The 72,089-nt window shown below is 38.5% G+C and overlaps 3 protein-coding genes and 2 pseudogenes across 3 annotated transcripts; 2 read left to right on the forward strand and 3 right to left on the reverse strand.

Moving 5' to 3' along the window:
• Nucleotides 1–4,553: 4,553 nt before the first annotated feature.
• LOC111611971 (DNA-directed RNA polymerase I subunit RPA34-like) lies at nucleotides 4,554–10,379 on the reverse strand. Its single transcript, XM_023351291.1, has 3 exons — nucleotides 10,196–10,379; nucleotides 8,489–8,633; nucleotides 4,554–6,092 (listed from the first exon to the last, which is right to left on the reverse strand). The coding sequence occupies exons 1-3, from the start codon at nucleotides 10,278–10,280 to the stop codon at nucleotides 5,306–5,308; spliced, it is 1,017 nt and encodes a 338-aa protein (XP_023207059.1). The 5' UTR covers nucleotides 10,281–10,379; the 3' UTR covers nucleotides 4,554–5,305.
• A 137-nt stretch (nucleotides 10,380–10,516) lies between these two features.
• On the forward strand, nucleotides 10,517–16,181 carry LOC102219266 (interferon regulatory factor 2-binding protein 1-like). The gene is made up of 3 exons (XM_014473442.2): nucleotides 10,517–11,810; nucleotides 13,263–13,613; nucleotides 14,373–16,181. The coding sequence occupies exons 1-2, from the start codon at nucleotides 10,816–10,818 to the stop codon at nucleotides 13,579–13,581; spliced, it is 1,314 nt and encodes a 437-aa protein (XP_014328928.2). The 5' UTR covers nucleotides 10,517–10,815; the 3' UTR covers nucleotides 13,582–13,613; nucleotides 14,373–16,181.
• Nucleotides 16,182–20,500: 4,319 nt separating this feature from the next.
• On the reverse strand, nucleotides 20,501–20,658 carry LOC111612101 (annotated as a pseudogene).
• A 178-nt stretch (nucleotides 20,659–20,836) lies between these two features.
• Nucleotides 20,837–22,778, reverse strand: LOC102219003 (annotated as a pseudogene).
• A 3,878-nt stretch (nucleotides 22,779–26,656) lies between these two features.
• LOC102238342 (hepatocyte nuclear factor 3-beta-like) lies at nucleotides 26,657–32,268 on the forward strand. Its single transcript, XM_005811390.2, has 2 exons — nucleotides 26,657–27,052; nucleotides 29,147–32,268. Exons 1-2 carry the CDS (start codon nucleotides 26,981–26,983, stop codon nucleotides 30,425–30,427), a joined length of 1,353 nt encoding a protein of 450 aa, XP_005811447.1. The 5' UTR covers nucleotides 26,657–26,980; the 3' UTR covers nucleotides 30,428–32,268.
• The last annotated feature ends 39,821 nt before the right edge of the window (nucleotides 32,269–72,089 follow it).

Consider the following 72,089-nt stretch of genomic DNA (forward strand, 5'->3'; position numbering starts at 1 on the left):
TGATCAACGACAGGATGTTACCACTGGTGGAAACCATGAAGAAGAAGAAAATATGTGGCTGGAGATTTTAAAGAAACATAATTGTAAAATGTATTTACTGTGCTCCTACAAAATATTTAAAACTCAGACCTGAACATTTAGAGACACAAAATACAATTACAAAGTCAGTCTTCTATCACCTGGAGAATATTTCCAGGATTAAAGGAATAATGTCACTGCAAGACTCTTTAGTCACATTGGTAACTGCAACAGTAGCTGTGTTTCCATTGACCTTAAAAGTGCACAAGTTGGATTTATAAAAATAAATTTGTTTAATGGAAACGCAGCAATTTCTAACAAAATTGTATTTTTTGATTAAAAAAGTTGTTGTGCTGAGATGAGGTGGTTTTCTTGGCTGCATAAAAATTTGTGTATTTCGTAAAACTGCAATGGAAGCACTTGTTTCGCATCACAACAGTCACATGATCAACAACAGGATGTTACTACTGGCGGAAACCATGAAGAAGACGACAGGAAGTGGTAGGAGGAGTATGGCGTAGCGTGTTTTTTAAAGATAAGTGAACAAACTTATTCAACTTTGATTTTAATTGTGTTTCTCATTTAATCAAAACACCACAAAAGCAAAATTGTGTTTTTTGGACATTAGCAGAATGTCAACACTTTTCATTTCTGTGTTGAAAGTGTTTTTTGTTTTGGGAATTTTCTAATATTAATTGTATTTTTATTCAACTGTAAACAAAAAATCATCATAATTAACAAAAATAAAGGCTTGAAAACATCCATCTTATTGAGTCAATATGTTTCACTTAGTTACTGTAGTTAATTGAATTAAACTGCTTTTACTCTGATTTATTGAATATGACACAGAAGTGTTACTGACAAATTTAATAAGTGCTCAGAAACCAAAAAGAGTTTTATTTAAAGTTAAAATTTTTTTCTTTAAAAGACACTCTGCTCAACTCAACCTTTTCGCTGCAAATTAAAATTGTTTCACCTATTTTTCATCAGGTTCTACAGAGTCCTGCTAATGACCCAGTTACTCCAGGTGTGCTGAAACTCCTCCCGTGAACTGAACCTATAAATAAATTCAGCAAGAACAAATAGCACCTGTTCATAAAGATGAGCCACAATTAAACCTGAGGACATATACAGTATGTTTTCTCCGCTGAATTAAACAGATTTACCATCAGCAGAGAAAAGCACCGACTTCCACCATTAGGCACAAGGTTTGTTATTTTTTTGTGTTTTTTTTTTCTTGTCAAAGAATTTTAAAAATCAGGTTTTTATTCTAACTTTATAAAATTATGAGTGAATAATTAACAAAATTAAAAAATAATACATTCATAAGAGTAAATGTGACTGGCAGAATAAGACGAATGTCAAAAAGATTATTTTTTTTCTTAAAAGTGTCTAGAGCTAAGCTTGGGTTGCTAGGTGATGGGCAGAGTTCCGCTGGGGTTGCTAGGTGACGGGCAGAGCTCCGCTGGGGTTGCTAGGTGACGGGCAGAGCTCCACTGGGGTTGCTAGGTGACAGGCAGAGCTCCACTGGGGTTGCTAGGTGACAGGCAGAGCTCCACTGGGATTGCTAGGTGACGGGCAGAGCTCCACTGGGATTGCTAGGTGACGGGCAGAGCTCCACTGGGGTTGCTATGTGACGGGCAGAGCTCCACTGGGGTTGCTAGGTGACAGGCAGAGCTCCACTGGGGTTGCTATGTGACGGGCGGGGCGTGGCTGGGGTCAGTAGGTGAAGAGGCAGCGCCTGCTGATTTGTGACGTTACATTCTGGAGGTTTTTGAAACGCTTTGTTTTCCAGACACCAAAAAATATTAATTTACAGCCAAAACCCATTTGGCTGTTCTTTTATAAACACTTGGGCTGCTTTTAGAAACAGTAGAAACCCAAATGAAAGTATAAAAATGTGGAAAATGTGAGTTTTGCATAATACGCCACCTTTAGGTGGGAGCTCTTGCCGTTACACAACATCCATCTCAAGCAGAGGGAAAGCAAAATCTCACACACCTTCAACATACCTGCGAGGATACACACATCTCTGGCATTACTTCTGACTCACAGAGAGACTCTTCACCCAGACGCTGACATTTCTGGCTTTCCGCTTTACTGGCTGGCAGCTAAACCAACAAAATCTGCAGGATGAGCTGTTAGCACCATGGTGGATAAAAAAAGAAGCAGGAGTGAATTTCTGCCAAAAAATTTACCCTTCTGAGATTTTTTCAGTTTAATCTCAGAAATGTTCTTGTAAAAATGAGGAAATTTATGAGTTTTGAAAAGTCAGAAATTTTGCTAGAAGAAAATGGAGATTTTGAGATTGATTTCAGAAAATGTTATGAAAATACTTGGAAATTTCTGAGTTTGAAAAATCAAAAATAATCTTAAAAACAAACTCACAATTTTTCTAAGATTAATCTTAGAGCTTTTATAGAAAAAATAAGGAAATCTTTGAAGTCAAAATTTTTTGACTTTTGGAAACTCAGTTATAAAGTCAAAAATTTGCAAGAAAAAAAAAAGATTAGTTTCAGAATCTTTTTAAGAAACAAGAACAATTTTGAGTTACAAAAATGTAAACCTTGCTTGAAAAACACTCATAAATTTGAAATAAATTGCAGAATTTTCCAGAAAAAGTATGGCTGTGTTTGAAAAGTAAAAAATGTGCTAGGAAAAACTCATACATTTTGAGCTAAATTTCATAAATTTTCTGGAAAAATCTAAAATTTTCTGAGTTTGAAAAGTGGAAAATTTGTGAGAATTATTCTTTTTTTAATTTTCCAGAAAAAAACACAAGTTTGAAAAATCTAACATTTTCCAGCAAATTTTTGATTTTTCAAACCCAGAAAATTCTTTGATCAAATTCAGAAATTTCTTTGTTTTTTCTGAAAAATATCTGAGCTCAGACTTTTAGGGTTTTTTTCTCTCTTGCAAATATCCGATAGAGGTTTTTTCCTAGCAAATTTAAATTTTTTTCAAACTGACAAATTTCTTTGTTTTTCATCGAAAATTTCTGGGTTTTTGTAGCAAATTGTAACTTTTCAAACTCAAAAATGTCCTGGTTGTTTTTTCTGAGGTTTTTAGTGGAAATGTACTTCTTTGTGAATGTAGTGGCCCAATACGCCATCCTAGAGCTGCAAGCTGCTGCAAAGTCTGATCAGATGGACATGCTTCCTAGCCTGGGAGCATGAATGTGTGTGTGTGCGTGTGTGTGCGTGTGTGTGTGTGTGTACCACAGATGGTGAGGCTGTGAAAGCACCAGAGGTGCCTGAGCTCATTAGGAAGCAGGACCATACTCCGGTGCAGAGCGGAGAGAAGCAGGGTGGGGGTGATGCAGAGCCGAGCCTAAAATGTTTCACCTCAGACTCAAAGATCCGATGATTCTCCGTCTGCCGCCTCAGAAACCAACATTTACAAACTCTTCCTCTGCGATCAGACACCAGGAGGACATCCATCACATCTGTTGGGAGAAATAAGTGTTTAAAAGGTGAGAGGTTGTTCAGAGGCTGCAGGCTGAGCTGTGCGGCCCACAGGCCGGACTCTGGCGCCACCTACCGGCCACAGCAAGGATTCCTCCGCTGCGTCCGGGAAAAACGGAAGTTTTTAGAAAAAACGGCAAAGTTGATCAGGAAGTTGAAGTTTGCTATTAAATTAAATGCAGGGTTGGGTAGTAACTAGTTGCATTTACTAACTTTTTTGAAAAAACTTACTTGTAGGAGTATTTTTACTACGCTGTACTTTGAGTAATTTTATCATGAAGTATTTCTACTCTTACTTGAGTAAAATTTCTGGATTTTCTACCCAATGAATGAAAAACAAACATGTTTTAACCAAACATTCACCAGACAGAGACACACACCTGCAGTTTTTGTTAAAGTTTCATATTGAAAGATTTGGAAAAATTTTTGTTTTGTCTGATTTTATTTTTTGTTACTTAAATTATTGTCATTTTGATCCCTAAAACACCAAATTTTCCACTTAACTTGATATTTTGGTCCAAACCTTCATATTTATTTTAAAACTGAATTGAATAAAAAAAAGTTCGTTTCAGAGGACTTTATTGAGAGGAATCAGAGTAATGAAATTTTAATTAAAAACATTATTTAGCTGTTATTTATTTAGGATTTTCACTTTTCAGTCCATTTTTAGTCTTCAGTTTGTTTTAACCTGAGTTTTAATTTGCTGTATTATTTTTCTTATGTTCTAAATTCTCACTTTCTGTACAGCGTCAATTATTTTCCTGTTTTTGTATTTTTTTAAAAACCATAGTTTGAATCTACATTTTGTTGTTGGTGCACAGGAATTTCCTCAATCTGGGACAATAAAGGATACTTATTTATCCTTTTAAATGCTATTTTGTTGGGAATAAACCCACATTTCAAATGCTATCTCAGCATCCTGCATCACTTGGATGGAAAAGTCATTTAATCTTCTTTCATCCATGTTATTGTTGGATTTCATGGCCACAAATTTGGTTTTCATTCCTCCAGGATGAAATCACATTTTTAAGAAAACCTTTGGTCTGAATTCAAAACTGCAGTACAAAAAAAAGCACCAAACACTTTTTTCCCTCATTAAAAGTTTCTTTAATTTCTTTTTATTGTTTTTTGACCCAAATCATTCCTGAAAGCTTCGGCTGAAAAACCAACAGTAAATCTGTGGTTGTGCAAACAAACACACCGACAAAGAGCAAATCTAAGGCCATGAAATCCACCAGGAGTCGACAGGAACTGGACCAAACCGAGGAGATGCTTCCCCGTTTCCCATCCTGCCGCCTCGTCCAGCTGCTGTGACGGAAACTGGCCTTAAAGAGACAGTACGTAACCTTCACAAGAAATGTTTACAAAGTATTTATGGCTTAACACAGATACATTGTAAAAAATCCGAGCTCTTCTGCCTTCTCCCAGTGCCGACTACAAACAACCAATCAGAGCCAGGAGGCGGGTCTTAGCGCTGTCAATCACCTTCCCCCGAGAATGCTAAGGCTAGTTAGCGTAGCCATATCCAATGATGGTGGATAAACAGTTTTCTTGTAACGGTGAGTTGTTTGTCCGTCTCTAGCACTTTTAGCAGAATAAATGATAAATGAGATTGATTGACAGCGCTAAGCCCCGCCTCCAGACTCTGATTAGTTGGTTTTGGTCATTTCTTCTGGTGTCAGTAGCAGCTCAGGGATGAGGTGGAGGAGATCAATCTTTTCAGAGAATATCTGTCTCATAAACGTGAAAGAATCCTTTTTTATAAATGTTACATGCTGCAGCTTTAAGCGTTTACGTCTGAAGACTTTCAAAGATGGAGGGAATCAGGAGTGAACGTCCTCCTCAGTTCTGCTTTTCTTCTTCTTCTTCCTCTTCCCTGAACTCTCTGCTGCGTCGCCATATAGAACGTCCAGCGGCTCACATTTCACAGAACCTGGTTCCACTTTAACTTTCACGCTGGGCTCCAGTCCTTCCTCAACCTCCTCCCGCTCCCTGTCCTTCTTCTTCTTCTTCTTCTTCTTCATTGTCTTCTCCTCTCCGAAAGGAAGCCCCGCCGCTGTCGCTTCGTCCAGATTTTCGTCGGATGGTTCCTGTTTCATCTGCAGCAACAGTTCCGCTTCTTCCGACTTTATCCGCTTCTCTTTCTTCTTCTTCTTTTTCCTCTTCCTGCCTTCCTCCTCCTCGTCATCATCACCCACCCGGCCTCCATCTTCTACGAACTGCTTCATCACCAGCGGCCGCAGCGTCGTCGACGACGGCCCGAACGCGGCTCCGTCCGCCTCGTTCTCCGCCACGTAGGTGAGCTTTGGAGTCTTGCTGCCGAACGGGTGGAACCGCTGCTTGAGGCCGGCCGGGACGGCGGGCGCCGGGGCGGCCGGCACGACGTGTGGCGCCTGCTCGCCGCTAGCGTCCCCGTAGCTCTCGCAGATGTTCAGCAGGCCGGAAAAGGCCGGAGCGAAGACGAAGCCGTCCGACGTCCGGCTGTCGCTGGTGAGCAGATGAAGGTCGTTGGGGCGGGACGACGCCAGGACGCTGTAGCTCTGCTGGACCGGTCCAACCGGAACCTTCAGGGTCTGGAGACCCGACAGGGGAACCTGGACGCCGCTGAAGCTGCAGGGAAAACAAGTGGAGAGTTGGAATACACATTTTGTCTAATGTCAAATACCCTAGTATACTTAAATTAAGATAACTACATTTTCAGCAAAATATAGCAGCTTGTTTTAAGTCAATAATTCCTTAATATTGATGAAAAAGTTCTAGGAAGTTCCACTGGTAGAATATTTCACTTATAACAAGACATTTTTCCCATGTTACAACGGAAATTATCTGCCAGTGGAACTAAAACTGGGTTGCTAAGTAACGGGCGGTGCTTGGCTGGGGTTGCTAGGTAACGGTGCAGCTAGAACTTTATCAACATTAAGAAAAGATTGACTTAAAACAAGCTCTTATATTTCGCTGAAAAGTTACTTGTAAGTTTGTTTTGTCTTATTTCAAGTGTAACAAATATTTAAACAAGAAACTAGAGTAGAAACACTTGGAAAGATTTCAACAGGAAAGATTTCTAAGAACATGGACATTTGTGTGGGTAGGTTGTTCTCTAACATTACACTGCAAAAACAAAATCTTATCAAATTTATTGAATGTAATACAGACCGCTACAAGAGATCTTTCCTGCCAACACCAATTAAAATATACAACAACTCTTTGAAGAGTTACAACATTTAATTTCCCTTTGGGATTAATAAAGTATTTCTGAATTTTTAATTTTCTTTGAAATATTTCCTGTTCGCTGCAAAACACAAAATCTTTGGTCTAGTTTCTTCTGAAAATATCTTAGTACACTTTAAATAAGGCAAAACTAACTTACAAGTAACTTCTTAGCAAAATAGGAGCTTGTTTTAAGTCTAATTAATTAACATTGATGAAAAAGTTCTAGTTCCACTGGTAGAACATTTAACTTATAACAAGACATTTTTCTCATGTTATAAGTGAAATAATCAGCGTTCTGACTGATCTTTTACGCAGACCTGTTGCAGTAATCAATGCAACTACAGAAACACATGGATGAGTTCCTCTAATCCTGGAAACGTTCTCCAGGTGATAGAAGGCCGACTTTGTAACCGTCTCTATGTGTCCTGAAGGTTCAGGTCAGAGTTCATCCTGATCTCTAGTTTAAAGCTGTAATAACTGAAGCTGTGCGTTTTCTCTAGATCGTTCCTCTGTAGGTCCAAAAATAATAACTTTAGTTTAGTTTCTGTTCAGCCGGAGAAAGTTTTGGCACATCAACACAATTACCTGTTCTTAGCTTCTGTTCACTGATTGGACGGTTCAATGGTCACCTGGTGACATCATAATGTAGAGCTGTGTATCATCTGTGTATTTATAGTAACTATTGTAATTTCTTGACATAACCGGAGCTCAGAGCCGGCCCAAGGCAATGCAAGTTAAATGGCTGCTTAGGGCCCCTAAAACACCAAGCTATAATGAAGATTTTTAAATAACATTGAAAAATACAAATTAAATGCCATTACATATGGGAAAAGTAGTTCCATATTATTTTATAGATGGTACACATATAATAGGTTAAACTCTTCCTCCTGTCACGTTTATATTAAACTTCTTAACTTGTTTACTGTAAATTCAATGTTTTTCTGCTGCCGTTTCTTTCAAATAATTGAAATAATATGTGACCATTTAAATACCACTCTGCATTTCAAAATCCTAATTATTATTTTATTGTTTGCTACTTCTGTAAGGTTAAAATCAATAGACATGATAACAACAGCCTGATGTAAGCTAGTTACAAATGACGCTAACGGTAGCCGGTATGCTACATACAGGCCAGTAGAGTCGCTTAGGATCGATGAAGCACCTGGTGTTGACATGTTGGTATAAAGGGCCTCAACAATGACAATATGCTAAAAGCATGGGGCTAGCTCTGCCTGAGCTAACAGGAGCATGTAGATAACAGGGGTCCCAGGACTGAACCTTGTGGAACGCCACATGTAATTTTTCTCCATTCAAATGACAAGTTGACTCAAACAGTCAAATACTGGTCATCCATGTCTTTATCATGGGAAACCAATAAATGTAGATGGAAATTATGGGTGCAACTTATTCATTTGAAATGAAACCAACATTTTACAATTGAGAAGATGACAAACAGGAAGGAAATTAAGGTTTATTTTAAAAATATCTTCATAAAAATAGCGATTAAAAAAACAAAACAAACTCGTTGAACATAAAGTCTTTGTGGACTGGATTGAACCAAGATCTCCTCACCAGCTGCTATTGTTCTATAAAATCTAAAAGTGGCCAGTAAACTACGGCAGAAAAACTGACAATCATCCCTGACTGAGTTCTGAGAGGATTTTCAACCTCACGTTCCCGGCTGAAACGGAACAACAGCGAGAGAAAACCGCAAGGACAACCCTTCATTTCCATTTAAGTTCTTGTAAAGATGGGAATGCATGATAACGGACGCAAGGAGCACAGGCTGTACCTACCAGTGGGGGTCGAAGCTGGCAGGAGCTTTAATGAGCCACAACTCATTCTCGTTGTTCCTCAGATTGTCTGCCAGCGTGCTGCTGCAGGGGACGTGGCAGAAAGACACAAAGTCCTCAGGACACTCCAACCGCGCGGTCTTCCTCGCTGCAGAAACAAACAAGCAATTCTTCATTAAATAAGAATTAGAAAGCGGAGGATCTGTCAGCTTAGGACTATGTGGGAAAACGCTTCCACGTGTTTTTGTTTTGTTTTTATTGGGATGTTTTGTGAGGGACAAACACAAATAAAAATCTGAAAAGTGAGGGAATTTTATTCAATTATGGTGTCAAAATGCACAAAAACTTCACTGTAAAAACACAAAATCTTACTGAGTATTTTTACTCTAGTTTCTAGTGCAAATATTTTAGTGCACTTCAAGTAAAATAAAACTAACTTATAAATAACTTCTCAGCAAGATGTAGGAGCTTAGTTTAAGTCAATAATTCCTTAATGTTGATGAAAAATCCCATTGGCAGATTATTTCTAGACCCGTCGCAATAAACAATAAATCAATTAATCCCATGAAAAATTAGAACGAAATCAATCATTTCCACGATTTATTGTTTTTCTCTTTTCCCACTAAAAACTGGGTGATAAAAGTCTTCAGTTTGGTGCTTTGGTCTCAACTAGCCCTTTTTTTGAAGAGCAATTTTGTTTACAAAGACTTCATAATTCATTTTATTTGTTGTTTTATTTATTTTGGATACTTAAAATGTATTCCAGTTCCAGTGTTAAATGATCATTATAATTTAAAGTTATTGATACTTGGTAATGCAAGACCATTATATTGCTTGAAAATGGTTTAAAAACAACAATATTAATTGCAATAACTTCTGGGACACTTTATCATTCACAAAAAAATATTGTGACAAGTCTATTTGTTTCACTTATAACATGGGAAAATTATAAGTGAAATATTCTACCAATGGACCTAGCACTTTTTATCAATATCAAGGAATTACTGACTTAAAACAAGTTACTTGTAAGTTAGTTTTGTTTTATTTCAAGTTTCCTAAAATATTTGCACAAAAACTAGACCAAAAAAACTTTTTTGCAGTGTACCAAAGTAATTTTTAGGATAAAGGATCAAAGCTTTTGAAGTAAGTATTCATTTTAACAAGAAATTAGTCTTAAAGGAAAGCTAAAATGTCATAATAAAACATTTTATAGACTTTTTTTTTTCATTTTTAGGAACAAAGTCTACATAAAATGTATTAGGTTACAAAAAGACACTTTTCACTGCAAAAACACTAAATTTCACCAAATATTTTTGGTCTTGTTTCCAGTTGAATTAAGACAAACTTAAAAGTAACTTTTCGGCAACATATAAGAGCTTGTTTAAAGTCATTAACTTCTTAATGACTTAAAACATTAAGTCATTAATGAAAAAGTGCTAGTTCCACTTGGTAAGAAATGTATGGAATGAATTACCGCCATCTACTGGCATGGAGTGTGTCTCAAACTGTATTATTTTATACATAAATTATCAGTATTCGTATTTAATTAAGCAACTTTGTTGATTAACAACACGCATAGTCAAAATAGTTATCTCTAATTCATACTGAAAGTGTAGTAATATTGTAATATTAACTTTTTGGTCTGAGATAACATTTTAAAACCCATTTCTTTTTGCACCAACTTAGCTTAAATTACATCCGTCTGCTTACCGGGTTCTTTCTGCCGTTTTGTTGTTTCCGTGGCAACATTATCCGTTTCATCTTCGCTCGAAGACGAAGAAATGTCTTTTGGCATGTTTTATAGTTCAAAAATTACTGCTAACGTTATAACTCACAGCGTTTTTTAGCTCAACACACATGGCTCTGAGGTGGGAATGAACATGTGTTGACACAAAGTGAACCCAGACTTGGAGTACGTCCGGGTCACGGTGGATTGTAGTTCCACCTCCCGGTTTGATGGTAGTGTCTGAGTCGGTAGCGCCGATCAAAACAACTCAAACACCCACAATCCCCCTCGAATTATTACGTAACGTACCAGCGTCTGTCGGGGGAAAAACAGTTGACAGGAGCGAGAAGTAGGCCGAACAGGATAAACAAAGCAAATAGATGAAAAATAGCTTAGACGACTTTAATATTTGTCATTATTTTTAATGTTAAAAATGAGTAGTGTTTTTCTAAAGTTGTGTTGGGTCTATTAAGGCGGAAAGTTTGTCGAAAAGAGAGGGCGTCCACCTGTCGAACCGAAATAGGTTAACCAAGCTAACCTGCGTTAGCGTGCTAGCTGGCTGTTTGAACCCGAACAGGTGTGCCAGGTGGCCCGCCAGGTAGCCATGTCCTCCCCTTCTTCGTCGTCCAGGCGCCAGTGGTGCTACTTGTGCGACCTGCCGAAGATGCCATGGACCGTAGTGTGGGACTTCAGCGAGGTGGTCTGCCGCGGTTGCGTTAACTACGAGGGGGCTAACCAGATCGAGTTCCTGATAGCAAGCGCCCGCCAGCTGAAGCGGAGTCACGGCATGCAGGACGGCAACGTGAGGTCGCCCGGCCCTTCTCCTAACAAACACGGCTCCTTAGCAAGAGCAGAGCCGGGGCCGGACGGCGGAAGGCAGCACGCTGAGCGCTTTGAGCGGGGAGGGAGAGGGGAAGGCGGCGGGACGGCGATACGCGTGCCGCCCAACGGGCTCCACCGCGACGGACAGCCGCCCCATGAGGTGAACCGCCAGAGCCCCAGCAGCAGCCGGAGACCCATGATCGGAGCCGCCATCCCGCCCAATCTGGTGTCTCAAAGCATTGCGGGAATGCCTGGGCTGCTTGCGGGCATGCCAGCGGGTCTGACCGCCAGGACAGCGCCGATGAGCAGCCCGATGATCTTCCCGGCGCCGGTGCTGGCTGAGATGAGCCGCAGACAGCTGGGGATCGGAATCTCCTCCTTCATCACTCCGGAGCTGGAGCGGGAGCTCATTTCCTCCCAGGCCAAGTCCCAGACTCAGACACAGGCTGGCACCAGTGGTAGCAAGAGCACAAGCCTGTCTTCTTCGTCTTTTTCCATGGCTGGAGGCGTGAGCCAGACGAGCCCGAAGCCCGCTTCATCCCCGGCCAGGCAGCAACGCCCCCCGACGGCCCGGTCCGGAGCCGAGCCTCTGGGATCCGGCAGCTCCGCGGAGGCAGCCACGACTGCTGCGGCGTTACCCAACAACGGCGCCTCCGAGCTGGGGTCGGCATCTGTCAGCAACACCCATCCGACCGGAAACACGCTGTCCTGCACGCTGTGCCACGAGCGGCTGGAGGACACACACTTTGTCCAGTGTCCATCAGTGCCTGGGCACAGGTTTGTTTTCTGTTGTTTATCTGGATTTACTGCGCTTTTTTTATTAGTGCTGCAGCTAACGATTAATTTAGTAATCGATATTTCAAAAACGATTAATCGATACAAAAATTGTCGCATGACACATGTTAGAAACACATGAATGTTAGAAAATAAAAAATGCAAGGAAACTCAGTTCTGTTTTTAAATTAAGAAAATAAAAAAACATTTCCAATTCAATAATGTTTCTTTAGTGCTAGGTTAATTGGAGATTTCAAGTTTATTTTACAGAATATAAAAAATACATTTAAAATTGCAAATGAAAACATTTTTTCTTTAAATAAGAAATCATAGCATTCCTTTAGCCTACGCTTGATCATCTGTAGCTAAAGAATTGATAAATCAATTATTTGAATTGGTGCTGAAAAGATTCCTCCCATTAATCATGATTAACCTATTCAAATAATTATCAAACAATTTAGTAATTGATTAATCATTAAGTTCAATATACAAATTTAAAAAATGCAATTTCCAGAAAAAAAACAATCACTGCAGTAATTAAGCCAAATATGTATAAATATACATTTGCATTTGAGATAAAAACGAACAAAATCTGTAAAGATGTTTCAGCCAAAACTCCTGAAGTTGTTTTTGCTTCTCCTGGTTCAAATTCACTCAATAAATAAAATCTTGATGCATTTTAATCAATTTTATTTTCTTATTTAAAAAAATAACTTTAATTATTTGTTTGTTTTGCATTTTTTATTTATTTGTAATATTTTCTTTAAAAAAAAAAGACTTAAATGGTAAAATAAAAAATCTGTAGAATATGCCAAACCTTTTTATCCGATAAGTTGATAAAACAATTAGCAACTAAAACAATAATTAGTAGGCCTGTCACAATAGCAAGTTTTACTGGACAATAAATTGTCCCAGAAAGTATTGCGATAAACGATAATATTGTCATTTTAAGATCATTTTAAACAAAAAATGATAATGGCTTATTATTGCAAGTATCCACATTTAAACTTTAAATTCTTAAGAACATTTAACAAAGCGGTGGTAGATTGGCTAATTTAAATATCTGCTCTACTTATGATCTGTCAGAGAGCAGTTTAGGTCGCCTATTTTTTAACTGAATTGAAACCGAATTCCACAGCACAGTTACATGCTAAAGTTGTCAAAGTCAAGCTAGCATTGCTGAACTACTTCCTTCTCCCTCACTATTTTTTTCTTATTTAAAAACTTTTGCCTGACCTTGTTATCTAGTTTATGTAGTGTTGGCAATTAGTAGCAAAGCACTACGCCTTTTTTTCTTTTATATATCAGGCATACATTTAAGGTAAACAGCTAAAACCAATGCTAATCCTCAGCTAGCAGTAGCTTTTTTGCCCTCCAGAAGGGAGATGGAAATTATAACAGCTCTATACATGTTGTATTCTCATAAATGTTTCCTGTCTATCGTTTCAAATGCAGGTTCTGCTTCCCCTGCACCAGAGTGTACATCCAGAGCCGGCGGGGCGACGGCGAGGTGTACTGCCCCAGCGGAGAGCGCTGCCCGCTGGATAACTCCCCCAACAGCCCGCCCTGGGCCTTCATGCAGGGAGAGGTCTCCACCATCCTGGGCATCGTTCCAGCGCCAGCGGGATCAGCGTCGGCAGCAGCATCCGGAGCCAGTTCGGGGTCGGGAGCTGCTCCGGCGTCTGGATCAGGGAGTGCAGCAGCAGCAGGCGGCGCAAGTGGAGGTGGATCAGGAGGAGGAGACGTCACTGTTAAGAAAGAGAGAGAGACGTGATGGTGACGCGGACCGAACAGCAGCAGCAGCAGGCGGGTTAATTTCACATCTAAAAGCTCTGCACAATAAAGCATTTAGGTTTCAGATCCACAGCTTCAACTACAGATGTTACATTTATTAAAGGAGCAGTAATGTGTAAAATCCACATTTTTTTAGCCTTACATCATTATTCCCTCATCTAAAACATACCTGGACTATTGCTTTGATTCTGTTGTGCTTGTTTGAGAAATCCTTTGATCTCCACGGTAATCATTCAGCTGTAAAACATCTGGGTGGACCTAGCTCCGCCTTCAAGTACAAAGCTCCTCCCACACTTTGCTCCTTCAGACTATCCAGCAGGAATTAGCAAACACCTGGTGGAGCTAATTATCTGCTGATCTCATTATAGGAGCTACTTCTCAGCAACGCTGGTAAAACATTTTCTTAAAGGCCTAATAGAGGAGCCATGTTGTGACAACTTCCTGGAGGAGTTTTTTTTAAAGAGACAGAGGCCCAATTCGCCTAACCTGTATTTTGCTTTTTAACTGCGGTACGACCGCTGCCTTTTCACATGTCGCCAAAGTCGCTACATTTGTTGCTTTTTTCTTTTTAGAAAAAAGTTGCTAAAGAGGTTTTTAAATTTGCTAAATATATCGACGAAGTCGCTAAGTTGGCAACAGTGAGGGTAAAACTGTGTGGTTACTGTTAACCACGCAAATGGAAACGTGATAATATTGTTGGATAAAATTGGTTTCACTTGTAGTTATTGTTGTTTTTATGTCATAATTATGGTTTTCTTTTTGTTTCTACAGATTTGGATTCAGTACAATAAGAGATGTCTACACTGGACTGCTGAGAAACCCAGAAAAGAAACACAACAACCAACAAAACCAGAAATCCTCCACTGCACAGGTTCTAACTCCTTCTAACTTCAGTTTAAACATCATCGCAACAGTTCAGAAGCTTCTGTTTTTCTTCATAATTTCCTTTTAAAGATCAGTTTTCTCACCAGAAAAGGACTCGATATATTAGTTGTCCTCATTTAAAACGAATGTAAATTACATTTCTACTCACCGAGTCAACTCTCCAGCACAGGTCAACATCTAAACATTGGTTATAATTGAGTTTTTGCTGCATCCTCAGTGATGCAATGGTGCTAAACATCACATTAGAAAAGCACCACAACATGTGATTTATGTCTCCATGGCCTCATACAAAACAATCCAAGTGTTTGGCTTTGTTTCTGTTTGATAAACTCAACTAAAAAAGGCTAATCTGCACTGGCTCCGTTAGTATACTAAGATCACACCAACACAGCAGCTGACACCCAGATTTCTAGTTCCTCTGTGGCCGAAAATAAATTAGTTCAGTAACGTTTAGGAGCCAAAAGTCAGATAAAACTCTTCGCCTTCTAACCCAACCGTCTTTCTTCTCTACACAACTGCATATTGTTTATTTTTCTGAATTTTATAACTGAATGTCCCCTAGAAACCAAAAGGACTCCACAGAAACACAACAAAGGTAACAATAATTGTGCATTGTAGAGAAATGTATCAATTTTCATAGTTTTGCAGTAGAAAACAGGAAAGAAAAATGGATCAAGCTTAACGTTTTAATCTTTGATTAATCTCCAAATGATAAAAACGTGAAAACAAATTACTCTTATTGCGTTGAAGGTGGAAGAAACAACTATTTCTGAATGAATTTTTAATATTTGTGTCAGAAAGACCAGAAATGTCAACTTTATCTTACCCTACGATGCTAACATGTCGCTACTCACGCAGAGGAAATTTTATATTTTTTCTTAGTCTCTTGAGCAAAACGAAGTTAAATGCTGATTAAAACACCAATAACTCACATTTTCCCTCAACAGTAATTAAACAGAAATGCTTTTGCACCAAGACGCAGCAATATATTGCCTAATAGAGGCTCAAAATGTCCTTTTCTGATCAGTTAGCGATCCAGAAATACCACCTGGTCTTGCTGACAACACTCTTCAGTGTGGAAGTTATCATAGCAGGAAACCCAGAGAGATGGACTTTGGTATTTTGTTTCCCGCCTTCGAAACATTTCATTGAATTGAAGGAGAAGCAGACTCTCCAGAGGCTGAATTCATAAATTATCAAACAGGTTGATTATATTGGAGCAAAGTTGCTCTGTTTTATACTTTAAAACTGCCTTTTGCCTGATTTCAAAAGGGTTGGGAGCCTTTTGGAAATCTTACTAAATGTTTTGTAGGGAATCCTACATGCTAATAGCTAAAGTAAAGATAATTTAAAATGGCAGAAATCAAATGACTAAAACTCTGTTTTACAGTGACCGCTCTCTCCTGCACACTGTTGGATGTTACCTTTGCTTCATTTTTTAACGCTGTTAACTGAAGTCGGTATAATACGGAGCCCCATACTGGGAGTTTTTTTCTTTTATGTTCCCTCGCAATAAATTGACTGAGAAATCTGAAACTGATGCCATATTGGCAGGTAACCGGCCGCAACGTTTTTGTTTTTATCTCCTTTACGCCAGCTTTACGTTAGCGCTCTGCTGAAAAAACCTGAGTGAAGTTGACCCCCCCCCCCCTCCTCAACCTTCTTCAAATTGGACAAAATTGGTGTCAAACATTTGTGCAGCAAAAAGTTTCATTTGTGCCGCTATTATTTTAGATGATAAAAAAAAGTTTCCTGAGATCATCATTAATATCTTCAAAGCAAAAGGAGCACAAACAAAAAAAATTTACTGAGTTGTTTGACACCAAATTTGTTTGACTTTGTAAATGTAGTGAATGATTGCGGCACAAACAAAACATTTTTGCTACACAAAGGCAGCACAAACATTTAACACAAATTTTGATAGATTTGGGAAATGTAGTTGACCTTTTGACCTTTAAACTTTCATTTAAAAAAGCAGCACAAATAAAAAGGTCTGCTGCACTATCATTAGACTCTAATTTTGATATTATTTAAAAAAGTTAGGGGATGCCTGGTTGACCTTTCACAACCCGTGGAAACATTTTTTAATATCCTTAAAATGACAGCGGCACAAACAAAACATTTTGCTGCACAACATCGCTGAGTTGATTGGTAATAAATTTGTTTGATTTGTAAATGTAATATCTTTAAATTACTAGCAGCACAAATTAAAATGTTTACTCCACAAACACTGGACACAAATTTTGTTATATTTTTGTAATTGATATTTTCTAAACAAAAGCAGCACAAACAAAATTTTTGCTGCACAAACGTAGCCGAGTTGAGTGACACCAATTTTTTTTTAAAGAAATTGCGGCAGCTGTTTGACCTTTCACGACCTCTGAAAACATTTGTTAATATTTTTGAGATGATAGCGGCACAAACAAAACATTTTTGCTGCACAAACGTTTTGCACACATTTTGTTAAATTTGAAGACAGGTCTGAAACAAATCGAGAAACTGACGCCATGTTGGCAGGTAACCGGCCGCCACATTTCCCCAGTTTTTATTTCCTTTACGGCAGCTTTTCGTGACTCTTCGTGAGACCGAAAAAGGAAAACGCTGGCGCTACAGCTGAAAGAAATTGTGAAACTGACGCCATGTGAGCAGGTAACAGGCCACGGCATTTCTCTCTGCTTTTTCTCTTTTTGCTTTTTTTCTGTATGTCAGCTTTACGTGACTCTTCGTGAAACCGAAAAAGGAGAACGTTGGTGCGGCAAACTCGACTTTAACGTTGCTTTACGTTCACATCCAGCCCAGCCTACGCTTTACCCCGAATGTATATTTTAAAAGATATCTATTGATAGGCCTAGGATTATATTTTATACTAGAATGTTAAATGTTATATACGAAAAAGATCTGTTATAGTATGTATGTGCAATCCCTTAGTCTTAGTATATGCAACAGTTTGAAATATGTTATGAAATATAATTGCGTATCTTTTTTTAACTTTTTTTTTAAGGGAGAATCCACCTGAAAAAATTGATTCATAAAGTTTTGTTTTCCCACATATGATGAATGTATTTGTTCATTTTATTTTATGAATTAAAATGTTTGGTGAAACGAAAGTGGGCATTGCGAACGTTCAAACTGACTTTGTGTTTTGGGTCGATTCTCCCTTTATGTGCACCACGCACGCACCAACCAAAGGTCATGTTCGGCCCAACTTGATGTTTCTGGATGTAAATGTTTAATAAAAAATTATATTTAATTGTTTGTTGATCAGGATTCCCCTGTGATGGAGTGTTAGGGTTATTTTAGATGACAAAAAACCCAATAAATCTCGGTTTAAAAAACTCTACATTTATTTGATGTATTTACAAGAAAGATTATCAGTCATAAATTTGCAAGAAAAAATGCAAATTTTTCATGATTTAAATAAATTTTCTAATTTATATTAAAACTAAAATTACAGGCATATATTTGACCATAAATGCCACTTTTGATGAAAGGAAAATAATACTTTTTAAGAAAAAAGCTCAAATTTTTTGATTAATTTCATATATTTAACAGAAAAAAGTATTGAAAAATCATGAATTTGCAAGAAAAAAATCCAAAGTTGTCATTTCAAGACATAAATTTACAATATTAAAACTAAGGTGTTCTCTAACTGAAAGTCATAAATTTTTGACCAAAATCTTCTCAAATTGATGTTATTCTAACATCTGGAAACAAAATTATTTCGGCAAAATTTCTAGATCAGTAATACATACTTATAAGATTTTTTTTTTTGATTGAAAAGTCATAAATTTGCAAGACAAAAATGCTAATTTTTTTATAATTTAAAGACATAAATCTACAATATTAAAAAACTTACAATGTTTTCTGACATAAAGTCATAAATTTGTGAACAAAACATGACCAAAATTTAGAATTTAGAATATCCACATCTGGATGTTTGTTTTAGTGTAAGCAATAGATCTGGGCTGTTTTCCTGGATCAATTTCCCGTGTCCGGATTTTCCTTGAACGCCTCAAACGTGATCCAGAAAAAACACCAGTCAGTGAGGAACATGGCTGCATCGAGTCTGAATGCAGGAAATGTTTTTGTTAAAGGAAAAGGTGGAAAATATCTAAATGTTTTCAGAAATTTAAGGGCTCTTTCATCCAAATTTCTGAATTTTACAATGTTAGACAAAATCTTAGCTTTAACATTGTGAGTATGGAAAATATCAAACTTTTCAGATAAATTTTTTTTACCCTTCTAGGGGTCTTTTGTGGGCTCTAGTGTCCCTTATATGACAGTAAACGGGGAAGGAGAGGGGGGAAGACATGCGGCAAATGTCGTCGGGTCCGGGAGTCGAACCCGCGACAGCCGCGTCGAGGACTGAAGGCCTCGAAATACGGGTCGCACTAACCGCTGCGCCACCACGGCACGCCCACAGATACATTTTTTTGATAAATTGGAGTTTTATTCATTGAAATTTCTGAATTTTTTAAATCCTTGCTTTAATATTGTAAATTTATGCTTGAGTCATGGAAAATTATCATTTTTGTCGTGTGACTTTATACCGTTTAACATTACAGACCTTTTTTTCTTGTAAATGTGTGAAATTTGACAAACCTCTATTTTTTATTAAGTCCAATCTAGAACAGCCTTAATACTGTGTCCTAGGATTCAAACGGAAGCTTTTCTTCAGTTTTATCTCTCCTGTGTTCTGCTATACAATGGGATGTAACAATTAATTGTGTTCATCATGTAATATCCCTCAGATTGGCTCTGTTTTGGGAGAAATGTCCTTAGAGAATTTGATATCAAGTACAATATGCACTGATACGTAATGCAATCCCTCGGTAAGTGCCTTTTTAAAAACGTTTACCATCTGTTTGTGTGTGGGAACCTCAGGGGAAGCAGGAGTGCAATGGACTCTTTGTGATGTCGCTGGAAAAGCCTGAATCAGTTTCCCTCCGAACGCCATCGCAACGCTTTTCCTTTTTATCTGAAGCTTTTGTAAAGTCAGCTGGCGTTTTGTTTGGCCCTTTGTGTTTGGAGTTTGTTTTTATCAATGTTCTTGTTTTTGTAGAGCTTTTGGTTTTACTGCAACTTCATGTACAAAATAGAAACCATCAATAAACGGGATGGAAACTTGTATGTTTGTCTTTTTATTTTTGACATTTCGACATACAGACTGAATTATTGGGAATAAATAAAATCCAAATAACTAAATGTTAAATGTAGAAAAACACAACATATTCCACACTGTGGAGTTCAATACACACGCCTGTTTTAGCTAGCAGCTAAAAGCCACATTAGCTAAGCTAATTTTGCTTGTTCAGCAGTAAGTACTACAGTAAATATCACTGTTATTTATTTTAGTATTACACAGAGGTGGGTAGAGTACTCAAAAACTGTAATTGGTTAATAGTTGTAATTCTATTGTTTATAAGTTAGATAGGAACAAGGGAAATGCTAGTTCTAAGCTTGAGTTTTGTTTATTGTTGTCATAGCAACTGCCTGCCAAGATGGCTGTCAGTTACAAAGTTCCTAGACTTGTGACGTCACATGACAACTATTCACAACAAGTGTATTGGAGAGCTGATAATAAGAGACCATATAAGCAAAACAGCTTCTAAATTTTTCCATGGCGGCCATATTTGCCAAGTTATTGTTGAATCATGAACTTTGTTGTTTCAAAGATCAAGCAGCAAACTAACTTACAAGTCAAGCAGTAAATACATTTCTAGGCAACAAAAATAACATTTTGGAGATTTTTAAACAGGACATTATGAAATAAATTATGCATAAAGGGAACTACAGATGCATGATCAGAAGGTAACCAAAAGATTAATGTTTTATCTCATGTTTATATATTCTAAACACTAAAATGTTAAAAGCTTTGACAAATAACTGGTTAAAAAAAGTTAATAAAATGAAGTGAGGATAGTACATTAAAGCTTAATTTACCAATTCTGTCTTTTGACTAAATAATTAGTCTTAAGTTCTTTTGTATTTAATAATATTATTTAATAGCATAATGGAGGTGCACTGTTCCTGGAGATGCTGCAATACCAGGACGATGTGTGAAGTGGACGAGGCAAACCCCAGATCCAGCTCCTTGTTCCAAAAATCAATTTAATATTTGGTCCTCGTGTAGAGGACTATCAGATATTAAACTGATTTTTTTTCGAAATATTTTATTGTTTCTTGGGACATTTTTAAAAACATGGCATTGTACAGTTATACAGTCTTTTTCACTTTTCTTTTAATAAATACAACTCTACAATTAAATTAAAGTAAAAGAAGATGAGAACAAGGATATTAAAAACAAAATCTCTGTATGTTAAAACGTTGAGCAGGACCAGGGTGACTCCTTACGAAGTTCGGAGTCGTCCCGTCCTTCCGAGCAGCACTTGGTGCCCAGAGGGGATCCCCGCCCCAAAGCTCCTTCCCTCCTGCCTCACCCGGAGAGCCAGGCCGCCGCTGCTGGGTCCTCTGTCCGTGGAGGCGCAGGCGATTCTTCTTGGTCGCTGTGTCCTTGGCTCGCCACCTGCAGCTCCTGATGCTTTTCTTCTTGCTGCCGCCATCCGGATCACAGCCACGGGGGGCATCTGCCTGCGCCTGCTCACCAGCAAGTTTCTGGAGGTCCATATGGCGTCTTTGATGGTGGCGAGGGTGAGCCACCTCTCAGCGAAGTCCTTTTTCTTTATTTTCTGCTGGCTCACCCCGTACAGCACTAGCTGTACATGAAGGACCTCCCTTGCTGACAAGTGTGGGAATTGCAAGGAGCCGGCTTTCGCCCACAGGTCCACAGCAGCGCTGCACTCCCACAGCAGGTGCCTCACCGACTCCGGCGCGCCACAACCGGGTCGGGGGCAGATGGACGTCGGTGACATGCCGCGGGAGGCATGACGGCTCTGACCGGCAGGATCCCATGAGCCACCATCCATGACATCCTGGAGTCTGTTTGGAAGGACGGGACGGCTCACGTTGCGCCAAACGGTGGAGGCGTCTCCATACAGGAGGCCGCGCACTGGAGTCACTGGTTCCCAGTCCTGAACAACAGAAATAATAAAACCATGGTTGGTTAAAATCCTGCTCTCTTCTTCTTCCAGTTTAAAATGTTCTAAAAATATCTGTATAAAAGCGTATGCCGGTGGCAGGTTAAAAGCTACTGGGGTTTTAAAATCACTTTTAACCAGTTTTAATTTTCTTAAATATGAACCCAGCCAGAATCTGGTCATCGTGTTTGTTTTGTGATTACTGGAGATGTTCATGGCTTGTTTGAGGTGAGTGCTGGTGTAATGGCTGCCTAAAAACAAGTGCAGGTCTGGGACTCCTTTTCCTCCTTTCTCCTTTGGTTTCTTCATGATTTCTCTCCTCAGTCTTTCCCATTTGGAGCCCCAAAGAAAATAAAAAATGGCTCGTTGCAGCTCTAAGATCTCTCCTAGGAGGAATAAAAACAGAGCTGGTTAATAAAAACACTGGTAAATCACTGCTTTGATGACTAAAATCTTGCCTTCTAGCGTCAGCGCTCTTAGTCCCCAAACTCCTAGTCGTTGTTTTACTCTCCTTATTTTCCCTGTCCAGTTTATATCTCCTCCCCCATTTTTATCAAATTTCACCCCCAGTATTTTTTGTTCTGTGTTCCCTGAAACTGCAGTCCTATTTTTACACTATTTCTCCATGGTCCATAAAATTGGGCTTTTGTTTTTTCTTTTATTTTTGAACCCGATGCTTTGCTGAACCAATCCGTTAATTTAAAAACTCTGTGATAAAAGGTCTGTACATAAAATATTAAAATCATCCATATATAAAAGACATTTGGCTTCCTGCCCTCCACTCCCTGGTATAGTTACTCCTAAAATCTGTGGGTCCTTCTCAAGATCTGCACCAGCGGCTCGATGCAGGCAGATAACGGACAACCCTGACGGACACCGCAGATCACTTTCACTGCTTTTGTCAGAAACCCGTTAACCATAAACCTGCTGGAGATGTCTAGGTACAGCAGAACCTCCCAGGAAAACCCATTTTTTGCAGAACCTCTTCCAGATGACCATGCTCGCCGCATTTACGGCACAGTTTCAGTTGGCCCTGATAGTGGATGTAGCCTCGGTTCTTCCCCAGGACTATGATGGATGGGAGAAGCTTCAGGCCCTGGAAGCCTTGGGGGTCTTCCCATTGCTTGATGGGGACCCGCCAAGCGCAGTTCCAGATGCCGTCGGCATCCCGCACCTTCATAGCCTGGCCTCTCACAGTGCAGTATCTACCCAGCCACACACAGATGTCTTCAGCTCTGACAGTCTCATTGAACATCCTGACGATCACCGTTTTCAGGGAATTGTCAGTTTCTCAACGTCAAAAGCAGAAAACTGGGGCTCTGCATTTTCAAATCGTGTCCAAAATTCTTTCAGCACCGGAACAAAAACTTACATCATATCCTCTGTTGAAAGGCAGGGTGAGGATACAATTCAGGTCATCTGGATAAAACTTGAGCGTTTGCTGAATCAATTTTCTTGAGAAATCCAATCTAGACATTCCTGTTGACTTACCTTGTTCATTGAGTAAAACGTGAGCACTGTGGTGGTTAGCCATGGTGGAGGCACCACCAGTTAAAGGCTAAAAGTTTTACTAAGAACCAATAAATAATTAAAACCAAATACACAAATATATACAAAACTAAAAAGGAAGAGATACTTTCCACTATTCAGTGGTCAATATCTCCACCAGGGACGAAATTTAATGGACCTCTAAATCAGCCAAGTCACAAACACTACCGCTATCACCACCCATAAAGGGACATTTTTAAAAACATGACATTGTACAGTTATACAGAAAAGTTTCCTTTTCTTTTAATAATTCTTAGCCACCAGGCCGAGAAGCGATACCACATCACCGGGGGAAGAAACCATTTCTTCCAGGCCCAGCTCAGTTTAACTCACGGTTCGGAAACTTTCAAATTAATTTAAAGCTTTAGCCGAAACAGAGACGGTCGTATATTTATTTTATCATGACCAGATAGTTCTACTGTTAGTATGTTGCGAAAATTAAACAAAATCGAAAATGTCCGCATTTCTATGCAACGTGGTACGTTTTCGTCCAAAGGAAGCCGAGGAGCGAATACGACTGTCAATAAATTATTTTCACATAAAACAATTGGTTGCTTAGTAAAATAAAGTTTACCGGAAGAGAGAAATTCAGGTTATAACACTTTAACTCATTGACATATAATGAGTTTAGTTGTCATTAAATGTTTTTAGGAAACATTTATCTGTTAATATTTTAATTGAGGAACCTTTTTGCTAAATTATAATGAACTTTTTCTGTTTTGCTGTGAATATGTACTGCTGCTGCTGTGAAATGGATTTTTAATCTCAACTGGATTTTCTGTGAAGTAAATGTTAATAAATTAATTGCTTCAGTTCGACTAACTTGGATTTTAGTAACTGAGTTTATTGTCTAAAGTCTTTCAAATTCATCTCAGATTTTGGTGGATTTGGTTTGCGGAATTTCACAAAGTGCAGAGCTTAATGTTTAGCATTTGCCACAAGATGGCGCTATATATCAGGCAGTGCTTGGAGGAGCAGCTGCAACACTAATTTGTCTCTTTAAGAGCCTTTTTAGATGACAGGAACTCTGATGTATTCCTCGGTTTATCCCCATTAATCCGCCTGAATGCTGATCTGCTTCTGTCTTTCTGACTGGTTGATGCGTCGTTTCCGCCATTAGTCAGTCAACTCATTACTGCGATTGTTAAGCCAATTGGAGAGGTGATAATGGACGGCATGGAGCCGCTATTGACATGAAAAACAACCCGCTGAGACACAAAACGAAAGAAAATATAGATAAGCTACATAAAAACTGAGATATTTAAATAAAAATAAATAAACTCTGATGGCAAAAACTTATGTAAATAGCGATGATAAGTGATAAGTCGTGAAATTTTGACCATTTATAGCGAATAAGCCACCATGAAAATGCTTAACTTTTATAAGCACTTAAAGTAAACACGCAAAAACACAAAATCTTACCAAGTCATTTGGTCTAATAACTTACTTAGTACGCAAGAAGTAAAACAAAACTGACTTAAAGTAACTTTTCAGCAACACATAGGATCTTATTTTAAGTCAATAATTCCTTAATGTAAATTTTAAAGTACTATTTTGCCTGGCAGATTATTTTACTTATGGGAAACATGTCTTGTTATAAGTGAAATAATCTGCCAGTGGAACTAGAGCCAGGTTGCTAGGTAACGGGCTGGGCTTGCCTGGGGTTGCTAGGTAACGGCGCAGTGTCCGTTGATTGTGAAATAAATTGAATAATCTACTGGTGGAACTAGAACTTTTTAATCAATACTAAGCAATTATTTATTTAATATCTTGCTGATAATCTACTTTTAAGTTAGTTTTGTCTCATTGCAAGTGTGCTGACATTTGCTGTATAGAAATCACTTGGTAAGATTTAGTGTTTTCGTAGTAAAATGTCTATTTAAAAAAAAAACTATATTACACACTGTATTTTGGTTCTAATCCCAGTTCAAACCGATCATAAAAGCAAAACGATTTTTGCTCATTGAAATGGTAAGAGTCACATTTTAAAAATGTTTCAGTCAACAGATTTTCAGAGAAATCCGTTTCGTTCCTGACAAACGTCGGTACGAAAATGCCTGACAGCAAAAAGTACAAAATGGCGAACGAGTGAATCGAATTAAACAGGCGTGGAAGTCTTTCATTTCCGCGGCTGCCACTTTGCGGTTTTTCAAGCGTTTCACACTTTGCATTAGCGCTGAAATTTCCCCGCAAACATGTTTGAGATCCTCCGTCCAGATAGTCAAATATTCCAAAGATAAACAGATTTCACTGTCTGGTAAATATTTGACCATACAATTAAAATGTCAACAACTGGTGTCAATAGCAAAAGATTATTTACTCGCTGTTGCTTTGTGCGTAAAAACAATGATAACGCTCCAGGTTTCTCAGCTGATGTGCGTATTGGACGTCGACCTCTTCTTCTTCTCTTCCTTTTTTGTTGCGCTTTGTTCCGCTCTCGCGACCAGCTGCAGCAGGGAGGCGGATATGAAGGGAACCCCGGCGTAACGCACAGACTGGGAATACACATCGGGCCTGGGAGCAGACGGAGGCCCGTGAATGTCAATGCCTCAGCCTTAACGGGGACTGAATGGGGATGGAGCTGATGCGCATGCGGGAGGCCAACGGGATTAGAGTGCGAGGAAAAAATCAGCATAACCAGAGTGTTTCTGCCTGTTGATGACAGAAAGACTCTGGGTTTTTTGTGGGAAGATTTTTACGATCAGGTCTCGTGCAACCACGGAGAAAACATGCGTTCAAGGTGAAAATAGGAGAATATTGGGGATATTTTGGTTTTTAATCGCTTATCTTGAGTCTGAAGATCCACTTCATAAAACTGCATCCAAACAACATGAGATATCTGAGGTGGAAAATCTATACTCAAGAGTAACACACCTCCAACATAGTTTTACTAAAAGCAGTCGTCCAAGACATCACTAAAGTTAGAGTAAAGAAGTAAAAAGTTTACTCAGGTACTGAGTAACTGATCCAATTATCAATAGTTTAATGTGTAAAAATTACATCATCAGCAGAACCAAAATATAAAGTTAAGTGGAAATTGACAATAATTCATATAATTAAAAAATACTAAAATCAGGCCAAAGGAAATGTTTCCAAATCAGTTTCTTTCAATAAAAACTTTAACAGAAACTGCAGGTGTGTCTGTCTGGGGAATTTCTGGTTAAAACATGTTTGTTTTTCATTCAGTGGGTAGAAAATCCACAAATTTACTCAAGAGTAGAAATACTTCATAGTAATATTAAAGTACAGCGTAGTAAAAATACTCCTAAAAGTAATTTTGTTTAAAAACAAGTCAATGTAACTATAGTACCAACTCTGCAAACAGGCAATATTTTCCTTTATTTATCTGTAAGTTATAACTTTTAGTTTTGAGGTTCCTTCTGTAACAGAAGGTTCCCCTGCTGACATCTCGCCCTGCCGGGCGGCCGCTGCAGCCGCCGGGCCAATAAACAGCACGCCAGGGGGCCACATCGGCCTTTACGCGTGGCCCTTCCTGGATCCCGACGCGGCGTTGGGATCGGGGCGGAACCTGCAGGCGCCTTTTATAAGCGCAGGAGGAGACGCGCAGTTCCTCACTGTGTTTGCGCGCTGCGCCTCCGTCCCATCCAGAGCTGCGTCCCAACCGGCTCCCCGGCGGGAAGCGAAGACAAACGGGCCAGAAGAAGAACCCAACGTCCCTCTGTAATTAATTAACACGATTCTGAAACAATGGATGAGTGAAAAAAAATCAGAAAAATCCGCTGAATTTCTCAGAGGAACGTCGCCGGCGCACCGAGGAAACTTTCTGCCCGGATTTTCCATTTGCTGAGGATTGTATTTTCTTTTTTTTAAATATATATTTCTCACTTTTTTAAAAACATAAACTACAGTTTTAGATATTTTTCTGCTTTCTGAAGACTTGTGTTGGGGATGTTGAGCTCTGTGAAGATGGAAGCGCACGATTTACCAGAGTGGAATACCTTTTACAGCGAGGCCAGCGAGGTAAAAAAAAACTGAATTCACTCTTAAATTTTCATCACGTTGCTCATAAATTATTCTTACGTTATTGTTGTTTGTTCGTTTTTATGAAACGTGGAGCAGTTCGGAGCCTTTTTAGGGTGGCAGATGGTAAAAGAGGGACAAATTTAGTTTGCGCAACAGCAGTTCGACTAAAAAAATATTTCGATTTAAATAAAAAAAATACTTATGTGTAAAAAAAACTAATTTGAATGTGTTCTAAATAATGCTTTAACAAAGTACATTATTTCAGATGAAAGTCAAGATAAATGTCTTAAACGGTAAAATGTATTCTAATATCTTCCTAAAAGTAACAATTAAACTACTTTTAAAACCGTGGTAATTACAGAGATGTTTTAAAATTCTAATTTAAGGTAAAATGTTTAATTTGGGGCATAAATTTGCGCTTCAATAGCTCGCCTTCTTTTGTGTTTCAGATGCGGCTGAAAGGTCGCGACCGTTCAGGTGTTAATGACGCATCTTTCCCCTCTTCTTCGCTAATTTAATTATTGCTAATCCCATCAGCAGCTTCGGCTCTCACCTCAGCCCCATGATGAAATTACCAAGAAAGAAAGAACCTGCTAATATTTAACCAATAATCAGTAAGCGGGGCTGTGATAGAGTTCCTTCCCGGCGGCAGATTTACGCACTTTACGTCTCCAAAAACACCGACAACTTTGTCATTAAAGCAACCAGAATCATCTGTTTAAGTTAAGTTTATTGTGTTTTTGTTACATTTTGAGGTGTTTTTAGTTTTCTCTTTATTTGATTTGTTTTTCCATGGCGACAGAGGAGGAGGCCGTCTGAGCGGAGAGGCATCATGACGCGTCTTTTTACGCATTTTCAGGTTAACACGGCGGTGTGAAATCCAAGCACTGAGAGACTCATTGTGCATTGATAAGAGAGACTTTTCAGTTTCAAATCGCTGCTTCTATCCAGTTTGCTTCTGATTAATGTGAAAATTCTGATACTTTTACATTAATTTATACATAAAATCAAATTTAATCAATCAATAAATCAAGCTTATTTGTATAATTTCAGCAAAAAAGGCAGGACAAAGTGAATAAACACTTATAAAAACAATATGTAATTAGAAATAATACGTTTTATTGATTGCCATCATCAATACACGTCTATATATGTTGGTCAATATTCCAGTTATTATGTTTTAGAAGCAACTCTAAACAGGTGGGTTTTAAAGAAAGTCAGTGTTTCGGTTGTTTTACCGTTTTCTGGAAGTTTGAACGGTTTTACAGAAGCAAAATTTTCAGATTTGCTTCTGAAAAATGTGAAAGTCTTGATAATTTTAGGTAATTTTATAAATAGAACCAACAACAAGGCAGTTCAAGGCAGTGCTTCAAATCATGAAAACACAAAAAGTCATGAAAACAAGAATCAGTCACCAGTTTAGAAACCAGTAACAAACGTTACATATTCCAGTTATTATGGTTTAAAAATAACTATAAACAGGTGGTTTTAAAGGAAGTCAGTGTTTCGGCTGCTTTGCAGTTTTCTGGACATTTGAAGCAAACTTTTCACATTTGCTTCTGACAAATGTGAAAGTCTTGATAATTTTAGGTAATTTTCTAAATAAAACCAGCAGTTCAAATTGCTTTTCATCATGAAAACACAACCATGAAAAGTCATAAAAGCAACAATCACCAGTTGGGAAACAAGTTACAAAAATTTCACATTTGCCGATTGCCATCATTGATTATTTTAGTCAATATTCCAGTTCGTTTGAGTTCGGCTGTTTTGCAGTTTTCAGGAAGTTTGAATGTTTTATCTAAGCAAAATTTTCACATTTGCTTCAAATAAATGAGAAAATCTTGATAATTTTAGGCAATTTTTATAAATAAGCCTAGCAGTGGGGCATAATCATAAAACACACAACAATAAACAGTCACCAATTGAGAAACGAGTGACAAATGTTACGTATTGTCGATTGCCATCGTTGGTTATGTTGGCCAATATTTTAGTTAGCAACCAAACAGCCCATTTGGGTTGGATTTTCTGGTGAAAACTGGCTTTAGATGAACTTTTTGACGCTAACCAGATGCTTCCCCCTCCCATATTCAGATGTATTCCTCGCCCAGCACCATGAACCCCGGCCTGGGCTCCATGAGCTCCATGAGCTACATCAACCTGAACCCGGCCACGGCCTCCCCGGCGGGCATGAACATGGCGTACCCCAGCTCCAGCCTCAGCAGCTCCTCCCTGGCCTCCATGGGTACCGGGCCCAGTCACATGTCTCTGTCCCCGGTGGCGTCCTCCCTGTCCTCCAGCAGCCTCACCCCACTGGGCTCCACCGCCCCAGCCTCCCTGGGCTCCCTGTCCCACTACCAAAACATGAGCCAATCCATGAGCCAGCTAGGGTATTCCTCCGCTGGCTCCCTAAGCCGGGCCGGACCCAAGGAGATCCCGCCGAAGCCATACCGGCGCTCCCTGACCCACGCCAAGCCGCCATACTCCTACATCTCCCTCATCACCATGGCGATCCAGCAAAGCAGCAGCAAGATGCTCACCTTGAACGAGATCTACCAGTGGATCATGGACTTGTTCCCCTACTATCGCGAGAACCAGCAGCGCTGGCAGAACTCCATCCGCCACTCGCTGTCCTTCAACGACTGCTTCGTGAAGGTGGCGCGCTCGCCGGACAAGCCGGGCAAAGGCTCCTACTGGACTCTGCACCCGCAGTCCGGCAATATGTTTGAGAACGGCTGCTACCTACGGCGCCAGAAGCGTTTCAAGATCGAGGACAAGGCGGCCAAGAAGGGAGCCAAGAACCAGGAGGGAGCGTCGGGGAAGGGAGACCGCATGGGGGAGGATCGGAGTCCGACCGGTGGCTCGGAGGGAGCAGAGTCCGCCCACTCGGACAACTCCCACCCCAGCTCCTCCGACGACCAGCCACACCAGAGGAACACCCTGGTTTCCCTGGACTGCCCCCCGCTGTCCTCCTCTCACCTCCACAGCCCGCCGGCCTCCTCCGCCTCCTCCTCCATGTCCCTCTCCGGATCCTCCCCCACCTCCAACTCTCTCCTCCACTCCCAAACTTTGGCCGGCGGCTCCCACCTGCTGCCCAGTGCCATGCAGCCGCACATGGACCTACAAAGCGACCCGCTCAAGTCACTGGATCCCCACTACAACTTCAACCACCCGTTCTCCATCACCAACCTCATGTCCAACGAGCAGAAGATGGACCTCAAGTCCTACCAGGACCAGTTCATGGCCTACAACAGCTACGCCAGCAGCTCGCCGGTGGGAGTCAAGCAGATCTACGACAGCTCCAGCCCGGCCGCCATGGACTCCGGAGCATACTACCAAACGCTGTGCAGCCGCTCGGTGCTCAACGCCTCCTAATAAGGACAAACACACATATTCACTCACACACACACACACACACACACACACACACACACACACACACACACACACACATGCCTTTCTGCAAACGGTGAACCAAGATGGAGGCCTCTCTTTCTAAAATGGACACCAAAGCTCTTCGAGGAACTGAAAACAAACTGTTTGCTTTTCTCAAAGAAGGAAACTGTGTAGTTACACAAGAAACGATGAAGATGCAGCTAACTACTTTCATTATAGGCAGAGTTATTCCAACACCATTCGTGGCGCCCGCTCTAGGGTGGCATCCCTACACTGCAAAAGCACAAAATCTCACTACCTACTACTTAGTGTTTTTTTTCTAGTTTATAGTGCAAATATGTCAGTACACTTGAAATAAGACAAAACTAACTTACAAGTAAATTTTAAGCATGAAATAGGAGCTTAATTCAGTCAACAATTTTTTAATACTTAGGAAAAAGTTCTTGTTCCACTGGTGGAATATTCCACTGCATCATTACCTAGCAACCCCAGTCAAACCTGTTACCTAGCAACCCAGTTCTAGTTCCAGACTATTTCACTTACTACATGAGAAAAATGTCTCTTTATAAGTGAAATAATCTTCCAGTTGAACTAGAACTGCGTTGCTAGGTTACAAGTTGGGCTTAGCTGGGGTTGCTAGGTAACGGTGCGGTGGAATACGCTGCTTTTTCATAATATTAATCAATTACTGAATTAAAACAAGCACCTATATCTTGCTGAAAAGTTACTTGTAAGTTAGTTTTGTCTTGTTTCAAATGTAAGATATTTGCGCTATGACTTAGAGCGGAAATACTTGGTGAGATTTTGTGTTTTTGCGTCAGATTCTGTCTCCGCAGGGCAAAAATTAAACCTGTATACAGTGTAAATAAAGGGAACATGCAGGGGGGAGAGGATGAGATTTGTGTCTATTTATGAAGGGAATAAATTTTAATATATCTTGCACTGAAAAAAGAAAACGGGTAATCCAACTTAAAAAATGAGTTAATTTGCTACCAGTAATCAAATTAAGTTTATTCAAGTAAATATATTAAGTTCATTAAATTGTCAAATGTAAATAAAGTAAGCTCATTTTGATGTGAAACAAATTAACTCAGTTTTTTGGAGCTGGAGCTCCGTTCTCTTTTTTTCCAGTGAAGTCGCGCCGGTTACAACCCAAAGCTCAGTTTTCAGGTTACTGCTTCAGTAATTTCAGCGTTACAGCAATTTTGTTTTTTCAAAACTGAAAGTCCTGATAGAATAAAACAAAGCAACTGTGGTAAGAAAAAGAAAAAGACTTTTAAAAAAATTATAAAAAGTTGTTTTCATGGCCCAAGATGTTCATGTTGTTCCGTAAATATGGCGGCGAACAGACAGTTACCAAAAAACGGAGGGAGAGATGCACTAAGAGGAGGATTTACATACAGTACTTTGCACTCTGGAGCTCCCACAGGCCAGGTGAGCTGATAGCGTGTGTGTTGGTGTGTGTGGGCATGTGTGTGTGTGTGTGTGTGTGTCTGTGTGTTACATCAACGCCCTCCTTGTGTCGGAACGGGGGCTTGCGGTGTCAAGTGACCCTCCGACGTCCAAAAAGTGCCTTTTCTTCAAACGCCTGCTGATCTGATAAGAGATCGATCTGCTGAAGGATTTTTTTTAGCTTTTTTTTGTTTTTTTTTTGCAGGAGTTTCAGGTCACATGATGTTTAAGTTTCAAACAGAAATGTCTTCTATTTAAGCTATGTTGCTTTACGAACTCTGAAAGTGTGCTGATATAATATATATTTTGTTTTTTGTTCTGTTTTTGTTGCTGTTGTTGGTGGTTTTACATGTGATTAAAATGATTCATTTTTCTTATTAAAAAAGGCAAAAATGTGGGGAAGAAATTGTGCATTTTTTTTATTTCTTTTTTAAAATGAAAAAGTTTTATGTGCAGGATTTCTTTTTTTTTTTTTTTTTTTATTGTTTGCGTCCAGTCAATCAGTCTGGCTGCGTTTAGCAGCAGCTTGTTGAAACCAAATGACTGTGGAGTGCGACATGTCAGACTAAACACGCTCAGATCCCGCTGAGAGACTCAAAGCTCTTCGCTTCCGAGTCAGACCCAAGTTTTCCGAAAACTGACGACCTTTCCTGTTGACCCTGCACAAGTAAAACTAACAGAAGAAACTACAAAAACAAAGAGGGAAAGGAAAAATGCAGCAGATGATGTTAAAACCTAGCAAAAACCTGCTAAAAATGTTTTTTAAATGTTGCAGTTTTGCATTTTGAAACTGTTTTTAAGTGAATCTCTTAAAAGTATCAAACTTAGCAGCAGTAATTTGAAAATTAAAATTCAGCTACCAGCTTTTATTTATGTTAAAGCACTGCACTAAAAAAGGAAACAAATTTTATTTGTAATCAAATTAATTTTACCCAAATATTACATTTATTAAGTTGTCAGTGTAATTTATTTACATTTAGGTGTAAATAAATTAAGTTTGATCAGCTTAATTTCATTACTAACAGCAAATTAAATTGGAGCTCCATTCTGTTTTTTTCAGTGTAGATAACTGACAAAAAATCACAGTTTTCCCAAAATTGTAAACAAATAAAACTCTGAAAAGTGTGGCATGCACACGCATCTACCCTGAATGCAACATGTCAAGGAAACAGAAGGAGTCAAAGTTTCTACGGAAGCATTTAACTGCCAGAAATAGTTTTCATTTTAACAAGATTTTAAAATGACTTTATTTCTTATTAAAACCAAGATCAATTCTGTAAGGTTGAAACTGTAAAACAGCAACACCTATTGGGATTATTAGATGTCGTTTAAGAGAAACAGGAGACGACAGAGTCAGAGCACTGAAAAACACAAAATCTTACCAAGAGTTTTTAGTCTAGTTTCTAGTGCAAATATATTTCAATCTGGAGAGACTCAGACGGAGATGAGAAGACAATTAGAAGAGTTTATTGACAAACAGAATTTAAAGTCTTTGGCGCTCGGGCCCCGGCTGGGGATAACGGTTATCGCAGCGTTAGCGATAGGCTTCAGATGAGCATCCCCGATGTTGTTAGGAACGTCATCCCCCGGGGCCCGGCACTGGTGGTGGAGGTTGAAGAAGGGTGCGGGCCTCAGGACCGGGCGAATGGAGGAGAAGGGGTGGTGGTGGGTTGAGCTCGGCTGGAGAGCGAAGGACGCCATGAATGAAGGTCCTTATCAGCTGGGACTTGGTCGGTGATTGGACGTGACGTGGCTTGGTCCGGCGTTGATAGGTCGACGATTGTGGGCAGGTCGCTTCAATTAACGGGTCCCGGTGGGGATAAAAGAGTCTTCCAGTTTGAATTTGCGCCTAGGCTTCATTAGTACACTTGGAGTTAGGCAAAAATAATTTACAAGTAACTTTTCATCAAGAAATATGAGCTTTTATAAGTAAATAATATATAAATCTTGATTAAAAAGTTCTAGTTCCACTGGCAGATTAACTTAAAGTAAGACAAATTTCCCATGAAATAATCAGCCAGTGGAAAAAGTATTTTCATCAATATTAAGGAATAATTGACTAAAATCAAGCTCCTATTTCTTGCTGAAAAGTTACTTGTAAGTTAGTTTAAAGACTGAAAATGAGAAAACTTTAACTCTTCTTTCTGTCCTCCCCTCTTCACTTTTTTTAATCCCACTGAAATTATTATTTATGATGAGGTTCCTGCAGGCTTTTATGTAAAACATGTATGTTTTTCAGAAATATCTGGATGCATTTTTGCATTTTAAACAACAAATCCCCAAATTAAATCACATATTTCTACTGAGGCAGAGATGGATGGAAACAAAGATTTATATATGGGTGGATTAAAACAGAGAAAATGGATGGATGGACAAAAAATCTTGTTATACTCCATCTTTTCTTCAATATTCATCCACAAAAATACTTTAAACTGGGTAAATCATCTCTGGAAAACACATAAACCCGAAATTTTCCAGTTTTCCTTCATTTAATTTTCAAACTAACAACCAAGTAGCATTAAAACGTCTTATACTTTAGTAAATACCAATCAAATCAAATTAAAAAGTTACTCTAAAGTCTCCCTGGAAGGGAAACAGAACAATATTTTGGTAAAAATGTAACTTATACCTCAGGAAATGGTGACTTTGTCTTTAGTTACCATGGTGACGCAGTTCGTCACCTAGCTTCCACAGCTAGCTTTAGCGCGGTTAGCTCGATAAGATAAACCAGCGCCTTACCTGTTATGTTCCTCACACACACCGGAGGTCGGCCCAGCTGTGACTCCGTCCTCGGGGAGAAAAGAGATTAAACTATTTACACGGAATAACTCGGCGTGGGGTTTGAAACGGCAACAGTTTCAAACGCCTCTCCTGTAATCTGTAACCCACGGTTGACCCACTTTCTGAACGTGAGAATCTGGCAAAACAGATACGAGCCACCGATAAAACGTCTGGATGGCCACAATAAAGATATGATTTAGCTTCTAGTTTGTGGGGAAACCCGTGTTTATCGCACTTTTCTATTACTGACTGTTTACATCATAAAATAAATCCACTCTATTAGAAATCTAGGTTATTCTTTTTAACCCGTTTTGTCACATTTTGTTTAGATGTTTTGAAACACAAACTAGTCCACTATTGGAGAGTGGAAGGAAAAGGATTAATTTTTTAGGTTAATTTAGTTTTTATTAAAATAAAAAAAAGCTTTTGTATTTAGTTTATTCTTTTTCCACTAAATCAAATGGAAATGCATCCAAAAGCTAAGACAAAATTACCTGGTAAAACACAACACATTGCAAAAACACAGAATCTTACCAAGAGTTTTGTTTAGTCTATTGTACAAATATGTTAGCACACTTGAATTAAGACAAAATTAACTTACAAGTGACTTCTCATCAAGATATGGGAGCTTATTTTAAGTCAATAATAATATTGATGATTATTTCACTAATAACATAAAATGGAGAAAATGTCTCGATAAGTGAAATAATCTGCCAGTGGAACCAGCTTACTTTATCACCAATATGATAGGAAAACATAAACTGTCCTCATTACATAACCTTGTCTATTCTGATAATGATATTTGCCATTTCTGTCATATTTTTTGGTTAAATTAACAAATATTTTTCAGGTCTATGACTATTTTTTGTTTTTTGTTGCTCCAAAATTAAATGGCTGACTGAATGTCAGGCTGCTTTGCTTTCATATTCAGAAATTGAAATTTCCAACTCACAAGTAGAAAAACCTCAGGCTTGGAAAATAAAAGGTTTCTTAGGCTTTTCACACCTGATAGTCCGATACACTCAGTTCGATTGGGGACCAAAACTGAAGCATTTGTTACATTTTCAGCTGCTGCGGTTCTCTTCCTCACTGCACAGAGTCAAACGAACCACTTTGAAAAACCTGTTTCCCTCCCCGCCTGTGGGGGCGCTGCACCAAGAACCACTGAAGAAAATTATACAAAAACCTCTGAAGAAGACACCAAACTCAACTTCCTTCTTCACCATATGTAAACAAAAATCAAGTCCCCTGAGGTTCTAGCAGTTGTAGGATTTTGCTTTTGTCTTTAGCTAAAGAATACGAGTCATTTCTCCCACCAACGCTAGCTAAGGTATTTGTTTTGGTTGTATTTACTCAGAATGCTCTGTGCATTCTGTGCACTAAGGTCTGCTTGGCGTTCACATATGCATTCAATATGCACCAGAGTTCACTTCAACCGAACCCAGACCGAGGTTTGTAGGCTGACCAGAGATAATTTTTTGTCCAATTGTGAATTCACACCTCCCCAAATAAACTGGATTTTCTAGACAAACAGACTGGATTAAAGTGGATTGAACAAATCTTTAATCCAACTCAGAGTTCAATATGGCTGCCATGTGAGTATGAGACAAATCGACAGATGCAGAATTTGACCTTCTGACGGTTTGTATCTGATTAAAGTACCTCAACATGCAATGTTCTTTGTTGCTGCTTTGTCTGCATGTATAAAATGGAGAGAAATACGTCAGCATGCTAGTAACAGTGCTTGGCTGGTCACAGAGACCAACAGTTTGCAAATCCAACTACTTTTTACAACGGCTGAAAGGTACGAACAGCAAATACACGAATGATGCAAACGCCAAAACACAAAAACAAAGACAACAGAAATATGTTGCACTTGCAGGAAATAGAACCAAAGAAAGAAAATGCCAAAAATAGCGAAAAGTTTAAACACTGCTAACACAAAACGGAAGTCCTCCTGACCCCTAGGGGGAGTAAGTGTTTGGTAATGTTACCGACGTAGATATACTGCTGCTCTAAAATACTGTTTGAAAAAGACATGACGTTTTCTTACTTCCTCCAACTTTCTTTTATATGATATCCCGTCTTGTTCATAAGATTTGGTGATCGACTCCCCCTAGTGGTCTGGAGGACTTCTATTTTGTGGATTCAGTTTGCAACTTGCTGTTGTTTTTGCTATTTGTAACATTTTCCTTTTGCATTTTACCATTTTTTTTGCAGTTGCAGCAGTTTTCTTTTTCTCTTTTGAGTGTGTTTTGGATTTTCATGTCTAATTTCTTGCGCAAATTTCTTAGTACACTTGAAATAAGACAAAACTGACTTTTAAGTAACTTTCAGCAAGATATAAGAGCTTGTTTTAAGTCAATAATACCTTAATATTGATGAAAAGGTTTTAGTTTCACTGGGAGATTATTTCTCTTATAACATAAGAAAAATGTCTGTTAAAAGTGAAATAATCGATCAATTGAAACACTATTTTTCAAAAATACCAAGGAATTATTTACGTAAAAGAAGCTTCTCAATCTCACTAAAAAGTTCCTTTAAAGTTAGTTTTGTCTTATTTCAAGCATACTAAGATATTTGCCCTAGAAGAGACAAAAAGATACATTGTTAGATTTTTATCACTTGGTTGGATGTTCTTGGATAAATTTTGCTTTAATTCATGCAAAGAAATATGATTGGAAACAAATGACAGTTTGTGAGGATTGAAACAATGTTTGTCTGATTAGTCTGTCATCAACAAGGAGGATTTGAAGAGTGTTAAATGAGTCTGTGTGCTCTGTTAAAGACACGTTGATGCTGCCTGCCGACTTTTCTATGGGGGACAGATACCAGAAATCCAGCATGCAGGCCTGAAGAAGAACCTCCAAAACTGGACTTCACTGCAAAATGAAGAACAGTCTCATTCTGCAGGAGTTCCAGTTGCTGCTTTGATGAATTAATTTCACCAGAAAACATGAATAAAGGAGGAAAACTAAGGAACAAAGAGAGAAAGGGTGGCGTATTTTAAGGAGTGCAATGCAAATGAGGCGGTGCATCCTGGATCCTGTTAGCGGGACAAACTGTTTATACTTGTTATAGCCTGAGGAAAGAGAGAGCGAAGGGAGGGAGAGAAGAAGAGGCTTTCAGTTTAACCCTCAGGACAAACTCTCTGTTTCTTGTGAAAAATAAATAGGTGCAACGAGAAAGCGATTGGTAAGTCAGTCATGGAGTCAGGCCGGTAATCCGAGCCTGATCTTACTAACACATCACACGGATGAGCTGCTGGTCGCAAAGTGTTTCCTGTGAATCAGCAAAGATGCACCACTTTTGGCGCAAAAGTCATGAATTTTAAATTAGTTTCAGTTAAGATGCACTTTTTTTCTTATAATTTTAACATTAAAAACAGGATTTCTATTTAAACAACCTGAGTCGATGCTCTGCAGACACACATTTGGTTGCAGTTTCTACCAAGTTTGAACATTTAGATGCTGAAAAACTGCATCGAAATCAGCGAGAGCGACTATAATCAGCAACATTTAGGTTTTACCACAAATTACTCTACTACACTGTAAAAACACAAACTATTACCAAGTATTTTAATGTGGTTTCTAGTGCAACTATTTTAGTACACTATAAATAAGTCAAAACTAACTTAGAAGTAACTTTTTTCCAAGCTATAAGAGCTTCTCTTAAGTCAATAGTTCTAGTTCCCCCTGCAGATTATTTCATTTATATCAAGGCATTTTCCCATGTTATACATGAAATAATCTGGAATTATTGACTTAAAATAAGCTCCAATATTTTGTTGAAAAGTTACTTATATGTCAGTTTTGTCTCATTTCAAGCCTACTAAGTTTTTTCTTCTAGAAAGTAGACCAAAAATCTAAAGTAGTTGGTAGGATTTTTATGTTTTTGCAGTGTAGTAATATGAAATATCCAACATGTTTCAGTAAGTATTCATTTTAAAAACAAAGTAGTCAAAAATTTCAGAATCAGACACTTTTTCCATTTTTAGGAACAAAATCTTCAAGCAAAATGCCTTTGGGTATTTGAATACAAAAAGATATTCAACTACGTTTAAACTTTAAATAATGCAAAAACACAAAATCTAACCAAGTATGTTTGGTTTTTGGTCTACTGCAAATATCTCAGTACACTTGAATTAAGACAAAATTAACTTTTCAGCAAGACATAGAAGACAAGACTATTTCCCCATGTTATAAAATAATCTGCTAGTGCAACTAGAACTTTTTCATCAATATTAAGGAATTATTGACATAAAACAATCTCCTATATATTTTTGAAAAGTTACTTAAAAGTTAGTTTTGTCTGATTTAAGTGAGCTAAGATATTTGCACTAGAAAATAGACCAAAAGTACTTGGTAAGAACTCTGGCTCTTTCTCTGTGTGACGTCTCATATAATTAAACCCCAGTTTATCCTAAACATGTTAATGCTAGCAGAGCTGCTGATGGGATACAACGAAGCGAATTGTTCTTGTTGTGGATAAGGCTGCAGGTTATGAGGAGAAACGGATCTGGAGGTTGGTTTGGATTCAGAGCAGCTCAGAGAGGATTCGTTCAGTCATACTGACGGAGGCTCCGATAAGCAGCTGGACTTTGCTCCGGCAGCCGTGGGTGTTGCAAAGAGGCCCGAGATAAACTGCTGGCCTGGGAGACGAACGCAGTACAGGAGGCTGATTGCGTTTAACCTGCTGCTGCTAGGTTTGTGTGTGCGTGTGTGTTTGTGGGCGTGTGCGTGCGTTAGTGGAGGGTATTGATCCAAATGGCACCATTGGCTCAAAATAAATAAATAAAAGGAATTGAAGAAGACTAAATCCTCCTTGATATCAGGCAAAGTGGTTGTAGTTTATGTCATGTTTAATTCTGAGTAACATTAGCTGCGTTTCCATTATTAATTTGCTCAAAACTTTGTCAATATTCTGCTAAGGTTGAACCCCCCCCTACCCCCACATAATTTTGCAATAGTGGTATTCCCACTAAATAAGAAACACAATTAAAGTAACATTTGATAACATTTGTTCACACGATGTCATTAAAAAACATGCAGCGCCATCATTCTCCAACTACTTCCTGTTCTCGTCTTCTTTGTCGTTTCTGTCAGTAGTAACATCCTGTTGTTGATCATGTGACTCCTGTGAGGCAAAAAATAAAGTGTTTCTATTGCAGTTTTGTGAAATAAACCAATTTCAATACTTCCAAAAAACTATCTCACTCTACCAACACAAACTTTTTATGGAAAAACATGTTTTTTTATTGGCGTGTTTCCATTAAGCAAATTTATTTTCGGAATTTCTATTTGCCCAATTTTATGGTTATTGGAAATGCAGCTGACCATATAATTGAGCATTTGAAATTTCAAAAAATAATTTCGCTCAATAGAAATATGTCGATTAAAAAAAAAAGATTCCATAAAACGTTTCTGGCGGTAAAGTGAGGTGGTCTTTTTGGCCATATTAAAATTGGTTTAGTTCAAAATCTGCAATGGAAACACTTTGTTTGCATCCCACAAGTCACATGATCATGAACAGGATGTTGCTACTGGCAGAAATGACAAAGAAGAAGACACCAGAAAGCAGTTGTAAGAAAATGTTTTTAATGACTTTTTTTTAATGACACATTAATATATATATAAAAAAAGACATAATAAAAGGTCTTTCCGTTGCAATGTTGCAATACAAACCAATTTTAATAAAGGCAACAAAAAAAAACAACCACCTCATCCTAACGCCAAACCTTTTTAGGGAAAAAAGTTTTTGTTTTCAAAATTGCTGTGTTTCCATTAAAATAGTTTATTTTCCTAATATCAAATTGCGCAATTATATGGTCAATATAGAAATGCAGCTACTGGCGGAAGCCACACAGAAGAGGACAGGAAGTAGTTGGAAGATGATGGCGCTGCATATTTTTAATGACTTGTCACGTGAACAAACGTACTCACCTGTGATTGTAATTTCGTTTCTTATTTAATGAAAGCACAGCAATAGCCGAAATTGTGTTTTCGCAACATTCGCTGAATATGACAAACGTTTTGCGGAAACGCAGCCGCTGCTTCCGTTGCGACAAAACACCTGCTGGTTTTGTCATGTCAGTTCATGCAACGTGGTCTTCCTTTCTCCTGAAAAAAAAAATTCATGTCATCCAAGAAGGTGTAACTTGTTGCCAAGAATGAACGGAGATAAGGATCCAACTGTCGTGTCGCAGATTAATATGCAACACCTGCGTCTCCTCCGGTTTCAGGATGACTGGACGTGCGCAGGAGGAAACGCAGGCTGTAACATCCTGAAGATCTGTGACGGCCGCCTCCTGTCCCGCTGATGGCCTCGGGTTGTATTTATGAAGCGCTTGGAGAGGGAACCGAAACGAAGGGGAACCCCCCCAGCGTGCGCGGCTGTTTGTTTCGTCAAATAATCCAGGACATCAGCTCCTCTTCCTGCATCTCCATCGTAAACTCACTCAATCATTCAAAAGCAAACAACCGCTGTACTTCGCCTGAGGCCAAACAAGCTCCCAGAGAGTCCTTTTGCTACACACAGTTTACTGTAAATTATCAGAATTATCCAAGAGATAATCTCTAACCGCTCCACCACAATTATAATGGCAAACATTCAGTCATAAATAAGAAAATAACACGTCTGGTTGACGGTGTTCAGTTGAATATGGACTCACTGAACGGTTAGTCTGTTACGACTGAAAGGAGAAATCGGATTAATTCCTTTAGAAAGTAATCAACTACTTTAGTAATGGATTAATCAAACAAGGCCTTTTTCCAAAATGACATACACAGAGCACCAATTAAGCCTAAACTGTACAAAAAAATATCAAAATTGTGCATTTCAAATGACTAATTAGATAAATCGGGATTAATTCATTTTTTAAAAATTATCAACTAATTTGGTAATTTAATTAATCAAAAAAGGCGATTTTCTCCCAAAATAATTTTACAGCACCAATTAAGCCAAAATTGTACAAAAATATCAAAATTTTGCATTTGAAATTATTAATCCAACTAATTATGATTAATTTATTATGAAAACTAATTTAGTAATCAATTAACAAAAAAAGTTATTTGCTGAAAGAAATTATACTAGTTTATACTAAACTAGTATCATTTTGACTAGTTTAGCCAAAATTATACAAAAATAACAACATTTTGCATTTGAAATGATTAATCGGATAAATTGTGATTAAACCATTATTGAAATGATTGTCGATTGATTTAGTAATTGATTAATCATTAACTCAAAAAAGGCCATTTGCGGAAAGAACAACATATTCAGAGCAGTAATATCTACATTTTGCATTTAAGATATAAGAAAAAACTTAGATATAAACATGTCCTTCCCAAAACTCATCAGTTTTAGCTTCATCTGGTTCAAATTCTGTAAAATTGCTGTAATTTATTTTCTATGTAATGTAGTCTCCAAGTACTAAACAGCTGCTACACATGCATACAAGTATTAGCAAACTTGCTCACAGGACAACTGATTCATAAGATATATTTTATTTTCTATTTTTTAGGTGCTCCACCCCTTTCTGATGCTGCTCTGGACAACTGGCCATATCAAAAACCGCCACCGTAAAAATGTTTTATTGCCTCAAACCAAATATGTCTGAAGTTTCTCCGTTTTCCAAGATTTTGTATTCAGGAAGGCTAAAAGGAAGCCATTTTGTTTAAAGTTTGAAAAGTCCCTCTCCACTCATTTCCTATGGAGCAGTCGTTTGTCCTCGTCCCCTTTCTGATGTCGCCCTGGGCAACTGCCCTCATAAAAACCGCCACAATTTCAGGTCAGAAAACACAGAGGTCAAAGGTGTCACATTTCTCCATCGCTGCTGTAAATTAACTGACCCACAAGTGGACTGTGACGGTACCAGGAGGGTGTGATGAGACCTTCTGGAATGCTGGCCAACATCTGGGAGGCATGTGTTGGGTCGGACTGCCAGTGTGCTACCGGCTAGACTTTAGGACAACGCCAGATGAATTGAAGTGACAGTCTGCTGTAAATCTCAGACCGTACAACACATAATCTGGACACATAAACAGAGACACATAGGGCATGTCCAAGGCTTAAAACAAGCTCCTATGAAAAGCTACTTTTAAGTTAGTTTGTCTTATTTCAAGTTTACTAAGACATTTGACTAAATACTAGACCAAAATTACTTGGTAAAATCTTGTGCTTTGCAGTATAAGTACCCTGCATTGTTCATATTAAACCAGCCATTTTGTTAGAAACACCTTGCTAATTTGTGGTTGGACACATTACAATGGCTGTAAACTGTAAAATTCACATTTTGTACACTGCAAAGCACTTTTGGTCTAGTTTTTAGTGGGAACATCTTCGTACACTTGAATTAAGACAAAGCTAATTTACAAGTAACTTTTTGGCTAGCTATAGGAGCTTGTTTTAAGTCAATAATTCCTTAATATTAATGAAGAAGTTCTAGTTCCAATGGTAGAATGTTCCAAGCACTGTTACCTAGCAACCCCAGCTAAACCTAGCTCGTAACCTAGCAACATAGTTCTAGTTCCACTGGCAGATTATTTCACTTATAACAAGGAAAAAATGTCTATAAGTGAAATTATCCACCAAGGGAACTAGAACTTTTTCATCAATATAAAGAAATAATTGATTTAAAACAAACTCCTATTTTTTGCTGGCTATTTACTTTTTTACTAATTTTGTCTTACTTGAATTGTACTAAGAAATTTGAGATAGTATCTGGACAAAAAATTACTTAGCAAGATTATGTTTTTACAGCACTTTAGCATTAGCTTTTGCTAAACACCATGTTGGTAGCCCTTAGCATTAGCAGAACTAATACTTATGATTTGGGCTTGAGGGTTAACATAGCTAACTTTATAGTTAGCAGTGCATGTCATAGTTTATACTTGTTTTCCCTCTTTTTTTTTCAAGCTCTTTGACTTTACAATTGTTATATAAAATTTGCTCTGTTTTTTTTTTTTTGTGCCTGTATTGATGTCAACATTTACTCACATCAGCCTAGCTAATGTTCAAACAAGACCATGACTCAGACTTTGGAAACTTATGAGTTTGCTTTGATTTACTGCCAGTTCAAATGAGGAAAAATAGAAAATATTTATTTTCAATTTACTCTAATGTGCAAAAAATAAACACCTTTAAAGCCACCCGGGTCCATTTTAAATTACTTTTAAATGATCAAGCAACAATTGAAAACCAGAGAATTTATGAACCATTAATCTTGGTAATGCAGAACCTTTGCTACTCTGCTACTACTTTAATGATTTGCTTTCATGAAGGTTTACCTTCATAAACAATTATCCCATTAAGTGCAAATGAAAACACCTCTTTGTGGGTGGCTGCATGTCATAAATCCATGTTTGAAAAGGAGTTTGTTGGAAGAATATACTAAAGTAGCCAATCGGAGGAACAACATACCTTCAGAGAAGCTATGTCCTTTTGGCATGATTGCACAGTTGTCGTAACAACAAATTGATTATTTTATTCCAGGGGTCGGTTGTGAGTCAGGAGGCACCGGCTGGAATGTGAAAGGTTTGATTCTTCAGTCTGCATGTCAGAGTGCCGTCAGGAACAGATACCGACCCCACGTTGTCCACAACGTGCTCATTGGTATTTCTCTCTGTGAAATCGACAGGACTTTAATAGTTCTGATTCTAAAGATGTGTTGAAAAACTTCAGATAAATTCAAAAATAAAATTCTACATTAAAGCAAAATTTGTAACTTTTGTAAAAATTATATTTTACATACTTGTTGGTGCTGTCTCTATGTCGTGAGAGTGTGGTATGAGACCAGAAACAAGCGATCAGAGTCAGGAGGCGGGTCCTAGCGCTGTCAATCAACTTGTGCTCTCTGACAGCCTGTCATGACTGCTAATGCTAGTTAGCACGACTGCCAATGATGGCTGCTAAACAGTTTTCCTGTAGCGTAAGTTGTTTCTTCGTCATTAGCACACTTAGCAGGGAGTACATGAGAATCATTGACAGCGCTAAGCCCCGCCTCCTGGCTCTGATTGGTTGTTTTTGGTGCATTTCTTCAGATGACAATAGTGGCTCAGGAAGAAGGTGGAGAAGATAGATCGTTTCAACAAATATGTTAAAGAATATATTTTAATAAATGTTGCATTCTGCAGCTTTAAGAAAATCAGTATGAAATCAGACATTGGCTCTTTACTTAAATTAGAAGGACTGTGATACTTTTTGTTGTCAAACAAACGTGGCGAGTTATGCTGTGGGCTCATTTCTCTACCAAAACAACAAACAAGTTGTGAAAGTTCATCTGGACATTTTAAATAAAATAAAAAAATCAAATGTCCTCTGAGAAAATTTAAAATCATTGTTTCATCTTTCAGCCACACAATAATAATACTACTACTAATAATAATAATAATAAAAGATTAAATTAACACAGAAATGTTTCCACAAATGCAAATTAGCCTTTTTTTAATGACCAACTTAGTTTATCAAGGGAACATTCTTTGGGTTTTATGTTTATTGGCTAAAATAATTAATATTTAATGTATATACTGTAGATTTATTAAACAATTCCACATATCTTGGATGCAGAAATGACTTTTCCTTTTATCTAATGGTTACAAAATGTCCACCACTTTTGCTTAAATATATGTATTTTTGTGCAGGTGATTTTAAAATTAAACCCCAAAGAATCCTGAGAAATGTGGATATTTGCTGTTAGATGAACAAAACAAATTGTAAACAAAGCCTTTCCAAATCAAAAAAAATTTTTTTATCAGGTTTGCAAAACAGTTGAACCAAATTTGAAGCAAACATTAAATGATGAAGAAACGAGCATGAACAGCTAAGTAACGGCGTCTTTGGAGAGACAAGTGAAAACTAAATAATCCCCCAAAAACATAAAATATTAATACAGCGACTAGGTTCACAGAGGAAAACAAACAGTCAGTACTTCTTTAGATATCCTCATCATTCTGAGTATTTGCTGCAAATATTTACAACGAATCAGATCTGATCTTTGTGTGCAGCAGAAAATCTCCGTTTGAAATCTTGCTGTGTTTTGTCAAGAAATATGAATTTCATAAAATGTATATTAGCTGATTTAAAAACAAGCTTAAGTTTATTTAACATGACAAAACAAAGCCAGAATAAAGAGGAGTGATGAAAAGTAGTAATATAGACCAGAATTAATAAATGTTTCAGTTATTATTAATCAAAAAGCAGCTCTAGGCGGGTTAGCCTTGATTTAAAGGCTAACCCGGATGGTTTTTAGTCTGGAAGTTTGTTTATGGTGCATAAAAACTGAATTCTGCTTCTCCATGTTTGGTTCTGGTTCTGTTGGTGCAGAGCAGAAGCAGAACCAGAACCAGAAGACTTGACAGGTCTAGAAGGTTGATACAACAGTAGTAGATAAAATGCCGGCAGCATTTTAAGCTGTCTGATTGATTTGTTAGGCAGACATGTGAAGACGCTGCTGCAGTAATCAGTGCGACTAAAGATAAACGCATGGATGAGTTTCTCTAGATCTTTCTGAGACATTAGTCCTCTAGTCCTGGAAAGGTTCTTCAGGTGAGAGAAGGCCAACTTTGCAACCGTCTTTATGTGGCTCTGAATGTTCAGGTCTGAGTCCAGATTTCAGCACAAACACATATTTCAGTCTTTCTGTTTAATGTAAGAGATCAAGTATTTTCAAGCAACTACAATTTATTACCAAGTCACTTTTTGATTTCTTCTATTCAAGCCTAAAGTGACTTAAGTTCATATCTCTGTAAGATACTGATTACTACTCTACGCAATCCCATCTCTGAAAAGCTGAACTCTTTTCAGATCTCCAATTTTTTAATTTTCATTCTGGTGCCATGAAGCCAGAACTCAGCTGAATAAACTGCACTAAAAGTTTTTTCTTGCTGCTATTTCAATCCAAAATTACAAAATCTTACCAAGTATTTTTTTGTGTTTTCAGTGTAAATATCTTTGTACATTTGAATTAAGACAAAACTAACTTACAAGTAACTCTTCAGCAAGATATAGGCGTTTGTTTTAGTCAGTAATTACTTAATATTAATGAAAAGTTTTAGTTCCGCTGCACCGTTACCTAGCAACCCCAGCCAAGCACAACCTGTAACCTAGCAACGCAGTTCTAGTTCCACTGGCAGATTATTTCACTAAAAATAATTTCATGTTATAAGTGAAATAATCTGGATCTAGAACTCAATTACTAGTTGTTTTAATTAAATAATTATTGAATATTGATTTTTTTAAAAGTTGTGCCACTGACAGATTATTTTACATACAATGAAAAAATATCTTGTTATTAATTAAATAATTTGGCAGTGGAACCATAACTTTTTCATAAGTATTAAGGAATTATTACAGAAAAATTACTTGTTAGTTAATTTTGTCTTATTTCAAGAGAACTAAAATATTTGCATCAGAAACAAGCCTAAAAATACTTAGTAAGGTTTTGTGTTTTTGCAGTGTTTTTGCACAAACACTGCACAAACTAATTTACAAGTAACTTTTCTGCAAAATTTGCAACAATCATTGAATAGGGAAATTTTTATTCACCTATAATCTTAATTTATTTCTTGCTATAAATGAAAAGAAAATGCCAGTAATGCTTTTCTAAATTAATATGCAAGACTTGTTTATATCTTGCAGAAAAGTTATTTGTAAGCTAGTTTTGACTTCAGGTGTAATAAGATATTTGCACTAAAACTAGACAGATATACTTGTTTTTGCAATGTAATACCCTGTTGACATTTGTATTTGTTTATTTCCTGACCAGATGGAAACTATAACTGTAACTATAAGATTTAAAAATTAAGTAACTTTTCTTTGCAGCTTCAAATCAGGACGGAGTAAAACCGAATCCGTCGCCCAGTGTCTCTGAGACAGTCACACCACCGTGAAAACTGCGTCCAGGAACTTAGTTCATTAGCTGTGTGTGTACAGCTGGATCCACAAACACACACACACACACACGCACATACACACACACACATGTAAGCAGCGGCAATATAACAGCTGCAGTTGTGGCCTGCAATAGAGAAGAGATAAAATTAACAGAGAGGCAAAAGCAGGAGGTTTGAGTCTGCAGATACGATGTGAGAAAAGGATTTCCACAGCAACTGCTGCAACTAATCAATAAACCTGAGTCACAAAAAAGCATTATTTAACAATAGGAGGCTATGAATTTAACAATTTGTACACAATTGAGGTCTTAAATGTGACAAAAACCAAAGAAAAAGTCAACAATTGAATGCGAAGCTGGTGTCTGTACAGGTGTGGAGCTCCTTATGCACCTGTCAGTGGGCGGGAAGAGGTGTACAGGTAATTTAAGATGACTGCTCTCAGCGTCAGGGCGTGCAAATATAATATGTGATCTGAATACTTCTCATGTCATAACATAACCGATGGAAAATATCAAACAGAAGGGACTGGACCAAGAAAAGAAAAGCAAATGGCAACTCTATCTTATTGTTGGACGAAGAAATCTCAAGATGTCCCATCATGCATCTGCTTATATGTTTTTGTGTAAAGCGAATTTAGTTATGCTATAATTTGGTACATCAGGATTACGTTAGCTTTGTTTCCATTCACAATATGATTGCGCAATTTGACATTTCAAAAATAAACTTTCTGAGCAATCCCTCATATTGAGCATCCATGTGGCAACAGTGGAGAAAAAAACTCCCTTTTAACAGGAAGAAACCTCTAGCAGAACCAGAACCAGGGGGAAACAAACAGAACACCAGACCAGGTGTGGCTTCTGAGAGAAAACACCCCATACAATTAGCAGTTGAAATAACAAAAATAATACAAAATGGAGAGTAGTAGAAAAAAAACTGAGGGAAGGTGGTCAGTTTGACCTTCTGCAGACTAAACCTTCAGTTTGACCTTCAGCAGACTAAACCTATAGCAGAAAAACTATAAAGATAACTCAACATAACTTAACACCTTAGAAGGAGGAATGAGAGTTCACTAAAAAATATTAATTCTTTGTGAACAAAAATCACACACGGTGCTCCTCAGGGCTCTGTTCTCTGACATGCTTTATTTTAAATCAGTAGTTTTGCTCTAAAACACAGATTAGAGAGTTTTACAACATCTCTTACCACAGCTAATGGTGATGACACAAACTTTTATGTGTCACCAGACACTGAACTACACTCGGTAAGGCCAACAGTGCATTTCATTGGTCTTAAATGTTACAGAGCTCCTTCTTGTTCTGGTAGGAAACCAGAAAATAAGTCTTTTTTTATATATATATTTGTATCTGCTTTCTGACGAGGCAACAACTATTCAAACTGAACTTTTTTTTTTCTACATTCTATGCACTTAAAATAACAAAAGAAAACATATTCCCACACAGAGACGGTAAATTCCCATGTTATCGGCTTTGAAATAGCATTTTACTTCTTTTTATGTCCATATACTTAGATTTTAAAATGTTTTTTTTGTCTTTGATTGCATTGCTCATATATTTTCTTACTTATTTAAAGAATATTGGATTACGAGCAAATTGTATTTGTCTTGTGTATAGTTTTACATTAACAGCATTCCATAAATTAACAAAAGTCAGTATAATTGGAATACAAACTAATCCTATTTTAGACATGAAGGATTGTTTTTCTATTTTTATTAGAGCCATATCTTTATATCTGTAACTTATACTTAGAAATTATTCAATGGTTGGGTCATAGATAGTTAAAATAAATAAAATTCTCTCCATAATAATGTAGGATTGCTGTCTGAACACATTACTATGTTGATAACTAATCTTATTATATCAGTTTAAATTATACTTAAAGCAAAGTAAACTAAACAAAAAGGAGCAGATTTTAAACTAAAAGCGAGAATATTTTTTATACTCTGTGTCAAAAGGGTTTGAAGGAAACTCCTGCCGTCATTGTTAGCAAGGAGGAATCAGCCAAGTAGCCGTTTTCCTGGATTTTATCGGAGGCTTTAACAACAGGTAATCGTTATTTTCCATTGTTTTGTTTGAAGTCGATCAATTATGTCAAACAGAGTCCGGGTAATTATTTAAAACATGAGAATAGCTCATAAAAGCTTAGTAAACATGCTAACTCTAGAGCAGCTAACTGTTAGTTGCTAACAGGCACAAGCTAATCCGTTCGGTTAGCTTGTGCCTGTTAGCTACTTTATTACGTTTTTGATTTATAGCACAAACATTTACAATATGCATTTTAAAGATGAACATTTATGGTAAAAAGTGTTTGTCATAAACAAACACGTGTCTGTTAAGTTTACATCATTATTTCCGTGAAAGTGTGTATGTGTTTTTTTTAATAACAACGTATTTTTCTATAGGTTTGACAGGGAGACAGCTAAACATTTTGCTACCAAAAACAGGTCAGTAGTTGTTTGTGCTTGTTTTTAAAAGTTTATCATTTAATTTTATTTTTTGTGTGGAAATTCTGGTTCACAGTGAACTGTTCACATTATTTTTTGTGCATTAAATTGCATGCAAACATGCTTTGATTGCTTTACTTTTCATGATTCATATTAAAATGTTTGACAAATTAATTTAACATTTAAAAAAATATAAAAAGATTAATATATTGGTGAGAATAGTTATCCTGTAAATTTATGGCGCAAATTCTAGAACAAAATTAGTTGTATTTACAGAAGGATTCGAAAAGCGTACGCAGCCATGATGTTATTAGTAAACAAAAAATTTTATAAACTATATTTTGTGACGCTGGTCTTTTAAAAATAAGGCTGCAAACCATTAAAGTGAAGTGTGACGTATCAAAATAGTGGTAAAATATGCCACCCACAGAGAAAATAAAAATGCTTCAAGTATTTAAAACACATGTCTAGAAGGCATCAGGAATACTAAGATTCATTTACTGGAATAAAACTGTAGTTATTCTGCCTTAAGTAATCTAAGTTGTTATTAAATTAAATTTAAAAGTAGCTAAACTTATCAACATAAAGAGATCCCATGTATTAAAAGCAGAATCAGTATATTTCTCTTCAGCTTTTATTTAGCAGCAGACTGCATAGAAATCTAAAATGAAGCCATGACAGTGAATGACAGCCAGCCCCTCCACGATCAGCTTCCTAAGACAATGGATGACTGATGATCTTTGGTTAACATGTTACAGAGGAATGAAGGTCCTGCTCACTTTCACTGACTTGTTACTGTAGCTCATTTGTTTTTCCACAGCCTCCAATCCCAGCCACCCCCCAGCCAGGACCAATTAACAGCAACAAACACTCACATCCAGTAAAACACCTCAGCAGCATCCAGCTGGGCCAGATTAGTGGCCCTCCACCTACCCATTGTGCTACCGGGACTTCAAATTAACAGCCACACATGAGAAAAGACCACCCCCATCGCAATTTCAGATGTGACTGAAAACTTTTGTTTTCCTGGCGATATGGAAATTGATTTGGCAACAATGAACATAAATTCAACCTCAATTTGCTTCAGAGCAATGATAAACTCAGTCATATGAACCATGAAGTGACAGGGAAAAATGGGAAAATTTTGAATGCCAACCGTCAAACGAACACTTCCGCAGGGAAATCCTTGGTTTTGCTTAAAGGAGTCAGAAGTTTAAATAATGAAGTCACTGATTTTTTAAGACATAGAGCATTGTAAAAAAAAAAAAAAAGGACAACCCATTAAAGAGTCAGTTCAGTGTATAAAGACTTTGCGGAAATTTCACACATGCGCAAAATGCTGGAGGCCAAAAAGACACTTTTTTCTATTAACAATTACGTTGACATAAAACCTAGAGATGTGGGTGTTATTAATTTAGTGCGATGCACCACAGCAAAGGGAAAAATAACGCAAAAAAAACTGTCGAAGATTAGCTCAAAACTGCACATATTTTTCCTTTTTCTCTCTTTCTCGGCTGCGCTACTTACAGACTTGTTGCCATAGCAACTGACTGAGAACAACGGCACGGAAAATTCTAATGTTTCAGAATTCAACACCAAAAAACACGCAAACATATTTCCCACACAAATAACAGAACATTCAGCCTATTAAAGTTTTATATTTATAAGCTTGATGTTTATTTTGCAATTATTAATAAGTGATATGTCTGAACACTAGTGGTGGTTTCTTATCCGTCAGAGTTTTTTTTGCGTTTATTTAATTTTTTAACTGAACCGAAGCACACCAAATTCCACAGCACACCCACATGTTAAGATTGTCAAAGTCAAGCTAGCATAACTGACTTCCTTCCCTCCCTCCTACTATCTTTTGTTTTATGACAACTTTATCCAGTTGTCAAACTAAATACAAGATACAAACACTAAATTTTTTAGGATGATTGACATGCTCATAAATATGTAATTTTACTCTTTTAAGCCATTGTGTTACAGAAAATTAACAAAAGTTGTTTTAGGGTATTTTTACTCGGATCAATTAAAGACCAAAATTGAAACATTTGTCACATTTTCAACTAGTGCAGTTCACTTTCATACTGTACTGTGTCAACCAGTCTAAACTAAATGAAAAACTTGTTCACCCCCTCGCCTGTGGGGGCGCTGCATGAAAAACCACTGAAAGAAATGACACGAAAATCTCTAAAGACATGACATGAACATCCTTCTTTACAAAATGTAAACAAAATTGGAGTGGCTTCAAATTTTAGCGTTTGTAGGATTTCTCTTTCGTCTTTTGTAACCATGAGTCATTTCTACCATTAGTGCTAAACTAGCAAGTTTGTTTTGGTTGTATTTACCCAGAATGCCCTGTGCTATAGTCCGCTTCCTGCTTTTGGAGCAGTGTCTGGTTTGCTTGGTGTTCACATATATTTGAACCGCACTAGAGTTCACTTTAACCGAACCGAGACCGAGATTTGTACGTGGACTAGAGTTCATGTTTTTGGTTCAAATCAGAGTTCAAGTGTATGTTCACACCTCCCATCTTTATAGACAAACAAGAGTTGGATTGTAGCAGACTAAAGGCAGATTGAGGAGACAAATCAAAGCAAGGAGAGCCAGTCAAAACAGTGAAAGTGATTGGGTTGCAGTAGACCAAACTCTGACAACACGATGCATCTTCATCACTGTTTGGTGAGGTGCAGGAATGTGTCCTTCCAGCTGGAAACTAGAAAGTCACCAGAGTAGGTCTGTGGTGACAGATTGGACACAGATTACGAGGGTTTGGCTTGTGCTGGTGTGTCTCTGGGCAAATTGGTGTTATGAGCACACATCCAACTCGACTTTTCATCCAAAAGACTGTTTTTGTACCTTCCCAGAGCCTAAAATGGACACGGTGGGAAGGTGGAGGGATGAAAAAGGCTTGAAGACCAGCGGTAGAAGGATGGAGGGGGAGGCAGCTGCAGCCAGAGGATGAATGAGTTCTACTATGTCCTCTGGCTCCAGACTCTGTTCACATGTGTGTGTGTATGCGTGTGTGTGTGTGTGTGTGGTTGAACGGGGCTCCTTGAGGAGAGGCCGACAACCTCTCACGCTCATGCGGACAAGCAGCAATTATTTTTGCGCAAGTCTGAAAAAACACACTGCTTCTCAGTTTGGTCCAGTGCAGACACCGTAGGAAATCAGAAAAGGGCTGTGAAGAGTTCAATCTGTTGGTTTTAAAGAGTTTAACGTCACAAAGAGACAAAGAACTTTATTCGTTTCAGAGACACTTGTGAGCTTTGATGTGTTGTTCCTGTACATCCTAACGAGTTTTTTTTTTATTTTGTACGGCACATTTCAGATCTTATTTGTTATGTTTCAGTGAGAAAGTCACTTTGCTCTTGAATTAACCAGAATGAAGACATTTGGAGTAATGTCCAATGGATAGTTGGAGAGAATGGAGAGTACAATATTTGGAGAAAACCAAACTTTCCAAACCGACTTTTGGCAACTAGCAGTTGTGCTGGAGTCTAATTTTTGGAAGTAGGTATGTTGTGACCACTTCCTACTCTGGAGTTGCAGCCATGACATATAGCATATATTTGCATTCGCACAGTGCGCTGTATTTATATCTGGAATTCAATGGAGCCTTTTTCATTCATAAGACCGGTCAGAACATATTTTGAGGGAATTCAGTGACATTAAGGCTGAGCAGTATGGCTGAGAAACGTATCATAATATAAGCATTTTTATCAGTCAATATAGCTCATGATGCTATTATGCTGCGCGATTTATCATTATGCTAATGAAATCTGTGTCTTGAGTCATATCCCTGGTTATTTTAAATAGTTTTATGTAAATCTCATGCATCACATAGACTACACCACTGCCTTACAGGAAGTATTCAAGAATCAAACATGAATCCATTTGTCCATCAGATTGGTGAGTAACAGGACATTTATAGTAAACATATCAGAAGGCCCAGTGGCCCAGTCAAAGTCCAAACCCTTATTGAAATGGCACACTGAGATAGATATTCAGAAGCAAACAAACCAGAGTAAATGTGTCTGCTAAGAGTCATTGGTGCAATAGACGGTTCTACAGCAACTGAATCAGAAGTTGTACCATCTCCAGGTTTCACCTTTGTTTTATTACGACAGTATCAATTTTTCTGTTAAGTGTTTTTGAATGTAGAACCCTAGAATTGAAAAGAGGTGTACCCTCTATTTCCTGCCAAAAATGCATTTAGGGCTGCATTCACACCAACCCTGTTTGACTCAATCAAACTCTGGTTCGTTTGTGTAGAAAGTCCGGTTTGTTTGGGGAGGTTTGAATGTGTAATCAAACTCTGATGCGGAAGTTTTTGTGTCGTTTTCTTCAGTAGTTCTTGGTGCAGTGCCCCCACAGGCAAGGAGAGGAACAGGTTTCTCAAATGGTTTGGTTGATTTGACTCAGTGCAATGTGAAACCAAATCATGGCAGCTGAAAATGTAACAAATATTGCAACTTTTGGTCCCCAATCCAACCAAATCTACTGGACAACCAGGTTTGAAAGCACCCTATATGTACAGTGCTATTCTTAATTAGATAAATATTAGACCTGCTCATCAAACCTTCTCCTTCCAGTCTGCATATTGAAAACACATTGGTTGTTTTTTTTTAAGGTTTAGGATAATAAAACAATAAAACGTTGAAACAATTGTTAAAATTTTGGTCGCCAATCGAACCGGGTCTACCAGACTATCAGGTATGAACATATTCATCAATCCTCTGTCTCTACCTGCTGGTCCTTGAAGTGCACAGTCTCAGGGAGACTGGTGCCGATCTTTGGCGTTCACTGGACAGATTACATCTTGGATATGTCACCAAACCATTTGTCATAGGACAAATGACCATGTGGACAGTCAATCACACACACACTCCTTTGGGTAATTTAGAGAGACCAATTAATGCAACAGTCATGTTTGAGCTCACTGTTGGTTATTTTTGATGCTTGGATTTTGATAGCTCCTAATGTCTTCCATCTACTCTAAAATCATCAACTCATGAACCCAAAGCCAGAAGAGTCTGAATTTGTACTTCTCATCCTGGCCGGTTCAAGTCTCCTGAAAAACACAGAGAAAGGAACAGCAATTTGTCAGGCCAGACTGGCACTTTGTTTTTGAACGTGGAGGAATGTCCAGGTCTGAAATATCTTCTCATCTCGGGGTCTTTCTTCCTTTCCTTCTCATTTCTTCATTTCTGTGTCCCTCTGTAGACCTATCGCCCCTCCCACTTCGCTCCCCCCTGTCAAAATAAACACGCTGAGAGCTGGCCTTCTTTTCATTCAGACGCTCCAGGTCCACAAGGCTAATTTCAGGCCCCACTGTCCTCCAATATTTGTGTGTGTGTTTGACTGTACCTTTGTAGTATTTATAACGCTCGTTGAAAAGCCGCTTTTTTACATCCCGCCATTGCTCTTCCTCCTCCTCGTTCGGTACCATGATGGTATCTGACATACCCAGCACTGGCTTTCTCTCCGTTCCTGGCAGATAGAGGGGCCGTCAACCGCTGCTGGGGGAACTTTCCTGGCTCGTGGAAGCTGTCGGACAATCACACCTTTCATGGGCCAGAGAGAACGCCGCCCATCCGCCGGCATACAGGCCCAGGCCAGGGAATTTCTCTCCTTTCAAAGACCCTCTCTTGCTCCATTTTCAGTCTCTTTTGTAACTTGTTGAATTCTTAAATCATGTTAGGATTTTCAAAGATATCCCTGGCAACAAAGAAAGACGTCTTGAAGGATCTCAAACACGGCAGACCAAAATTAGACTCAGATGAAAGTAGATTTTTAGAAGCGGATTCAGGAATCTCTTTTCTTTTAAGGGTATTTTCCACACCTGATAGTCCGGTAGACTCGGTTTGATTCAGCAACAATTGTTACATTTTCACTGCGCTGTGTCAAACGATTCAAACCACTTGAGAAACATGTTGTAGAAGAACCAATTCTTCTTGGTGTAGAAGTCGTTCTTCTACACCAAACAAATGGTGTAAATGAACTGGACTTTTTGTCATTCAATCAATCATATTTGTTTGGATCACACATTTCAGTAACAAAGCAGTTCAAAGTACTTTACATCTTCTAGACAAACGGACTAGAGTTGGTGTGATTGCACCCTTAATGTTTTATAGGTTCAAAAGGTTTGGTTGTGGTAATTTAGCAAAGACAACCTAATTTCTTAATAATCTTTGTTTGTTTTCCTTCCTTGATCTCCGCAAATTTTCTCCCCACATCTTTCTCCTCAAGATCTAACTCCCTGTGGGTCAACAAAGCCACCTTTTCATGGTTTAAAATTAGCATCACCTTCGTTGGGCCGCGGCTTGTAGCAGAGGCCATCATGAGGAGGGAGCGAGAGAGAGATTTTCTAAACTTGACCCTGAATTAGTATGTTCTGTGAAGACCGATTTGGAAAGGCTCGGTTTGGAGGCATGAGAGGTACAGTTGTGATGTTGAGTTGTGTGCTTCCCGTAAGGGTGGTGAGTAGCTTTATTCAAAGAGCAGCTGTAAAAAGGCCAAAAAAAGATCAAATCAGCATGGAGGAAGCTCAGAGGGACGACAGCAGCGGTAAGGGCAACCTGGGACGTGGAAAACATTAAACACCGTTTCAAACATTTGGAGAATTTATGGGCATCCTGGGAGAACATCACAGAGCAAGTCTTCAAAGTGCAAACTGAATGAAAACGGGTAAAAAGCAAACAAGTTTGATTCCAACTTGTCAAGCTGCAGGAATGCAAAGCAGACACAATTTAATGACTCAAAGACACTTTTGTGCTTGAACATAATCAACCCGTACTCAGTTTTTTGACGTAGATACAGTAAATCAGACTTCAAGGCGAAAGTAACGGACAATCATTGAATCCAAGACGTGGATAGAGATGGAGACAGGATGTCATCGGTGCAATAAGTCCGTTCTCGCTCCTGAATATTCCACGATCAGCTGTTAGGAAAGTGGAAAGGGAACAACTGCAATTCAGCTAATAAGTGGTAGGCTTGTTAAATCACAGAGTGGGAACACCGAATGCTGAGGAAGACGAAGTCAGCAACTTTCTGCAGTTATTGGATCTTAAGGTCAGAGTTAGTGAGAAACCCTATGACTTTCCTACTTCCACTGCTGGCTTCGGAAAACCTTTCTGTTTATCTTTTTAACTTTGAAATAAGAAATTTATCTCCATAGTACAAACTGAACATGTAGTTTTACCAAATACTCAGCAGCAATCGTGTTCCTTATTTGCCTATTTAGATTATTTGTTCTTTACAACAAATCACAAACAATTAAGATAATCCTAGTTTAAAATGCCATAAATTTAAAGTGGTAGTGTAATAAAACATTCCACAACAACCACCTGAAAGTCATTTAGTCTTCTTTCAATTCAGAGTGAATGTAACTGAAAAAGTTCAATAGAAAGCTCCACAGCTTGATTTAAGGAGGATGCTGCTAGGTGTAAATTAAAGTGTCATCAGCGTAAACGTGTTATTTATCTGCTGCTGTGTGCTGTGCCAACTCATTTATAAAAACAGAATAAATCCTTCGGTCCAATTACAGTCCCATCTGCGTGTTTACATTTAGTTTTCTACAGTGAGATATTTAAATGTCAAAGTATAAATATCTCTCAAGGAAGGAGTGTCAGTGGATTACACTGGATTTTTACTGATTGTTTTTATTATAATCAATTTTATTTGACTGTTAGTAACATGAAGTATGTAGTTTATAGACTAAATTCAGGGTGGACACACTTTTGCTAATTGCAGAGCTATTTTTCTGTATTAGCGCTTTAGCATTTTTGTTAACGTTCAACATGTTTAGCGCACTTAACTTTGCTTAAATTATTGTTTTGATGAATTCTAAAGCACTAAATTACCTGGCTGTCTTGTAAAATTTTGACACCTGCATTAAAGTTTTGAATATCGACTATTAAGAATATTTGAAGTAGTTAGCCATTTGCTCATGCTCTTATTTTGAAGTGACTATCTGTGCAGAAGCTCTGTTTCCTCTCCTCACTTTCTCCATCTGTGATGCGGTGAAACTAATGTTTATTCTTACCCAGAATGCATCAGCAAACTGTTTAAAAGCTACTGATGTCCTTCGTGTTTTCTGACCAAAACTCTGTTTTGCTAACCAAGTTAGCAAAACTCAACAACTGTAACAGTGAAGCTGTGAGTGGAAGTGAATCACTTTCAGAAGCACCACTTCTCAACTTGGTTATGCAATAAAAATATGAGACATGGTTGAATTTAACTCTTTAGGATTAACTTCTGCTAAATACCATAATGGTGTAGTGCATTAGCATTAGCAAAGCCAGTGGTTATGATTAGTGTTTCAGCATTGGAACAGCTTATATTTTAGTTAGTGGTGCCCACCACTGCTGACGTATGTCAATAACACATAGTAGGTATCAACATGGTTGAATTTAGCGCCTTACAGGTAGTTTCTGCTAAACACCATGAGGGTGTAGCGCATTAGCATTAGCAAATTTAATATCTATGATTAGGGTTTTAGTGTTAGCACAGCTTGTTTTTAGTTAGCGGTGCCCAGGTTTGTCATTCACACTTGGGGTCAATGACAACATGGTTGAATTTAGTATGTTAGCAATAGCTTCTGCTAAATACCTTAACATCAGAGAAACTAATGCTTAAGACTATGACTTTAGCATTAGCGCTGCCAACTGTTTAGTTAACCATGTTCACCAATGGCTAAAAGACAAAAACATTGTCATAAAGCGCGTGAATTTTTATTCCAGTCTGTTGCAGGTAAAATAGGAGACTTTCCTCCACGTTGAGGCAGTCCTTAAGACGTGCTGCGGGATAAAAACACACTGACCTGGGGAACCATTTGGGTGGGGCCAGCCCTGCAGGGCAGTCTTGCATCCTGGTTTCACGTCAGCCTCTTTAATTCCTTCCAGGAACCTGTGAGGATTTTCATGGTGTTCGCAAGGTGTGCTTATGCGTGACTCATACAAACATTAACCTCATATAACTTCTTTTTCCCCTCCCCATCTTTTTGCCTCTTTTGCTGTCTTAAGTGGCAAACTCAAAATTTCTCCTTCCCTTTTAAGTGGAAATCCACATGTTTGTTTTGTGGATTGATATTCTTGCAGTGTGTTTATGTACCTGCTCTCCACGAAAGGATTCAGATCTTGTCTCTTTAGCACGGTCTGCTGGGATTTTAGTTTCCTCGCCTGGTTTATACCAGAACATTCAACCAAACTGAAATATTTTCTGCTTTCTGTGTAAACCTCATCGTTTACACCAATCAGACGAAAAAGTGTTTCTGTCATGAAAGCTGCTTTTTGCTGAATCCAACTTGCTTCTGAGTCTCAGTTTGGATCAGTAATCTCATTCAGAATGAAGCTTCTAGTCAACGAGCGTATAACCAAGGTAAAATCAGGCATTTCCAGGCCTTTCAGTGTCAACATTTGAAAGATAAACAAGATGCATCTTGACAGAAACTAAATACCATCACACAAGGCTTTAGACTAACTTTTTGCACTGGTTTCCATGGTTTACTACAGGTTTTTTTTAATTATTCAATGTACAATTAATGTATTATTGACCTGTAAATCATAAATTAATCCAGTAAACATAAGTTCTTTATTTGAAGCAGAATTACTTAAAAAGTGTTTAAGCAATTTCTATGAGCTGGAATTTACGGTGCACGTATTATTCAAAATTAAAATTTTCCATGTTTTATGCTTTTTATATTTCTCCTAAAAACAGGCCGAAAGCTTAGAAAACACCCAACCATTTTGATTAATAAGTTAATGTTTTTTAGTATCTGGAAAATTAGTCGTTTCAAAAACCTTTGGAATGTAGCATCACAAATCAGCAGCTAGTGCCCCTCCCCTAGCAACCCCAGCGAACGCCGTTACCTAGCAACTCGAGCTGAGCCTTTTTACCGCTCAGAGACAAGTGTTTTGTTGTGGCTTACCATCCGAAAACCACGTGCTGCATCTTTGGTGGTTGTGCAGGAGGCCCCACTTCTGCTTTTCAAAGATGTACGGTTGTATAATTGCGCATCTGTTTTGCAGCTATTTTCACGTGTGAGTGTAAGCGTTGAGTTGGGAGGATGTGACAAATATTTTAGTAAATTTTAAATAAGACAATTATTCCTTAGAATTAATGAAAAAGTATTAGTTCCTTAGGCAGATAAATGTACAAGACATTTTTCCAATGGTTTAAGTGCCAATGATTTAAATCTGCCAATGGAACTAGACATTTTTCATCAATTCTAAGGAATTATTTACTAAAAACAAAACAAAGTTACTTTTAAGTTAGTTTCAGGTATTCTAAGATATTTGCACGAGAAACTAGACCAAAATTACTTTGGTGAGATTTTGTGTTTTTGCAGTTTTTCCCTTTTCTCTGCAGATAGCGTCATGTTGACGTGAATGATTGAACCTTGCGATGTAGTCGTGCCGTTTGAGCTGGAGTTAAATCCAACGACTGCAGCGTTTGGCCCGGTTAAAGCAGCTGTGAGCAGCGAGCAGAACACCGGTTCAGAACAAACAGAGCAGAGCTGGGATATAACTGGTCCGACTGGTTTCCCTTCAAAGATCGGTGATGCTCCAGGCAACACCGAGATGCAACTGGAGGTTTTATTTCTGAGTTTGTGTTTTCATCCATGATAGAGAGCAACAGAACTATAAAAAAACAAGATGTTTTGTAAAGCCACTTTTGTAAAGCCAACAGGTGTTGTTAGTCTTTGTGTCCTCATGTGACCAATCTTCAATAATAAAATGTCAAATTTACTCTTACAAAGAGAAGATGACAGTGACCATCATTCAGCCTTTTTCAAATTAACAGTTTATGACTTTAATAGCAGCTGCCTTTTCTCCCTCCTTCTGGATTTTATTTGAAGTTGAATGAGGCCGGCAAATCTAAATTAAACCCTTGTTTGCTTGTGAAGACGGTTAATTAAAACTCATTAAAGCTGCAGTATGGAATTTTTATTTGAAAAAAATCAGACTTTTTTCATATCTGTTGAAGCTGTTGCCACGTTGTGACAGTTTGTTTTGAGACAGATAATCTGATAAAAGCAATCTCTTATTCCTCCCACTGCTGCTATTGGTAAGAAATGCACCGCTCCTGATGAAAAAAAAAACAACCAATCAGAGCCAGGAGGCGGGTCTTAATGCTGTCAATCAACCTCCTGTAAATTCCAAGGTTATTACAGTGAACTAAAACCAACAAAGTAACAAAAATTTAAATTGAAAAAACATTTTCATTAGCTGAAATAAATGAAAATGATAACTAACTGGAATCTTTATAAAACTAAAACATACTGAAATTACAGATATTTTTCGTTTTTGTGTTTTATAAATCTATTTATAAGCCTTTCAAATTGATGTGAAATGGATTTTTTTATGTCAGATTTTGTTTAATTACAGCACTCCATAGTCCTCATGGCGGCTACGCTACGCTAGTCCACAAAATGGCAGCACCAAATGTTAGGAGAAAATGCCAAAGTCATTCGGTTGATCAACAATAACTGAATTAATTTTTAAAAAAATTTATCTTCTGTTGAGTATTCTTTTCCATTTGATGTATACATAATCACAATATTTTATAATTCTGCTCTTAAATGTTAATCGAAACTACTACTGTTGCTAATAAAAACTAGCAAACACACTCTAGCATAATTAAAACTAACCAATAGAAACATCATTCAAGGTTATTACTGTTAACTAACTAAAATAACAAAAACTGAAATTGAGAAAACAATTTTGTTAAGTGAAATAAATAAAAACAGTAATTTGTGGACAAAAAACAATAACTAGAACTACTATATAGTGTTTTTATAAGACTAACTAAAACATACTGAAATTATAATATTCTTCATTTCCTGGTTTTTAATTTATTAATTAGCCTAAATTCGAAAAAGTTGAACAAAAGTTGGTTGTTCAACAATAATTGAATAAATTGTTTGAAAATGGTTGTGTTGACTATTCATTACCAATTGATAATCCCAATACTTTCACCTTTTTAATATGAAAAACTAAAACCACTGCTATAACTAATAAGAACTACACAAAAACTAAACAATATTTAACCAATAACTGATAAAAACACACTCTAGGAAAGTATTAAAATTAACTGAATTAGACAAACAAAAAGTCACAACAAAATGAAACTAAACCAAATTGAAAACCCCAAAACTATTATAATCTTACAACATTATAAAAGTAACTTTTTCTGCGCCTAAATTTCATCTACTGTATATAAAAAGATAAAGACTCGCCTTTTCTTGAGCCATTTTAGAGTGCAGCTGGTCCGCTCATAGAGTTTACACGTGGCTGCTGAAATTCTACTACACACACACAATTTCCCACAAACATGCCATAAATAGATAATACGCATAAATCAGTCATTTACACAAGGTTTCTTACACTTTTCACACACACACACACGTTCCCTGTTGGGGTCTGCTGCTCAGACGGGACAAAATTAGCGACATGGCGGGTAATTTTTCAGTCAACCAAACCAAATAAATAACACCACCATTCATTCACTTTTCTTTCCGCAGCTAGTTTCCCTTCTCCTGCTGAGAAATCAGAGAAAACACGCGACTCAAAAGCAACTCCAGAAGCGCTGAGATCCAGGTTTAGATCCAATGCCTGTTAAGTAATAATAGTTTTTCCATGCTATCTTCTAAATATCCTTCTGTTGTTGCTTCCTTCCTTCAGGTCCTTAATAAGTAGATAATAACCAATAAATCAATTAATCACTTTCTAAATTAATCTAGCAACATTTATCATAGCAGACCTATTTGCATATTTCCATCAGTCTTTGCTACTTCCTTCCTGTCCTCCGCCATGTTTTTTGTTTTTTTTAATTATTTTTCATATCAACGTCCTTCCTTCCTTTATTTATACTGACACTAGATTAAATACTGTTAAACTATTGGCAGTCATCAAGCAACTTCCAAAGGGAATTGGTTGCACTCAGAGAAAAGGCGGCTAAATATATTTGCACACCGCACTTTTCAGTTTTTTTACATGTCTTGAATCATGTATAATTTTCTTTCTACTTCATAATTGTATTCCATGTTGTGTCGGTTTTTCACATAAAATTCCAGTGAAATGTGTTTGTTGTTTTTGAAATTTTAACTGTTATTTTTAATGTTATTGCCCCCTAGTGGCTGGTCAAAGGTAAATAGATATTTTTTTAATTAAACATGTCAGTATTCTTGCCTGAAAAAGTTACTTTCTGTATGTTTTTGAAATGGCTCATTTTCCAGACACCAAAAATCATCAACTTATCAAAAACTGCTTTGGTGTTTTCTTCTTAAGCGCTTGGCTGTTTTTAGAAACCCAATATTTGTATTGCTATCGCCCCCTATTGGCCAGTCACAGGTAGTTTGTTATTTTTTATTGAGAATTTTTATATTCTTGGCTGAAAATGTCAAATTCAGGAGGTTTTTGAAATGGCTAATTTTCTAGACATTTTTTTATTTTTGAATTTCAAGCTACTATTTTTAGTGTTACTGCCCCCTAGTGGCAGGTAAAGAGTAATGTGAGATTTTTTATTGAGAATTTCAATATTCTTGGCTGAAAAAGTTACACTCGTGAAACTAGGCATTTATTATTTTTTAATTTTGAGTTGTGTTTTTAGTGTCACTGACCCCTAGTGGCCAGGCACAAGTAGTTTGGCATTTTTTAATGGAGAGTTTTAATATCCTTCCCTCAGAAAGCCAAGGAATATTTTCATCAAATTGAGGGAAAAATAAACCATATCTGGATTGGTGTCATTATGTCTTTAATGTGACAGAATTTTGCGCTGCTAACATCCAAACAGATTTAAGCGTTTCCTCATCTTTTCAGTGATATTTTGTGTAAACAAAAACAAAAATGTCTCCGCGGCTCTGGGATAGCGCTGGTGCGTCTTGGATGGAGAGAAAGACGTAAAATGAAGTGCATCAATGGAGGAAGTGTCCTGCTCCAGATGCAGTGAGGGTCCAGTGCAAGGCAAACAGAACGGGTCCAGTTCGGTTCATTTCCTCCCCTGAAAACAGAGAGGGAAAAGACCCAAGGTTAGCGCCGCTACATCCTCAAGTCTGTTTCCCTCAAAACATCCGCTGCATGAATCAAACATCTTATTTACTGAGCGCGCTCCCTCCACTCGTCAACGTCTCGCCTCTCCCACGCCTCCCCTTCGTACGCGAGCGGGTCAAAATCTCCGAAGGGTTCTGGTTACCGTGGCTGGTCACTACCAAACCGCCGTGACTCAAAAAGCTCTCTGATTGCTCAACGGGAAAAAACTACAGGGCAAAACAAATAAACAACCAGGGTTCATAAGGAGCTATTTTTAGTTCCACTGACTGAAAGAACTTAGTGTGAAAAAAAATTATATATTCATCAACAACCCGACGGCTCACCGACAACAAGGCTCAAAATTTAGCAGCAACACTTTATCTGAAGGGGGGTGCCCTTGCAAAAAATTCACATGTGAAAGTCACATGTGAAAATCATGAAAACTGTACATGTGGTTCAGACAAATTTTCACATTTAAAACCACATTTATACGCTAGATTTTGGAACATTTTGTGGTAAAAACACGTGAACCCTATGTATTCACATGTGTATCTACATATAGAATATGTAGATTCACATGTATATCTACATATAAAATATGTAGATTCACATGTAAAATACATTGTAAAAGCACATGTATAAGTGTGATTTTGGAACATTCCGTGGTAAAAACATGTGAACCCTATCTATTCACATGTGTATCACATACAGAATATGTGAAACACATGTAAAAGCACATGTATAAGTGTGATTTTGAAACATTTTGTGGTAAAAACCCATGTGATTGCGATGTTTTCACATGGATTCCACATGTGTGATACTCATGTGAAGGGGTACCACTAGCCCTTCACATGTTGTACCCATGTTTCACACATTTTCATGTGAATCACATGCATGTGATACCTATGTAAAATATGTGTATCGCATATGAAATATGCGATACACATGTGATACCCATGTGACAACTTGGGAATCACATGGGTTTTTACCATAAAAAGTTCCAAAATCACTCACATACTGTACATGTGCTTTTACATGTGTTTCATGTCGTTTATATGTGAAAATTTGTGTGGACCACATTTTTCATGATGTGAAACACGTAAAAGCACATGTGTGATTTTGGAGTGTTTCTTGGTAAAAACCCATGTGATTCCCAAGTTTTTACACGTTTTCACATGTGTATCACACACAAAATATATGATACACAATGTGGTACACGTGTGGAAACATGTGAATCACATGGGGTTTTACCACGAAACATTCCAAAATCACATGTATTCATGTGCTTTGACGTGTTTCACATTGTTCACATGTAAAAATTTGTGTGAACCACGTGTATATTTCATGTGGTACGTGATGTTCACATGTGATTTACACAAATGCTACCAGCTAGTAAATTTTACACATTATAGGTACACTAAAAATATTTTAATTCCATCTAAAATTTTCAAGTCAAACCACAGAAAAAAATATTATTACTGATCTTTCTAGACACTATTTAGAAATTTAGCTAGCTACAGATGCTACTAGCTAGAAGAGTGTAATTTTTTATAAATTAAATGTATATTAAAGGTATATTTTAATTTGATTTGAAATTTTCAAGTCAAACCACAAAAAAAAACTTGCTTCCTCAATCCTATTACTGATCTTACTATACATTTTAGCTAGAAATTTAGCAAGCTATAAATGCTATTTGCTGGTAGTGTGTAAATTTTCCACGTTATAGGTATATTTTAATTTTGTCTAAAAATATCCTACAAAATTTTAGAAGGCTTTTTCAGTCAAACCACCGTAAAAGATTTTGTTTCTAAATCCTATTACTGATCTTATTGTAGCTAGAAATTTAGCTAGCTACACATGCCACCAACTAGTAGTGGATACATTTTCCATGTTAAAGGTATATTTTAATTTAATCTAAAAAGTTCCTCCAAATTTTTAGAAGAAAAATGTTCTTCCTCAATCCTATTATTTATCTTTTTGGTCAAAAATTGAGATTTTTTGCCACAGAAAGCGTCCATGTTTATAGAAAACGTTGCTCTAACTCAATCTGCTACACCCAGAGTTAACTTTTCCACAGCATTCCTGAATGGGTTCAAATAATAAGATAAAGCATTTTCTTTCCCTCTATCCTCCGTCTCCCGTCTCCCTGTTCTGTGTTTCTGCCCATTGTTCAGGTTCAGGTGCTGCGGCGGCTGGTTAATGGATAACCTTGGGCTCGGCGCTGGCGGGGAGCAAGGGGAGGAGGCGGCCGCCATGACGAAACGGTGACATTTCACTGCCATTATTCATCCGTGCTTTGTTCCCGCAACGCAGAGAAGTGTTTGCACTGGGATGGAGCGCAGGGCGGAGGGATGAATGGGGCAGGGTGTGGAAGTGAAGGGGTTGATTGGGGGGATTGAGAGGTGAAGAAGTCATGGGGTTAAAATGTGAGACACTTATGAGGAGAGGATAAGGCAGACAAAGGCCTCTGTGTCTCTTCCCTGCTATCTCTGCCTGTAAATCTTGACTTTTTCCTTCCCTGTTTTTGTTGCCGTGATGCTTTTTCTCTTGAATTCACACACATGCGCATGCGCCGCTCAGCTGTTTACCTGGTGTGTTTGAACAATATGTTGGATGAGAGGAGGGAGAACAGTTAAGGAGGAGCAAGGATGTTCGCCTTGTCTGCATAGACGGATACAAACAAGAAAAAAACCTGTCAGTCGCAAAAAGTTTTATTGTTTTATTATCCCAAACCTTAAAAAAAACACCAGATGAGTTTTCAACATGCAGATCAGAAGTATATGGTTTGGTGAACAGGTCTAATATATAATTAAGAATCATACTGTATATTTAGGCTGTTTTCAACACTGATAGTCCAGTAGATTAATTTTGATTGGGGACAAAAGTTGCAACATTTGTTACATTTTCAGCTGCCATGGTTTCATTTCACACTGCACCGAAAACAATTTGAAAAAACTGTTCCCTTTCTCACCTGCACCAAGAACTACTGAACAAAATGACACAAAAACCTCTGAAGAAGAAACTAGACACAACTTTGTTCTTCACAAAATGTAAACAAAAATGGAGTAGCACTAGATTTTAGCAGATGTAGGATTTCTCTAGTTCTTTATTTCTTTCTTTCTTTCTCTCTTTCATTCTTTCCCTTTTCCTTGTCTATTTTCATTTTTTATCTTTGTTTTCTTTTCTTTTACTCTGTCTTTTCTTTTTTGTGTCATTTCTTTTTCTATATTTTTTCTTTGCTTTTTTTCTCTTTTTATATATTTCTGAAAAATACCTACTTTTCTGATCCAAATACCTTTTATTTATTTTTAAAAAGCTGTGAAACAAAGTGATATTCAGAACATTTAAAAAATTGAATCTGTAGTCCTAATATTTAATCATAGTCAAAATAAATTTTACAAGTGCATCCAATCATAAATAAAGTGGCATAAATCTTCACCTTGAAGTCAACAGTACACTTCAGATAAAACTGCAAACACCCAAGAACAGACTTAATGGCATCCATTTTCTTCCGGGGTCGGGTCGCAGGGGTAGCAGCTACAGAAGGGAGGCCCAGACTTCTCTCTCCCCGGCCACTTGTTCCAGCTCTTCCGGAGGAATCCCGAGGCGTTCCCAGGCCAGCCGAGAGACATAGTCCCTCCAGCGTGTCCTGGGTCTTCCCCGGGGCCTCCTCCCGGTGGGACGTGCCCGGAACACCTCACCAGGGAGGCGTCCAGGAGGCATCCTGACCAGATGCCCGAGCCACCTCAACTGGCTCCTCTCGATGTGAAGGAGCAGCGGCTCTACTCTGAGTCCCTCCCGGATGACTGAGCTTCTCACCCTATCTCTAAGGGAGAGCCCAGACACCCTACGGAAAAAACCCATTTTAGCCACTTGTATCCGCGATCTCGTTCTTTCGGTCATGACCCAAAGCTCATGACCATAGATGACGGTGGGAACATAGATCGACCGGTAAATCGAGAGCTTCGCTTTTTTGGCTCAGCTCTCTCTTCACCACGACAGACCGGTACAGCGCCCGCTTGACTGCAGACGCTGTGCCAGTCCGCCTGTCGACCTCCCGCTCCCTTCTTCCCCAATTCGTGAACAAGATCCCGAAATACTTGAGCTCCTCCACTTGGGACAGGACACCACCTACCCCCTGACCCGGAGAAGGCACTCTACCATTTTCCGGCTCAAGACCATGGCCTCGGATTTGGAGGCACTGATCCCCATCCCGGCCGCTTCACACTCGGCTGCGAACCGCTCCAGCGAGAGCTGCAGATCACAACCTGATGAAGCCAAAAGGACCACATCATCCGCAAAGAGCAGAGATGCAATCCTAAGGCTACCAAAACCGATCCCCTCAACACCTTGGCTGCGCCTAGAAATTCTGTCCATAAAAGTAATGAACAGAATTGGTGTCAAAGGGCAGCCCTGGCGGAGTCCAACTCTCACCGGAAACGAGCCCGACTTACTGCCGGCAATGCGGACCAGACTCTGACACCGGTCATACAGGGACCTGACAGCCCGTATCAAAGGGCCCGTTACCCCATACTCCCCAAAAACCCCCACAGGGCTCCCCGGGGGACACGGTCGAACGCCTTTTCCAAGTCCACAAAACACATGTAGACCTTTTGGGCGAACTCCCAGAACCCTCCAGGACCCTGCCGAGGGTGTAGAGCTGGTCCAGTGTTTTACGACCAGGACGAAAACCACACTGCTCTTCCTGAATCCGAGGTTCGACTATCCGACGGACCCTCCTCTCCAGAACCCCTGAATTGACCTTGCCAGGGAGGCTTAAGAGTGTGACCCCTCTATAATTAGAGCACACCCTCCGGTCCCCCTATTTGAACAGGGGGACCACCACTCCAGTCTGCCAGTCCAGGGGACTGCCCCCGATGTCCATGCGATATTGCAGAGTCATGTCAGCCAACACAACCGTACACGGGGCTGCTGAAACCGTACTGTCCTTAAGGAACTCCAGGCGGATCTCATCCACCCCCGGAGCCTTGCCACCGAGGAGCTTTTTAAGCACCTCGGCGACCTCGTCCCCAGAGATTGGAGAGCCCAACCCAGAGTCTCCAGGCTCAGCTTCCTCAATGGAAGGCATGTTGGTGGGATTGAGGAGGTCTTCGAAGTATTCTGCCCACCGGCCCACAACATACCTAGTTGAGGTCAGCAGCACACCATCCCCACTATAAACAGTGTTGGTGCTGCACTGCTTCCCCCTCCTGAGACGCCGGATGGTGGACAAGAATCGCCTCGAAGCTGTACGGAAGTCCATGGCCTCTCCAAAATCCTCCCACGTCTGAGTTTTTGCCTCAGCAACCAACCAAGCCGCATGCCGCTTCGCCTGCCGGTACCCATCAGCTGCTTCCGGAGTCCCACAGGCCAAAAAGGCCCGATAGGACTCCTTCTTCACCCTGACAGCATCCCTCACCAAAGGTGTCCACCAACGGGCTTGAGGGTTGCCACCGCGACAGGCACCGACAACCTTGCGGCCCCAGCTCTTACAACGTGTTCAAATCCGCCACACGTTTGGGCCTGCCAGGTCTGACCGGCATCCTCCCCCAGCCCCGGAGCCAACTCATCACCAGGTAGTGGTCAGTGGACAGCTCTGCGAGTGTCCAAGACATACGGCTGCAGATCCGATCAAAAGATGACAAATTGATCATCGAACTGCAGCCTAGGGTGTCCTGGTTCCACCCTTATGCCTGAACATGGTGTTCGTTATGGACAATTTGTGACGAGCACAGAAGTCCAACAACAGAACACCGCTCGAGTTCAGATCGGGAGCGCCGTTCCTCCCAACCACGCCCCTCCAGGTCTCATTGTCATTGCCCACGTGAGCATTGAAGTCCTCCAGCAGAACAAGGGAGTCCCCAGGAGGGGCACTCTCCAGTACCCCCTCTAAGGACTCCAAGAAGGGTGGGTAATCTGAACTGTCGTTCGGCCCGTAAGCATAAACAGTCAGAACCCGTCCCCCCACTGGTAGGTGGAGGGAGGCTACCCTCTCATTCACCGGGGTAAACCCCCATGTGCAGGCACCGAGATGGGGAGCAACAAGTTTGCCCACTCCTGCCTGACGTTTCTCATTGTGGGCAACTCCAGAGTGGAAGTATGTCCAGCCTTTGTCAAGGAGGTTTAATGCATTTAATTTAAATATTTAATGTGTAGAAATCAGAAGAAAAAGCTGACAAATTTTGGCTCTGTCTTTGGAAAGGTTGCCAGGAGAAACCACAATGCTGCAGCAATATTGAGTCAAAAGCTGGAGAAAATGTCTGCAAGCTGAAGTATTGCTCAGTCAAATGCTTCTGTATCTGAAAGGTAAAGCTTAAACCAAACTGGACTCCTCAGTGGTGCATTTTTCTCAAATGTAGCTGCAAATCTACAACTGAATGGCCAAAAAACAGAGCGATAATAAGATGTTGCAATGGGTCAAAGTCCAGAACTCAACCCGAAATACTGTGCTGGGATCCGGACGTAAATCTGCAGTTAGAGCTTGGATCACAGCAGAGGTGTATTGCATTTTGCAGGTGATCTTAGTCATTGCATTTATTATGATTATGGGATGGTTCTGACTGTGTTTATCAGTCAGAAACAGAAACATGGACACTCCCACAGGTGTAAATTTTGGATTTAGGTCAGAGCTTTAGTTCACCACTGTGTGGTGAATATTTGCTTATTTTCACAGAATGGGTAAAATGACAGACTTTTGTGATTAAAAAAAATAATTATACATTGTTTAAAAAGTGTTTTTGACATTAAATCTGACATAAATAAAATAGTTAATATCTAAGAAGTGCAGGGTATGTAAAATATGAAAAGCTGTGATAACCTGGTTGCCCAAGTTTAACTAAAACGTTAGTGTCACTAAAGTTATATATGCTAACACTACAGAACTAATTATAAAAATTAGTTCTGCTAATGCTAACCACTAAATCCACAGTATTTAGCATAAGCTAATGCTAACTTTAATGCAAATTATATCTGCCCTTGTAAGACTACAATTCTTGAGAACCAATTTAATTTTAATATTATAGTCTTTATATTCTATAATACCTTTAGATTGTATATATGTTTACATCTTGTTCTCTACTGTTTTCTTTTGTTCATTTATGTTTCTTGTTTGAAATCATAATAGTGAAAAAAGAGATCGACAGAGAGAAGGAAGATAAGGAAACAGAACTGCTGCATAAACAGACTTCAAAATAAGAACATGAATATAAATGTCCACTTGAAGAATTATTAAAGGGGCAGTATTATGTAAAATCACCTTTTTTTAGCTTTACATCATGTTATGTTATTCCTGCAACTAAAGCATACCTGGAGTGTTGCTTTTATTCTTTCATGCATGTTTGAGAAATCATTTCATCTCCGTGGCAACCATTCAGCTGTGAAATGCCTTGGTGGACCTAGCTCTGCTTTCGAGGACGAAGCTCCTCCCCCCACTCAGCCCCTTCAGACTAGCCAGCAGCAACTAGCAAACACCTAGTGGAGCTGCTGAGCTCATTATAGGATCTACTTCTTAGTGAAACGCTGGTAAAAACGTCGTTAAGGGGTCAATAGAGGAGCCATGTTGGAATGACTTCCTGAAGGCGGAGCTTCAGAACGAGCAGGTGATTTTAAAGAGACAGAGGCCCAATTTCAAGTTGTTCAATTATTAAGTTATGTCATGATGTGGTGTGGTGGGCCCAAAAGCTGCAGGTAACGAATTGGTGCGGTTTAGAAAATTTAATTAACAAAATCAGAGTCCAACTTACAAAAAGTGAACATCCAAGGGAAACACAAAAACAAACCAAAGCAAATCCAAAACTGAGACACAAAGAGGTTCTAAGGAACACAGGGGGAATGACGAGCATGGAGATAAGCAAGGTAACAAGACGGACTGACGAGTTGTGACTGAAAAAGAGGAACTTAAGTACTGGGAGGTAGTAATTGGAACAATGGCCTAGCGAGATGAGAGGAGTGAGTAATTGGCACAGGAGCTGGCTGAGTGGCGGGGAGAAGGTGGCACAGGGAAACTAAGGAGATCTGCTGGG

Source organism: Xiphophorus maculatus, chromosome 18 (assembly GCF_002775205.1).
Source record: "Xiphophorus maculatus strain JP 163 A chromosome 18, X_maculatus-5.0-male, whole genome shotgun sequence".
NCBI classification, from domain to species: Eukaryota; Metazoa; Chordata; class Actinopteri; order Cyprinodontiformes; family Poeciliidae; genus Xiphophorus; species Xiphophorus maculatus.

Excerpts from the sequence above, each read along its gene's own strand:
- LOC111611971 (XM_023351291.1), bottom strand. The coding sequence starts at position 10,280 with ATGCCAAAAGACATTTCTTCGTCTTCGAGCGAAGATGAAACGGATAAT. Across the intron at positions 8,634-10,195 it reads AAAACGGCAGAAAGAACCCG|CGAGGAAGACCGCGCGGTTG; the intron begins GTAAGCAGACGG and ends TTGTTTCTGCAG. Across the intron at positions 6,093-8,488 it reads GCCAGCTTCGACCCCCACTG|CTTCAGCGGCGTCCAGGTTC; the intron begins GTAGGTACAGCC and ends TTTTCCCTGCAG.
- LOC102219266 (XM_014473442.2), top strand. The coding sequence starts at position 10,816 with ATGTCCTCCCCTTCTTCGTCGTCCAGGCGCCAGTGGTGCTACTTGTGC. Across the intron at positions 11,811-13,262 it reads CCATCAGTGCCTGGGCACAG|GTTCTGCTTCCCCTGCACCA; the intron begins GTTTGTTTTCTG and ends TTTCAAATGCAG.
- LOC102238342 (XM_005811390.2), top strand. The coding sequence starts at position 26,981 with ATGTTGAGCTCTGTGAAGATGGAAGCGCACGATTTACCAGAGTGGAAT. Across the intron at positions 27,053-29,146 it reads TTTACAGCGAGGCCAGCGAG|ATGTATTCCTCGCCCAGCAC; the intron begins GTAAAAAAAAAC and ends TCCCATATTCAG.